At 37.2% G+C, this 60,948-nt stretch overlaps 3 protein-coding genes across 3 annotated transcripts; 1 reads left to right on the top strand and 2 right to left on the bottom strand.

Annotated features, from left to right (window-relative positions):
• The first annotated feature begins 1,599 nt into the window (after positions 1 to 1,599).
• On the top strand, positions 1,600 to 9,411 carry LOC139122387 (uncharacterized). Its single transcript, XM_070687769.1, has 5 exons — positions 1,600 to 1,872; positions 4,656 to 5,398; positions 5,881 to 6,052; positions 8,139 to 8,271; positions 9,100 to 9,411. Exons 1-5 carry the CDS (start codon positions 1,612 to 1,614, stop codon positions 9,246 to 9,248), a joined length of 1,458 nt encoding a protein of 485 aa, XP_070543870.1. The 5' UTR covers positions 1,600 to 1,611; the 3' UTR covers positions 9,249 to 9,411.
• A 13,713-nt stretch (positions 9,412 to 23,124) lies between these two features.
• LOC139123087 (uncharacterized) lies at positions 23,125 to 31,713 on the bottom strand. Its single transcript, XM_070689074.1, has 2 exons — positions 31,459 to 31,713; positions 23,125 to 26,378 (listed from the first exon to the last, which is right to left on the bottom strand). Exons 1-2 carry the CDS (start codon positions 31,652 to 31,654, stop codon positions 25,237 to 25,239), a joined length of 1,338 nt encoding a protein of 445 aa, XP_070545175.1. The 5' UTR covers positions 31,655 to 31,713; the 3' UTR covers positions 23,125 to 25,236.
• Positions 31,714 to 38,771: 7,058 nt separating this feature from the next.
• LOC139123086 (uncharacterized) lies at positions 38,772 to 43,255 on the bottom strand. Its single transcript, XM_070689073.1, has 3 exons — positions 42,807 to 43,255; positions 42,335 to 42,640; positions 38,772 to 41,081 (listed from the first exon to the last, which is right to left on the bottom strand). The coding sequence occupies exons 1-3, from the start codon at positions 42,814 to 42,816 to the stop codon at positions 39,943 to 39,945; spliced, it is 1,455 nt and encodes a 484-aa protein (XP_070545174.1). The 5' UTR covers positions 42,817 to 43,255; the 3' UTR covers positions 38,772 to 39,942.
• Between the last annotated feature and the right edge of the window lie 17,693 nt (positions 43,256 to 60,948).

Below are 60,948 nucleotides of genomic sequence, written 5' to 3'. Positions count from 1 at the left end.
ACGTTATTTGCACGATTTATCGCAACCATTTACCACCTCTGCTAAATCTGCAGACAGGCTGCACCTCAGTGCAACATTTGGCAGGTTTACAATTGTAATGGTCGCGCTCTGACACTCGTCTTTATTATCCACCATGTATTTGCACAGTAGCCAGAAGAGGCGATTTACATACGTGTTTATAGCTGTTTACTATGACAACATAACGAAGACTATATAAGCACGCGACTGATTGGCTCGTCAAGTTTTCACGAGTGTTTGATTGTCAAACCGCCGCGCCAGCGTTCATTTCTAGCCTAGTTTGGCCACCCACTCACGAATCTCCGAAAAATTATCCTCAAGTCCCGCCAATTTCTTAATATACACTGTAAATCTAAGTGTTTAATAACTAAACACTTTTCTGTTACACTTAGTAAACATGTTTAGATGTTTAGATACAAGTAAGAACTTGAAGTGTTTAATATATAAACTACGGCGCGCCAAATTATTTATCCATTCAGTGGAAATAAAAATTCGGTGCTATTACGCGGAAGGAAATTTATGTAAGAAAAGTATAATTAAAAAAACAAAAGACTGAAAAGTCATTTAATACTTAATTTTAACTTGAGAAATTTCTTTAAAGAGTAATTGGAAAACAGATAGTGTTCAACGATTTGAAAAAGTCATACACCCGTTCGATACTTATTGAGTACATACACGTCTAATAGGCCTAATTCGCATAAAAAGTGCAATGAGTGCTTATCTCACAAAAAAGTAAAATTTGTTTGCAATGGTACGTGCACAAAAACACGAAAAAATCACTAAAAACACTACCACCACCCGGAATAAATATAGCAAAAAATTAAAATGTGAACCACATCCGGCTTGACTGTGAAAAAGCGACAGAAAATCATTATAAAAGAATAAGACGAAAAAAATATGCATACATTAATTTACAAGTATTAAAGAAAATTCAAAAAAAAATACTTCGCATGAAAACTAATATGGATAATTAAAAATAGGGCACGGACCACCAACCGTTTTGACATTAAAGAGAGAAAATCTGAGTAAAAAGCCGACAGCGATGGCTCTAGACAAAAGCGGACATCATGTACTCGAATCTAAATGGAGTGTTTTGGCCTCTGAGTGTTTTTACCTTCGCCTCACTCCGTCTAGAGACTAAACCGATGCAAACTCATTTACACGGTGCGCCACTCGACCATCGCCTTGGCAATTTTGTTGCATGTCTGAAAGCTACAATTTCAATGTAAACCGCCTTCTGATTGGGCTTTAGGCTGTGGGGCCGAATAAGAAATTTAGATTCCTTATTCGCACCGCTGCCCTACAAAAGGGACCAAGGCAATGGTGGCACTCATTCTATAAGAGAACGCTGAAGAGGCAACACACACAATCAAGTTCCAGTAAATGCGTTTTTTTCTCTTTTATCGATCGAAAAAGGTCACACAATTTATCATCATAAATATCTTTGCAATCGAGTGATGCACGAGTTGCGTCTAAACGCATCATCAGCTACACCCCTATAGCCTTTTGACACAATACGTCATTTCATGAAGTAGATAGGCAAATATGCTGCCACATCATAATCAGAAAATATATCACTTATAGCTGGGCAGTATGGCTTGCCAACATACCTTTGGTTGCTCACGATTCGCTTACTTCATACTCGGTATTATGGTTTTACTTTTGATCACAGTGCATTATTTTTACCTCATGCATTTCCGTTACGATGCCTTGATAGGCAGGATGAAAGGGCACAGACAACACGCTTATAATTCCGATGAATTTGGAAGAAAATCCCCGCCTCATATTAATCTTACAACCGACTCGGACGACGAACAGCAAATAAGAAAAACAGACGGAATCCACGAAAACGAGGTGAGTCATCCCCATCGTTATGTGTGAGTCAAGGTTTATTTGTTTGCATATTTCCTATATTAGCCTCAGTTTATAGACTCAGACCAGTGCTAATTTATCCAACCTGCAGATTGATGATTGACGTGACTGTCTAGAAATATCTTTGTAACTTAATTTCAGTGATATTCAGAATAAGGAGAACTTCAGTCTCACATTTAATATCTTTATTTGTTTTGTTTTTTAAATTCTGTCCATCATGCAACGGGCGAACTCCCAAGTATAGGATGAGGTACCCATAATATTTCCCAATTGAGCAATGGGAAGTTAAGTGCCTTGCTCGTGAGCACAACACCGTGTTAGAGTCCCGAACTTAACATCATCCGACAGTGAGTCCGTTTCTCTGGACTTACCGGCCCTTGAACTCACCATCCTTTGATAGTGAGACCGGTACCCTAACCCACTGCCCCTTGGTGCCTGCTCATCAAATTCCAGTGGTAATAGTACTAGTTCGAATTTCGCATCCCTCTCTATCATACATCACTTGTTTTCTGTCCTTTGTTATAGTCCTTGCTGCTATTATTTGAAATTGAATACTTTAACTACTTTCAATGTGGCAGGGAGAAATCAGGCAGTTTGACAAAAAATACTATCAGATTAGTAACTTTTGAGAAACAAAGCTTTTGACCAAAAATGGTAAAAAGTTGAAGAAGAAGATTTTTAAAATTTTTTTGACCAAATATGACCTTTAAAAATCCAAAATTGCATATTTCACCACAATTTGAACAAATCTTATTGTTAGGTCATTTCTGGGAACCTGTATACCAAATATCAAAGCTGTCTGACCAGCGGTTATGAAGAAGATTTTTTTATCAAAAACGGCTATTTGAGGTAATTTGCATATTTTCAACAATATCAAAAAAAGAAAAACATTTTGTCATAATATAATCATCATAATATTTGAGTTGACGGACATCCGGAAGGACAGACGGACGGACCTACCTGCCTACCTGCCTACCATCCATCCATCCATTCATCCATCCATCCAGACAGACAGACTGACTGACGCGGTACGGATACCCATCCCAATAGTTTCTATAGACTATAGTTTTTAGTAGCTAAAATAAAATTATTTGAAACTCATCATCTGGTCTACAAAATAAATGTACAGAATTTTGATTGATCAATTTTAATGTCACGTTTTACGCGGTGTGTAATTTTGAAAAAACTAGCCCTTCCTCCCTATAATTTCTATCGAGCCCCTTACTGCATATGCCCCTTGATATAGAAGTCGTAAACACACATTCGCTGGTCACCAGTTCATGATTTAGAAGGCGTCGTAGCAGCCCGATTGTTTTATTATCCGTGTTGATCTATCAATTCTGCTTTTGATCTTATATTTACATGTCAGAAATAATATACTTACTCACCGTGACACTATGCAAACCCATTACGTGAAATACTCATGTTACTCCTTTAAAGTGTTGACTTTTACCGTCATTTCAATATATCATTCGAACATATGTTGCGTCTTTGTGCATTTGTCGCAAATATGGTTTGTATGCATATCGACATATGTAATTGAGATATTGTTGTTAAAATTAACAATTTAACAGGTGTCGGTGACCGCTAGGCTCCGTAACACCATACGTTAGCACAGCAAGCACGCAAATCCCTTAAAGGTATTTGCAGAGCTACAAGAAAAATTGGAATGTTTCCATGTGAAATATATTTTAGGATCTTCGATACTATGATCCTCCTTATCTTAACATATTGTTCAAAAGTGTGAGATTTTGATATGCACATGAGTATAGAAAGAATGCTTGACCGACTGGAGTTGTCAGCTAAATTTGTCAGTTGTCAATTGCCGGCTTTAAATTGAGCAATGACACGGCAAATATGTCTAGTGTCTGATATACACAAGTCGATTCATATCATTGGAGTAAAACTTTAACTAACCGATGATGGAATGTTTGTCTAAATTTTAAGCGCATTCAAGCTGTACTTTCGCCATTTAGAAGTTTCATGACTTGATCATTTTTTTTTCAAATTCTCGTTCGGTCAAGCTGGTACACGTCTGTCAACAGCTATGTGCATCTATCCGTCGCTGAAACTAAAGCTTAAACGTCTCTTTTTATGGAATGAGCTGGTAACAGCTGGTAGAATAGCACTATTATCAACATTTAACTTCAGTAATCGTTCACATTTCGTACAGACATAACTAACCCCGTGATATATTGGTTAAGCTTACAATCTTTTATATGAAAATTAAATGTAGGCAGACTTTACATCACTTATAAGACAGAAAAATATATGACTTGTTTCTCTGTACTTCTTGAAAACAACTAAAACAGATACATTGTACCTAAATTTCGTGTTTATCCGCCTGCGGCGGGGGTTATTGCTTAAATATCGTGCAAATTCGAGAGTCCGTATAGGCCAAGCTGTCCCTGAGTTGCCTTCTACCTCAAGTCAACACGTGAGCAATTGAACGGATAGAAGTGTTGAGTGAGTAACGGAAAGACCAACGGTAGCAAAACCGTTCCCTTTGCATTGAAACAGTAGTCGTTGATATAGAAAAGCCTCAATGGAAAATTCTTAAATGGGATTTATTCCATGCAAAAATACTGTTCTTAGGTAGGTAATATACAAAATTGCCTACCCATCATTTCCCGCATACTAATGTATGTTTGGAATAACTGCCTCGCACGCTTAATGCTTCCGGACATATTTTATATATACATGTCAAAAATGTGTTGACGATGAAATATTACAGCATTGTTCTTGTATTCCTGTTTACCTGACAGGTCACTAAAGTCGTCTCGGGAGCAGAGCTTGAAAACGCGACAACAGAGGAGGGAAAGGGAGCACAGCGATTAGCAAAGGAGCAATACATGTCTACAAAGCAAATGCAGCCGCTAAAACGAATTAAAAGTAAGCGTTATCTACTTCCTTTGTTTGACTACGTAGACGGGCCCAGTGGTCTCTATATACACATTCGCTTTGCAATATTTGCCGCGATCTATCAAAACAGAACGTTGGTTATACCATACCTGCACAAGCATCTAACACAGACAACGGGGCCAGAACAACGAACTCCCGACGAGACATTTGACATGGCAAAGCTGAAGGACATTGTCAGTGTCAGTAGTCTTGACGATTTCAAAAGAGACTGTGGTACTCATTTCACACTTGGAAACATTACAGAGGGACCTTACCCAGAAGACACCGCGGTTGAATTTAAACTTCGCGAATATGGAAGCTTCAAACGACAAAGTGAGCGAATGATTGGAATAACACTGCCCGATGAGAGTGAAATTCCTCTGTTACTTAAAAACGTTTCTGAAAGATTTAATGCCATGCTACCTGTGAAATGTCTTGGCTATCTCACATCTCGGGATCAAGTATTTAATAATAAAGAAATCGAGGAAAAGATAGGAAAGAATTTCCTCCGAGCACCGTATATTCGCAGGATGGCAGATGAAGTGACGGGAAAAATATGCGACGGATCCTTTGCCGTGATGCAATGGAGAAACAAAACTGCAGAGAAGTATGTTTCTAAATTTTTATAATCACACTCTCTACTTACATTGGGATTGTAAAGTACGTATGCAGAATACCATTTAAAGAATGCATAGTAAATTCAGATATATAGCCGTTAACTAAAACTCCCGAAAACATGCTTATATATATATATATATATATATATATATATATATATATATATATATATATATATATATATATATATATATACATATATATATATAATATATAATATATATATATATACGGAGAGAGAGAGAGAGAGAGAGAGAGAGAGAGAGAGAGAGAGAGAGAGAGAGGAGAGAGAGAGAGAGAGAGAGAGAGAGACAGACAGAGAGAGAGAGAGAGAGACAGACAGACAGACAGACAGACAGACAGACAGACAGACTTCGTGCACACTTCAGAGTAAGCGAAATTGAGAAGCTGAAGTTTGAAACGTTTGTGAATTAACATCCTAAATTATGTTACTTTTACATGTGTATATAGTTGTAGGTTTCGAGTGGAAGGGATCGCTCCTGAAGAAGAGTGTACGGAAAGTGTGAAGAAAAATTTAGCCATCCTGTCAGAGCACGTAGATACTATTATAGGTCTGGTTTGGGAAACACTTTATAAACACAACATTTCTTGCCTGTATGTCTGTACACCACCCTACGAACAGGTAACGCCATTAACCTTATATTGGCTTCACTTGTACAGCGTCATCCATGTTGTTTGTTTGAGGGCTAATTATGCTATCATATCATCTCAATTGATACAACATGGCATATACATTTTTAATCTTGGGACAATATATATCTTTAGTAAATAAATATCACTCAAGTAAACCAAATGTCAGTTCTTTTCCAGAAAAAATAATGCTTTCTGTTTTCTTTGTTTCTACGTACCCTGATATTTGAGGAATGTCACTAAGTCCTTTCAATCATAAGAGCGGCATAGCCACAACTGCGAATAAGCCTGGCAAATAAGCAAATATTTTATCGTATACATACAGTGCAATATATGCGTTGTCCTAAGTAGGTCCTGATTTGATTAATATCCCTCATTGACTTAATATAATCTGTGTCAACTATCGAAATTTTGTATCATATGGCCCAGTGCGCAGGGTAATAACATTTATTCCCTGGATTGTTCTGTACACTAAATCAAGGTTTGTTGACAGGGTGGAAGATTTTGAAAAGCAAGTGACTCCCTCTGTGCTGTGCGAAAACAGCATGACCCATTTGTTGTTTTCAATCTCAGATGACCCATCCCCCCAATCACCCGGATTTTGCCCAATCCCAGCCATAACAACTGAACGCTCCTTGACGTTTTACCTTGGTTTTAGTTAAAATGGCTCTCTTTGTCGATGGAATGAAGACATGAACGAAAAACCACGAAACGAGTGAAATCGTTTCGGTCAGTGGTGTGTATCAGTATATTTACGTAAAAAGTAATGCAATCCACACTCCACTCGTATATCAGGAATGGCAGCACCCTTGAAGAAGACAGGCACCGGCGCCGCAGTCGTTCAGGAGTACGCGATTTCCGCAGCATGAACAATCCCGAAATCCACTGTAAATGAGTAATTACTGATACAGAAATAACATTTTGGCAGTAATTTTGACGGAGTAGATGATGGATTTAAAGCAGGGAATGAGTTTGAGATAAGTTACTGATGATGTCCACACAATAATTGGACAATAATTGCCAGTTGAAATTATTTTTAGAATTTTGTTTTATAAAAAGTTTCAAATATGGTATGAGAAAAATGCTTAATACATTGTTACCGTAAATATTCAAAATTATATCATGCCAGTATATTGATGGCGCAAATACTGAAGTGATCTGATTGGTCGAGAAGTGAAAAGAACCATCATCATGCTATATTCGTGATAAAACACGCGCGAGCTCTGAGCAAGAGCAAAATTCCTTTTTTGACGTTCCATGCAAGAATTTCAATATATTGTTATGATATAAAAACAATAAATATCACACCCAGCGATGGTATACCACTTGGTTTTGACCAGTTCACTTCACATAAGCACTCGCTATCGCTCGTGCATATATGTCATGCACTGGTCAAAATCTCGTGCTATACCGTCGCTTGGTGTAGTTTATCGCTTAAGGTAGTATGCGTCTCGAAAGTGAAAGACTTAAACTGTTGCTCAAACTTTCCTTGAGGAATCTTTTAACATTCTCTTTCAAAATCAAGAATAAAAATCGGGATCACCGTGCCAATGTTGGTGCTAGAGAAACAAATAATTCAAGATTTACCGATGATTTAAATTCAAAATGGCCGCCATCCCTTCGTTAAGTCTATGGAGAAAAATACAATTTTCGAATTTCGAAAAAGTAAGCCGGTGAAAATTTTTCTTACACCAAGCGCTTCAAAATGAACGCCCACAAGTGATATATAAGAAAAAAAAATTTGAAAGTTTGCGAGTCCGAATATCTGTCCCCGAGGCGCGTTCTACCTTAAATATAACTTACCCGAGCATGAATTCGTTCACAATGTTTTGGGTTTGATATAATGTTTGGCATAAATGTGTCGAAGAAATAATAATGTAGATCAGATTTCGAAGTAGGTAAATTATGGATGTTTGGGATCACAACACTTATACACTGTCGTAGAAGCAAAAAGAAGGGTGAGACTTGTTTATTTGGCACATACCATCACAATTTTTGTGAAACAAAGAGTACCACGGTGCATAAATTTACTATACAATGCGAACAACAATACTGAACATCCTTAATATGAATTTCAGAAAATGGTCGATACCCTGAAGAAATCAAAGTATGTGCACACGATACATGATGCCTTGCAGTTATCTGATGAGCTTGCAAAGCATAAAGAGGACAACTATATCATCTCCTTAGTTGAGCAAGAGATGGCTGAAAGTATGTATATGAAACTTAATTGTAAGATATCATTTGACTCACAAATTACCACGTATGTATGTATGTATGTATGTATGTATGTATGTATGTATGTATGTATGTATGTATGTATGTATGTATGTATGTATGTATGTATGTATGTATGTATGTATGTATGTATGTATGTATGTATGCATGTATGTATGCATGTATGCATGTATGCATGCATGCATGCATGTATGTATGTATGTATGTATGTACGTACGTATGTATGTGTGTATCTCAAGTTAATGATATCGGGTTTTCCAGAAAATTAATATAAATGTATGTGTGCAGACGTGAATCCACAATACATTCATGCACACCACACACACATATAATTTATATCACCTATATTTACATATATACATATATTTGTCATTACCTGCTGTAACCGATGCTGACGTTTGGTATTGTTTTACTGAGAAAAAATCAAATATATATTTCTGATTTATGTGACAAGATACATGGATTTTACGACAGTAATTAATTTGGTTGTTTTACCGATTTCCATCGAACCTGTGACTTTTTGTAAGCTTTAAGGCAGTAGCATGGTAGCAGAGTACTCGCACACACTCAGGACACCTGGTACCAGTGTTTGGCAGTTTCAAGGTGACCCTAGGCTTCCCACTACTGTAATTTTCTACTTTTTTCTTTGGAACTTGTAAATCTGTTACTTACATCGAATGATACTGATAATTGAACCTTTTTAAATGTCATATTAGAAAATCTCTTTCAGCGGGAAGCTATTCCTTGAACACTCAGCAAAGTACAATGTAAATAACTCTTATATGTTTCTGTCTTTTTCAGAAACACCACTCTTTATTTCATGTGGTGGATCTCAATGGTCTCGATTTGTAGGATATGCAAGGAATGAAAACAAGTTAAAAACAATTCCATTGCGTCAGATACCAGGAATACCGAAGTATCTTCTGTCTATTAGGTACTTAATTAAATGACATCAAAAACAATAAGAAAGGAAGTCAGCAAATATCTTTACTTCGTTACCACATGGAGAAATCGACAACCATTTAAATTGACAAATAAAGCGACATGTCTTTACAAATTTTGATGATTGAAATAATAGGTTGGAAAATTGAATTATATATATTACTTATTTCATCACCTTTGTTTTTGTCTCTTTAAATGGACTGCGTCATAAAACGGTATAAAATTGTTGCAGCTAGAAATCGAACTTCAACGCAAACTCACACATAACTAATATTTATAAATGTCGTAATCCTTCGGCGTTAACAATTTTACTTTGTTATGCAACTGATAAACAGAGCAAGATATAGAAATAACGCTACGTTTTAATGCTAAAGTATACATAATAAAATAAATCTGAATATCAACGACAATATTAACATTACGATTAGATATTAATAATCTTTTTTGTTCAGCGAAGTAAAATACAAGTGACGTGATGATCTTGTCACCACGAGTCGAGTATTTCACGAGCTTACTATAGACTTTGTGAATTTCTAACAAATAAATAATTTGTACTAGTTTCTCCTGTATCCCTCCTATCATGCAAATCTATTTGGAATTTTGCAGCTGTGGCAAGGTTTTCGTAGCGATTGAACGCGTTACATTTGAGTCTGTGCAGTAGTGAGTTAGTTTCTGCCGGATTCACTCCACTCACGCGTTTCAAATTAAAAAGAACACAAATCATCGCGGTCAACCCACTAAAACACTCAAAAATCACAGATTTGAACCAAGTCAAGAGCTGACTAAAGAACAATATAAGGGAATTACGTACATTCCACTTTTAATATCAATTCGCCCTACGGTAGTTGTCGGTAATTTCTTGTCGATTTGTTGAGCGAGGAATGACACTCACGATCATGTGCGGGGCAAGTGCCACCGGCAGACGATCGCTCATTTTCATTCAGAGATTTATACAAGATTTTAGAGTTGACAGAGGTCTGAAAATTTAGACAAAATTACGCTATTTTTCGAGAACAAACATCAACTTAATCTCAACGGCACTGGTTGTGGTTCGTCGGTCCTGACGAAAACTATGATTATGCGATAAGCGTCGAGTTTGTTGTTTCTGAAAACTATTTGCGTAAAAATTATTCCTTTGGAATATAAGCTTACTGGCGTTACACTCTTGTGTTATCATAGTTCGCATTATTAATGTCGTAGTCTATCATTATATCGATTTCACGACTCGACTTTTGGAAGCTTAACGACTCTTAACAATTCAGCATCTTCCTCTTCGAGGAAAGATGGCTGTCATCAGCCGAAAGTCAAGAATTGCAAATTGAGTACTTGGGCGACTGATGAAAAGATCCACTGGGTCTTCGAAATGCACAAAAATCAAACAAAAGAACCTGTGTACAGGTGACCGAAGTCATAAGGCCAAGGTCAAAACACAAGGTCTATATTATTCAACGGCGTCTTGATTTCCTTTTTAAACACAGCATGAACATTGTCTCTACATTGGTGCGTTTCATGCTCCAGTAATTTACAGTTAACAAATTTAGCTGACAACTCCAGTCGGTCAAGCATCCGAACCTCAACTTGACACCGAACACCATTTTCGGTCACAAAAAATTAATTTATATTTCCCTTCTCAATCCTAAAAGAATCGCGATTACCGTAGTGTTTGTGGTGTTTGATACACACTTTTGATACTGTGTTAGATTATATTAAATCATAATCTCAATAAATCATCCAATTGATCTTGATCTTTAATTAAGAAGACGTTACTGACAGAGAACAAGATATAATGTTCAGCATACCAAGATCAGAATCGCTGGAACTGAACATTTTAGATAAATACATGGCTACCTCAAGAAGCTTGGCATGATGTATCATTGTAGACCATCATATCGCCGATGTGCCGTGAAGTGGAATAATCTTTACGACCCTGGTACGGCGTTTGCGGACCGAGGTCGTGCGGCGGAAGGGTCCGAGTGTTCGATGGCCCATTACGCTGTGCGACGCAAGAGCTGTATCAGGGCCGTAAAGGTTTTATCATATATATAAATGGAATGATAAATATGTAGTTTACATAAATCAAGCATTGTTTTAGACATAAAAATGCATGTGATATTTAAAATGCATTCGCAATCTGAGTCAATTTTTCAGATGGCCTCTTCCAGTCACGGATTGACATACATAATAGTCAGGTTTGGAGTCGAAATCTTTATTTGAAAAATCATAGTCAAAATTCATAAAATAAAATAAAATAAACCGTTACACAAAGAACGCACCCCTCACCACCGCAGGGGACTTCCCACTTTTCCCTGTGATGCTATAGTGGTTGGGTATGTGTGATAATAGACATAATGGGTGACGAGGTTTTCGACAACATGGACATGCGATTAGCCAGTTGATATCGTATCAATCGGCTCTGTCTTACTTACCGTGTTGTACAACGGACTCGACGAAATGTCTCATGCAGGCAATTTGCAGAATACGCGATGAATCACCCGTCTGCTAATTGACGCCAAACGTACGAAATTTTGAAGTATTCGTCGCACCCTGCTGAATACCAAAATAACCGCGATTTGTGTAGTTGTTTAGCCCTATTGACAACAAAAATCTTACATCACTCATTCTGTATCGATACTCAGTAAAAATCTCGAAAAATCGGACTCCTGATTTTGTAGAAATTGTGATTTTAGCTGTGTGAGTTTCTGCCGATCATACTTTCTAGACAGGCTATGAAGCGGGAATACACAGGACCGTAGATACACAACGGGGATTACTGATGACGCAGTACAGTTAAATGTTACCAAGGTTGTAAGCTAAAAAATCATACAATCACTGTCCCTTTTATCTCCAGTGAATGATTCACATATTTGCTATATTTACAAGCTGTGACAATGTTTGATAGTTACCATCCACAACACACGCGATAAAATGCGATGTGTAATACCTCGTGCATAGTTGTTATTAGAATAATAAAAAAATATAGGCTTTCTAACATAAGGGCAGCTCATCACCTTCAATACACTCAACTAACACACTAGTGCACTTTATTTCAGGATGTACGCACTGACCTCACATAACAAACGGCTCTCAGTGTAGTTTTCTGCATAAGTTATGCATAATCACATTAACACCAGAATTTCAGTACAGTGAAAAGAAAACACAGAAGGATGTAGAAAATATTTAACCACTTCAGCTGACGATGTATAGGTATGCTCTTGGTAGACACTTTAAATAAACAGTGGAAAAATATCATCATCATCATCATCATCAGCATGATCATGTACTATACAGTTTCAGTTGTTCAGGAAAAGGTAATTCACATAAAAAGCTAGTTAATTGTCTTTGTCTATATCATATTTTAGACTCCATTCATTCAGTTATTCTGCTATTGATCGCTCTAATATGACATTGTTGTAAAGTTTTGCCAGTCAAGTTCCTGAGAAAAATAGTACTCTGACATGCATCACCCTTTACTACTCATGCTTACTACTCATCCACGACTCATGCTTTTGAAATCCACGACAAGCACATGAAGTTGCTATATAGCAATAAACAGCTTCTGATACCCGTACGGTATTCCAGAAATAAGCACAGCTTTAAAATTGTCCGGTATTGCTAAGTAGGGACGAACATTCTGTGTCTTGCACATATCAGTGCTGTTATTTAGAAAGTTTGTGCCTTTTAAAATCTAATATAAATTTACCCCTTGTCAAAGGCATCAAGCAAATTACTGAGCACAAATATAACACTTCAGAGCATTCCTGCATACAGATAACGGCACCACTTAAATATCTTAAATTTAAAATAACAATGAAATAAAGTTTCCTGCATTCAACTTTGGATTAGTTATCAATATGTGAGGCTCTCTGAGAGTTAGCGAATGAGAAAGGGGGCAGGGGACAGTAATCTGCGACGTTTTGTACAGAGAAATCGTGTACACATGTTGTGAAAAGAGGTCATAAAAGTTCAAGTGTCATTATAAGGAGGAAATATTCTTGCCTCTCGTTGTAAGGCTGATAATTTGTCCACATTCAAGGTTGGGAGAGGAGCCAAGTGTCATTTTATCCCTCAGAAACTTAGCTTGCATGGAGTAGTGTCGTTACTCCATTCAGTTCAATGCTATTACTTATCAGCGCCTAACATTTGTCATATTGGTCTTTCGAGAAACGAGTTGAACTTTCCTCCAGTGGGCCAATGTTAGACACTCACGTTGCCCTGAATCTGTCTGCTGTGAGAATAAAACATCTGTCGTTACTTTTAGATCGTGTATATTTCTTCAGCTCCTTCAGTCCTTCCCCTGAGCTGAACTTTAATTGTTTGGGTCTGGTCAGTTGGTTACACTGCTTTGCAATGTATACAAGTCATTTATAGACTTTTACTTTTTTCCTCATTGTAGAGGATATTCTCTCACGTACTTTAAAAGCGTCCATACCAGTCATGCCTTTGGGCAGACCAGGACAACCCATAACCTTCCACTCTTTCATAAGTATGTGTGTTTCGGAAAGGAACCATCATATTCATTTGACAATTACAAAATGACTGTACATTGATCTTTCATATATTTCATTTTTAATGACCAAGAAATAAAGAACGCGACAGCTATGAAAGTTTCTAAACCACGTGGTAGGGAGGAGTGAACTCTGCTTCACATGTGTACAGTAGAAAAACACTATCCTCCAAAGTTAGCCATTCTTAATATAGCAAAGCATTAAGTGACACTACAGAACAGTTTTTACAATGCTAAGGCGAACCAAGGCAGTAGGCGATGACAGCAAGGAATATATAATGTGTATATATCAAAAGAGCAAAACAATATAAACACGAAGTATATCAAAGCAAAACTCTGTACAGATACAATATCAAGTTTGTGCAAGGTAGTGAAAAGTTTTGATGCATGATTAGCTGAAGGGCTCAACTTGTAGTATGGCCTTTCTTGTAGTAAGTGCTGTAGTGTCAATTACAAAGTGTGTAAGGATGAGCTTTGATACAAAATTTCGCCATCAATGCAGCCATGAAATTTTGTTTACTTTGATTTGCATCCAAATATTTAATGGAAATGTTGGTATATGTATTTAAATACAGAAGCTTTTATCTTCATCCAATATGGACAAATCGTGTATAGATGAATGAGAAACTTTTTCAGGAAAAAAGTTAACAATTTGAATCATGCATACTGGCCTATATTTTGTTAAAATCAATGAGTCATAATGATACATTTTCTGTTGAGTTCTTGTGACACAATTGTTTTTGAAGAAACTAATAAATGTTATAAAATTACATGAATGATAGAATTCACTGAAACGTATGCCATGGTGTTTGTAATCATCTTTAGCTCACGTGCTCAAACAAGTGAGACGATGTCGTAGCGATGTCTGTCTGTCTGTTGGCGTGATTTCTCAAAATCTGATCTGATCTGAATCAAACCTGATACATAGATTCTATTCAAGAATGGCAAGAATTTAATAGTCTTTGGCGAATGTGGCTTGCATATTTCATGATTTCATGTTCATTTGCATTTTGGAAAAAAAAACCCAGAATGTATTGAGATGGTTGCACAGACTGTTGATCACACAAGGATTTATCCGACACGAAAGCTACAAAGGGATAACATAAAAGTTAATTGCTAATTTGCATATTTAAATAACTTTTCTAATTAGGGATATATATCTTGACGGACTCGACCAAAGTTGACGAAACTTGCTATGTACATTGAAAATACTATGATACAACATCATTGAAAGTCACTAAGCATTTTTACTTCAGCCAATGCCCAATTTTCATATATAATGAACTTTCCTAATGAGGGATATCTACTTTGATTTGCTTGGTCAAGGTTGGCGAAACATACTATGAACATTGATGATACTAGGTGAAAACAAATATGAAAATCATTTAATATTTTCCCTTTAGCTAATCACTAATTTGCATATTGAATGAACTTTCCCAATTAGGGAAATATATATAGACTGGCATTATCAAAGTTGACGAAACTTGCTATGTACATTGTGGGTACTATGATATAATAGAACCAAAAGTTGGTTTAGATTTTTTAGGAAATCTAATTACTAAGTTGCATATTTAACGAACTTTTCTAATTAGGAATATATAATGATTCACTTGATCAAAGTCGATGAAACTTGCTATGTACATTGAAGAAACTATAATGATGAATTACTAATGAGAGTTGAGCATTTTACATCAGTTAGTTACTAATTTGCATATTAAACTAACTTTCCAAGTTAGGGATATAAGACTGGAAGGACTCCTAAAAGGTTTATGAAACTTGCTATGTATATTGATGATACAATTATGCTGTATTGGTGAGAGATATTTTACATTTTCATGCCAGCTAATTTGTAATTTGCATATCTAATGAGCTTTCACAGTTTTGCATATATAGTTTGAAGGAACTGATCAAAGGCAACTACAACTTTCATATAAAGTGGTGATACAATGACAGCCGTCAAAGAAATTAAATTTTTTTGTTTCATCTAATTACATATTTGCATATCTAATGACCTTTGGAATTAATCTGTGGTGAACATCAATCACGATGTTGATCATAACGCTTTGCAAACATGTGGCAAAAGTTCAAATTTAAAGACAACTGAGATATACTCAAACACGATAGCATTTTCATTTCATAACTGGTACTTGTAGTACTCTGAATGTTTATGCTTGACCTTTGAACTCGACTTTTTGGGCTGTTGATAGAAAATTTTGCCGCCTTGTCCATTAAAAGATGCATACATACGCTTCGCCTCGCCTGAAAATCACGATAGTACAGCGACTGCCACCGTGACTGCCGCCTAACCCTGACATTGGCTGATGTATCAAACTTGACATGTGGACTCTTTTTGTCTATCGGTTATGTTACAAGCATCTAGTAATCCCGCTAAATCGAATGTACTGTTGTGGAGACAAACGCTGTCATCAATCCAGTATTTACCGTATTGTTCAACTGGAAAGGAAAACGCCACGAAGATACTAATTCCTGTCAGAGCAATTATGGCCAATTCGCTGTTCGAACAAGGTTTCTTTTCATCGGCAAATTCCAAAATCCAGCGCCTACCCCACCCTAGTTCGTAGTCGAGATAGTTAAAAAAATCATCCCAGACATAAGTGATATTGATCGAACCGACTGAAACCACAGGTATAATCAAAAACATGAGAATAGAATCCCAAATAGTAAGATTTATCAAAAGTGCAGGTATACGGAGGCTCTCTGTGTAAGTATGGAATACATGGAAGTTCCAATACAAATGACATAAACATTTAAATATTGTAACAGACATTTTAATAGTCAGCAAGTGTGTTACTAAATTATTCAGTCTCGTGAAGTCAAGAAAACTCTCCATTATTCTTCGGCGGAAGACGTCTTGACCATTGTCGCTATCTTGAATCTCGCCTTCTCTACGTATCACGTCATCTGGTACTTGGTCTTCGTGCTGGCGTGTAGGCAGCATTGTAGACGTTAGAAAAATACACAGTGATTTGAAGTCCAACTGGACAGCCAGTCTTAAAAGGTAGATAATATACCAAAAATGAACAAACACAACTACACCAATCATGTCCAAGATACATCCGAACACCTCCCAACCGCTGATCTCTGGACAATCGGCTTTATAGACCAAGACTTCAAAACTTGTGTACAGACCGATATACTTCAAAACACAGAGGTCGTAAATCACACCACGGATTAGCACACTTCGCTTCAGAGGCACGAACTTATCATTTGTTCGGTTCAAAAGACCATGAATGAAGTCATTGGTTAGAGCACAGATAGCACTGGTGTCTAATGAAGAGTTCGTCACTTTTGTCGTACTGAAAACGGCATAAGCTCGACAGACAATGATCAATAACGTCGGTGTTAAGAATACGAGGTTACAGAAGAGGTCCAGAATTTCAGCTTGGTTCCCCCATCGGAGAAACACTCTCTGTAGTGGCTGGAGAACGATTACGATGGTTAAAATAAAACTGAAAATACGACTTACTAGTTTGGAGTTTCGGTTACCTGTAAAATAAAACAAAAGAAAATAAAAGAAAAGAAAAAAACAAGATAAAATAAAGCATCTCCGTGTTTAAGACAAAAAATTATGTAATTGATATTGTATGGACATCATTTAAGGTTGTAAATATGTCGAAAATTAGGGTATTTACTCTGCTTGGGATAATTTAAAAATTAAAAATGGGAAGCCATCATGTTACCGTGCGGGTTTGTGCGGCAAATTACTACTATCTAACATTGACCGACACTTGTAATTTGAATTGATTGCCGGTCTTTATGTTCTAAATGATGGTAACACCTCGGGGAATATTTTCAGCTTCTAAAAGCCCCTAGAGGCTCTGAAAGGCACTCAGTTTATATGGACTCACTTGAAATATTCTAGAGTAATCTTATCATTCTTTTGTGAAAAATACAATGGAGATTGACTTGCAACATAGAGACTCAAAAGTGTCTAAATCGAGCTTAGAAAGCTGTCAGTTATTACTACGGTTGGGCCGAAGTAAATCAGGAATGGTAAAAACCATGTATAATACAACTCTCCTGAATACCCCTCTCTGGAATGTCACCTTCCCCCTTTTCAGTTTGCACTCCATACATATCCCTGTTTATAATTTCAATGCTTGAAATATAAGTATGACCTTTCTAGAACGGTGGACTTTTGTTGGCCTAGGAAGTATAAAATTGGTCAGCTATCTTGCAGTGGGACCCTTCCCATTTCTTGGCCTAAACTGGTCTACGGGCACGAGGTTATTTTATAGAGGGGAGGGGGAGGGCAGAAAACCGGGGGAGGGGTAGGATATGAAGTCACATATGTACAAATAAGGATAAGGATAGTATAAGGATATTTATTTCCCAATAGAACAGAAAAGAAAAATAGAAAAATACCGACACATTAAGGATTAGTAAATTGGGTAGGGACTAGAAAATACTATACTAATCGAGTCCAGCCCCCTACCATTCACAATCGCTGAATCTATCATTTTGCAATAGGGCGCAATGTTGAACATTGTGACCTATCCTCGATATTTGAAATAAATTCTATGTCAATGGAAGTACATAAATTACAAAACTTTGCAGTAGAAAAATATAAATGAGAGAGAGGAAACCTGTCAGATAAACAAGAGATGACGTTTCAGGTCTCTTTTAACTTTTGACTTAGATCTCAAAGATCTTGTAATTTCTGGGATTTGGTTCCAAAGTGTAACACCAGCGTATTTCATTGAACACTGTCCTATATTAGTGGTGTGTTTAGGAATGAGAAGATTTCCCTTATCTTTCGACCGAGTAGAATACAGATGTTGAATACTTGAAAAGTAACAAGGAATTTCTGAAGAGAAATTTCCACTTATGTTATCATAAACAAAAAGTACACATATGTACATGTATGCACCCCACCCTGCTTAAGTCAAGTGCATTCATTTATTTTTGTACACATACACTGCCTAACACCCTATTCTATTAAGTACATTTAATTCAAACATATAAAGAACACAGTAAACATATTTACGCATTTAATTACAGGATGTCATTGATGTCCTGGGGACAGCCATTATAATGCTCGTAGGGTTGTTGTGAAAAGTTTTAAAATAAATTGTATTCATTATAAAATTGGCAAACACATAATATGACCCTCCCCAGGCTAATTTGCAAAATATGACCCTCCTTAATGACAGACGTTTAAAAAGACCCTCCCCCATCCTCAGGCCCTACGCCTGGTAATAACTGAAAGCTCCCTTAAAAGGAAGGCGCCCACCAGTACCAGTACCAGTTCATTGTGAATGCGTACGCCAGCGAGGAACGAGTAATTGATCGGCTGCAAAGGATCGCATACAAAGTTAACGTCGATCGAGCGCATTAGGAGAATATCAAATCTCATTTTGAAAGAGTCCACTTAACTTTTCTCGGATATGTTTCTACCTCTATAATGTTTAATCACAACTACATATATATGTAATGCTTTTAGAGAGAAAAAAAAATGTCACGCTTACAGAGCAGCCTCGTTTTCGGTGCCATGTCTTCACATATGAGACACTGATGTGACTCTTCACGACTGTTGTTGTTCACTGAACTTGTACCTGGGGTTTCACTTGTGATCGTCGTTGGCGGATCATGTATGTTTTCACCGCCCGCCTTACGGGAACATCTCAAACAACGTCGAGGATTTTCAAAGTGAAAAATCGCAAGGATAGAAAGACTTATTCTGACCAGAGTGCGTGGAAGGCCGCCTGTCGATGCTACTGCAGTGCTTTTTCTTTGCGCATCCATCAAACCGTGTCCCTCCGTCGTACCTTGATGATAAAAATTTATTAATTCCCTCATTAAAAATTTGATGATACGCAAAGAGACTATTCATTCAATAAAAGTGTCTACAGAGACACACTTTCATATGCATCATTACCATAACTTCTGGTGAGTTGATTCAGATTGTCAAATAACACAACAGTGTGTCGACGACGAATATCTAAATGGGTATACTTTAATACGACCTACCTGTCGACTCTTCGCTCATCCTGCTTTGTTATAAATGGCGACCACTTACAAAGCCAGATTTTTGCAACTATTGTTCTGTCGGCGCCACAGGTAAGTCCAACCCGTAAGATTGCAGGAAAAGACAGAATACAGTCTATTTTCCCCTGTGGACTAATAAATAAGAACTGAATGTTTCAGATAGGTCTACATGGAAATCTCTTCATTTTCTCCGCCCACCCGTGACACAATATATTGCACCCTTAAAAATCACCAGGCAAATCACTGCTAAGCTCGTGCACGATGTAAGTTACAACTCAAGACGATAGGCACTACCTGACCACTGAGAGACTTAAGTGGTGATTTGACTCTGATTCTTGGTGAAGACATATGAATAGATCCAAGTAGATAATTAACCTTTTTTACCATGCTAAAATTTGAATCATAGAACATGGAGTGAGTGTCGCTGAAGATTTATGTTGGCAATTATCTGATAAACAACACCAGCGTTCTAACCCAAAACAAATAAACGATAATTCCGAAACCACATCGTTAAATAGAATTTCTACGGTGTTTTTCGATTTTAATACGTCAGTATCTTTTCAACTTTCTTTCCAACTTCCAACTTCCAACAATCTGTTGTTGATATTTTACTTCGTATCAAGGTTCCACTCTACAAAAGCTAACTTTTCAATTATATTAAACACACGGAGTACGGAGTACCCGGCATGGACGGGGAGCTTCCAATAGCATTGCACGTGATCTACCGGTTATTGATAGTGACCCAACTTTCAAGTTCAATCACTGGACCCATTACTGTAGCGTTAAAGATTTTTGTCCTTACACATTATTTCTAAAATGTCTTAAGATGGAATGTCTTTATGCGTGTACGCTATGAGCCTGAGGCAGCCGCGTCTTAATGTAGCCACAGTGTGTGGAGGGACTGTTATTTGGCATACGTTAGCATACCACGTCCCAGTCAAGGCTCAGTACCTGCTCAGTACAACGCCCTCACAGTCACGATGCATATTATAACTTCTACTGTGTGCATAAGTTTCCATCACAAAAAATACTTCTTTCCACTTGTAGAGCAATTGCACTTTGATTTGAAAAGATTCAGACAGTTACGGCTTCCTCATCTTTGACCTTCATACTGTTTGTTATGTTTGTAAAGTACAGTTCTTTACAAAGTAATCTATATGCATGGAAGGTCCAATGTTATTGGCCAAAAATTGATATTAGTTCTGAATAGCGGTCTCTGAAATTGTCGACAATAAGAATGGATATTATACAAAATGTTTAGTGTTCAAATTCACTAATTTTGCATTTTTAGATATACTGAGGCAAGCCGGTAAGTCTACTATTCTGCTATACATAGGATTTATAGCAGTCGACAGACAACGTACAACAATATTCTTGTGGAATCTACACATACCCAGGGGAAGGTATGCCGGAGTCCGAATACCAGCAATCATCATGGAAGACTGTTTATGCCTTGAACCAATTGTAAGCAAATGATCGATTTTATTCCACGTTCCTGTTTTATTGAAACTCTTCTTGTAAAGAACGGCCTGCATTTGATAACGATATAATGAACAAATGGATAACAAGGTGATACTGTACGTGTAAAACTTGTGACACCTCGATTTTCAAGATTAAAAAACACCAATCGAAAGTTTTTTGTGATATTTTCTTGTCACTTTGGTTGAACTTACAGAGAAAAGTGTGTCAACAAAAATACTTCGTTAATTAATCGACGGCTAAATGAACATTGATTTTGAAAAATACGTCTGACTAAGTTCAAAGAACAGTAAAAACGAACTTGGTGAACATGTTAACAAGCAAAGAAGTTTGGTTACCGAATAACCAATGATCTGTGGTTTTATTCGTTGGGTATATGAGAGGATTAAAACAGCTGAATATCAACCTGAAAGGTAACAGCACGTCTTTCAAACATTTCGTTTACCAATGGCAGTTTAAAATTGCCTTAATATTTTGCCGTCACTTTCGGTCACGCTAGGCAACAAACGGAGAGAATTTCTCTATGCCTGTTGTCAGGTTAAATAAGGTTAAAGTGTACGCTCCTTGTAATGCTTACATTTACATCATTGTCCTAATTACTCTTAGGTTTGTCTGTTCCATCACGGCGATGTATGTCTTCATTAGTAATTCTTTATCCCGGAAGGTATAAAAGTGTGTACTGTTTTGGAAATGGCTCACAGTGTAGTTTTCTGCATAAGTTATGCATAATCACATCAACACTTTTCCTGGATTTCAGTACAGTGAAAAGAAAACAACGAAGGATGTAGAAAATATTTAAGCACTTCAGTTGACGATGTATGGGTATACTTTTAGTAGGCACTTCAAATTAACAGTGGAAAAATATCATCATCATTATCATCATCATCATCATCATCATCATCATCATCATCATCTATAGGCCTGCAGTTTCAATTGTTCATCGGAAGGTAAGTCACATAAAAAGCTGGTTAATATCCGTTAAATATCGTATTTTAGACAACATTTATTCATATTCAGTTATTCTGTGATTGATCGTTCCAATATGACAACGTTGCAAATTTTTTGCCAGTCAAGTTACTGAGATTAATAATACTTTGACATGGTCACACAAGATTCCTTGATGCTTTTGAAATCCACCGCAAGCTTATGAAGGTGCCATACAACAATAGGCAGCTCGTGATACCCAAATGGCATTTCAAAAATAAGCACATTGTAAAATTGTCCGGGACTAACATTTCCTGCCTTGCATATATTAGTGTTGTTAATTAGACAGTCTGTATCTTTTAAAATCTTTATTTACTTTTTGTCAACTGCTGATATGCAGCTGGCTCGGAAGGTTATATCTCATGCTGCAAGTATTTGCTTTAATGAGGCAAGGGCGTATTTTATCTATCAGAATATTTGCTTCCGTGGAGCAGTATGGCTACTCTCATCTGTTCAATATTATTACTATTACTAAGCGCCCAACATATATCATATTGGTCTTTCGAGAAAGGAGCTGAACTTGTCTTCCTGTGGGCTAATGTTAGACACTCACGTTGCCCTTATCCAGTCTGCTGTTAGCATAAAGCACCTGTCATTATTTTTCGATTGTCTATATTTCTGAAGCTCCTTCAGTCCTTCCCTGTCCTGAAATTTAATTGCTTAAGTCTGACCAGTTACACAGCTTTGTAATGTCTACAAGTCATTTATAGACCTGTAATTGTTCCCCCATTCTGGAAGATATTCTCTCATGAACTTTAACAGTGTTCATACAAGTCATGCTTTGAGACAGAGCAGCACAACCCATAATCTTCCACTCTTTCACATACACGTTCGGGAAAAGAACCGCCATCTTCATTCGGCAATTACTAGACGACTGGACATTGAAATTTTTCATTTCTTTCATTTTTAATGATCACGAAATATAGAATGAGACAAATATGAAAGTTTCTCGCCACGCGGTAAGGGAGACGAACCTCTACTTTACATGAGCACAGTAGAAAAACGCCATTCTTCAAAGGTAACAATTTCTTAATATAGCAAAAAATGACTTGCTTATCAACCTAAGGATATTACAAAAACAGTTTCCACGACGCTTAGGCGAGTCAAGGCAGCTGGCGACGACAATAACGAATAGGAACAGTTTATATATCAAAAGTGCAACATAATATCAACACAAAATCTACCCAAGCATAAACGGTGTACGGATACTATTTCAAGCTTGTGTAACACAGTGGAACTTTTCGATAAAGTTTCGATTTTTTTAGTGCTTCCCTTTTTGTTGTTAGTGTTGTAGTAGAACTAACAAAGTGTGTAAGGATTTATTTATATGTTACCACCATCCATTGGACAAATTGTGTATAGATGGATGAGAAAACCCTTCAGAAAAAGGTTAACAATTAAAATCATGCATCATGACCTATGTTTTGTTAAACTTAATCAATCATAATGTTACATTTTCTATTAGTTTTCCCCGACACATGTGTTTAAACATGATTATGTTGAAGAAACTAATAAATTCTATAAAAGTACAAGACTAATATTCGCTGACACATACGTCATAACATTTCTAATCATTACACTTGTAGTATTTTGAGTTTTTATGCTTGACCCTTGAGCTTGACTTTTTGGGCTGTTGAAAGGAGGTTATGAAAACTTTGGCCTGTGTCATGCGCTATGTCCTCAGCCCACCCCAGGTAATTTTCACCTACATTTTTATAAGATGCATACACATGAGGGAGCCTTAAGTAATTATAAGGCGGATGGGTGGGCCTGAGGAATTTAAGGTATACCTGTTCTGAAAAAATGTGACTGTCCCCTAATCCTTGTGTCTAAAGTGTGACTCTCCCCTGTCCAACATTCTAAAACATGACCCTCCCCAAGCCACTGCAGTATTCTCCCAGGAATTTCTGAAACAGTATAAGCTAATTTACATATCATCAGGTTTAATTGCCAGTAAGTTAGCGACTGGACAGAAATTACAGTAGGGGAGAGCTGTATTTGTTGGAGGGTCAGCATTATTTGCGCAAGTGTGGCCAATATGGTGCTTTACCAAAAAATATCAAATCATAAAACATGGGAGTCTATCGGGCAAACTGTTAATAATTTTCCTACAAAAAGAAGCTATATCTGTACATTAATATTATGTTTGATAATGTATGTAAATGTGCTTTGCTTGAAGTGGGAAGTAAAAACTGCATGTGTGTACAAAAACTTGGATTTTTGGATTTTATCGAAAATGTTGATTTCTCTTTACATGGAAGTCTATGAGAAAGTTTTAAACAATTTTTTCCGATATAAAACTAGCAACATCTGTGCATTTATAGACGTTTGATAATTGAAATTAATGTACTTGGTTAGAAATATGGTGGTTGCAAGAGCATATGTGTACAAGGAATTGGATTTTGGATTTTCACCAAAAATGTTGATCAACTATACATGGCAGTCTGTGAGAGAACTATTAACAACTTTTTTACGGTATAAAACTAAAATATGTGTGCATTTGTAGACGTTATATGATTTATATACACTTTGCCAACTGTACTATTAGGGACACTTTTACCCTTATGTTTTTTTCAATTGTCCTTCATCAGTTTTAACTGTTCAGTGTGTTTAATGTAAATACCAGTGCATGTTCTTTGCTTGTGAAGCTTGTGATAATATGTATGTATTTAAAAGAATCATTGTATTTCATCGATGATTTCTATTCAGGAAATATCACATGGACAATCGAATGTTAGGCTGTAAAATCAGCTTCTGTTAAAAGTGGCCCTCCCCAAAGTTAGGTTAATAGAAAGTGTCCCTGCCCCAAGACAGTTTTCTAAAAAGTGACCCTCCCTCTAATGCCCCCAGCCCACCCCTGTAATTACGAAGGCTCTCTTATACTATAAACCTCACCCTGCAAATCGTGAAAGCACCAGCGACCGCCACCATGATTGCCGCCCAACCCTGACATTTGGTTGATGCTATCAAAATCTACATAAGGACCCTTTGTGACTGTCAGTTATGTTACGAACATCAAGTCATCCCGCTACATAAAATGTACTGTTGTAGAGACAAATACTGTCGTCTCTCCAATATTTACCGTATTGTTCAACTGGAAAAGAAAACGCCACGAAGATACTAATTCCTGTCAGAGCAATTATTGCCACTTCTGCGCTGTTCGATCCAGATTTCTTCTTTTCGACAAAGTCCACAATCCACCGCTTGTCACACACTAGTTCGTAGTCGAGATAGTTCAAAAAATCATCCCAGACATAACTGATATCGATTGAACCGATCGAAACCACAGGTATAATCAAAAACATGAGAATAGAATCCCAGACTGTGAGATTTATCAACAGTGCTGGTATACGGAAGCTCTCTGTGTAAGTATGGAATACATGGAAGTTCCAATACAAATGACAAGAAAATTTAAAGATTGTAACAGACATTGTGACTGATAGCAAGTGTGTTATTAAATTATTCAGTCTCGTGAAGTCAAAAAATCTCTCCATTATTCTTCGGCGGATCACGTTTGGATCTTGGTCGCCATCTTGAATCTCGTGTTCTTGACGTTTCACGTCTTCAGGTACTTGGTCATCTTGTTGGCGTGTAGTCAGCATTGTAGACGTTAGAGAAATGCACAGTGAGTTGAAGTCCAACTGGACAGCCAGTCTTAAAAGATACATGACGTACCAAAAGTGAGCAAACACCATCACACCCATCGTGTCCATGATAAACCCGAACAATCCCCAGCCGTTGATCTCTGGGCAGTCTGATTTATAAACCAAGACTTGAAAACTTGTGTACAAACCGATGTACTTCAAAGCACAGAGGTTGTACATCACACCACGGATTAGCACACTTCGCTTCAGAGGCACGAACTTATCATTTGTTCGGTTCAAAAGACCATGAATGAAGTCATTGGTTAGAGCACAGATAGCACTGGTGTTTATTGCAGAGTTCGTCACTTTTGTCGTACAGAAAACGGCATAACTCCGACAGACAACGATCAACAATGGCGGCATGAAAAATGCGAGGTTACAGAAGAGGTACAGAATTTCACTTGCGTTCCCCCATCGAAGAAACACCCTCTGTAGTGGCTGAAGAACGAATAGCAAAGTAAAAATACCACTTACAATAAAACAGATTACTTTGCGTAGATTCTTTGGGTTTCGGCTATCTGTAAAATAAAATAAAATTAAACATCTCAGTTTTCAATTAAAACAAAAATTTATATAATTGTTATTTTGTGGATATCTTTTAAGGTTGTGAAGATAACGAAAATTAAAGGCATGAACTTTTACAAATACTTTGCTCGAAATAATTTACGTCATTATAACATTAGAAATTGGAAGCCATGACGTAACATTTCGGGCAAACTACTACTGACTGAAATTAACAGATACTTGTAATTCAGAATGACTGCGTGTCTTTAAGTCCTCCATGATGACGCGAGTGTGATTGATAAACCGCCTCCTGAAGATTAAATTGTAACGCGGGGGGCTCAACTGTGTTCAAATAGATCTTAGGGAGCTGTCAGTCATAACGAAGGAGTGGGCCAAGGGAAATGAGAAGTGGTCCATCACGTGTCATGTATCACGTGACCCTCTGCAATTCCCATCTCTGAAGTGTGACCGTCCTCTTTGCCAATTTGTAAACTATGATCGTCTCCTCGTTCCAAATTTGAAAATTTGAAATGCAAATGTGACCTCACTAGAACTGCAGGCTTTGTTATAGGCTTAAGAAAGTATGAAAATGGCCAGCTATCTGAGAGTGGAGCCTTTCCACGTCTTGGCTTATACTTGTCTAAGGGTGCGAGGTCATCGGCATTGGGCGGAAGAGAAAACTGAGATGTGAGTAGGATTTTGTATACACATACACTTGTAAACACCCTACCCTGCTGTAGTCAAGTGCATTCATACTAAATGTTAAACATATATTAATCAACAGATATAGCCTGTCTTGTTCGGAGAAACTGTGAATAGTTTCCTCCATAAATGACAACGTATAGTGTATCGATAGTTTGGGTGAAATTTATCGTGGATGAACACGACAATTCTCCGTACTATTTCAAATTTCTCCGAGCTGTTTACAATTTCTCTGCTAGGAGACATTCTCCGCACTGTTTCACATTCCTCTCTATACTGTTTCAAATTTTGCTTCACTGTTGAAAATTTCTCTGCTAGTATGTAATAAAGGGAGAGCAAACCTACACATCGTTCATATCTGAGTTGTTTGCGTTTTGCATATGATATATTGGGTATATTGTAAGTGTATATTATGTTTGGGCTGTTTTATGTTAAGTGTCGATTAGCCATGGCGAGAAGAATACGTAATCTGCGTGTCTTGCTGTTACAGGAACCCGCACTTGAGCAGAGAGACTACTGTGACACTGCGATACTTTGACGCTACGTTTAGGAAACAGAGTTTTCCTCATCAATCGCTAGAATTCATTTTTGATTTGTGAGACGTGTCAATTGATTGATTGTATGTGTTAATATGTTGTTCCACTGAAGTTTGTTGTTCAAGCAGCGAAACTAGAATGCCCACGTTTCGGTCTTGTTGTGTTTTTGTATGCACGTGAGTAGGAGTTCGAGTATTGCAGTTATTGTGAAGTCTTGCATTTATTTGCAAGCTACGAAACTGACTCTTTTAAACATTCCTATTAGAAACAAAAAAAAAACAGCATGACACGTGCACAAATCATAGCGCTGAAAAAAACTGTAAAAATAAGGAGATTACTGTCAAACCCTTTGATAAAGGAAAGGGAAGGCTGTTCTAAACACTGATGATTATGACATAAGGAAATGTCAGCGTCGAGTCAGCGATCAGCGATACTACATAAAATTAACAACAAATAACGCAAAACATACCATTACAGAATTAAGCTTACACAGTCTCATAACAGGCATGTACGATGAAAAAAAAAACATTGATTATCACACCTACGAATATTTGAATCCAGTTAACAGCAAAATACGAACACCACTTTGGTACCTCCTGCTAAAAAAATACACAAAACGCGACCACCGGGAACTAAGTTCGTAGGACGCCCAATTATAAGTGGATCCTCCAGTCCAACCTTTCACATATCAGAATTCATCGACTATTCTCCAAACAAATTGTGAAGAACAACCAACAAACATTAAAGATACAACAGACTTCAGACGGAAGATTGAGATAATCAAAGTTCTGGCCAATGCGACATTTGACGATGAAGCAATCGAATCAGCCGGCAGAACATTGGATCAGGAAAGACCATCAAACGATTACATAATCAAACAACCAATTCATGACAGCTATGCTAGAAATAATCTTAAAACACAACACGTTTGAATTCAACAATGCATTTTACCGTCAAATAAGTGGGTGTAGTATAGGATCTCCAGCTTCACCAGAAATCGCCAACATTACATTTCACGAGACGGAAATGAGAATAATATAGAAACACAACAATTAAATATCGCTCTGGCTGAGATTCAGAGACGATGTATTTCTGATTTTCATTGAAATTCAATAAGAACTTACTGAATTTTATATCAAACATCAACAAAATGCATCCTACTTTCAAATTTTCGTTTGAAAGCTCTTCCTTAAGAAATCAAATATTAAGACCCAATTATCTCTAATGGTCATAGGTACGACAAAGAGAACATTCTCGGCACCAAAACACACACAACACCAACAGATTTTACAGAGAAAGTCATTCCACCCTACAGCGGCATTCAAGGGCCTTGTCAATGGCGAAACATTAAAATACATTACAGCATGCAAGAACGAAGCCGATTTTACACAGAACGCATTATCGGTGAAAAAGAACATAAAACACGATTAACAAAATAAAAAAACACCATCCACAATACTCTAGTAGTCCATGGGCTCGAGGGGTCCGCTGTTTACCCCAATAAACCTACTACATTGGTATTTTTTGTCTTTTAGGATCTGCTGAACAAGAAAAAAGATGTTAAAATTGGATATTTTGGGATGCACTACCTCTCTTGGTTTTTGATTTACATATACCGCGAAAAATGGGTAGGGATACGATATCAGCTCCTAAATTAAGTAAAGTAGCGGCTTACACTTTTGGAAACTTCAGACAGTACTCTCTATGAGAAACACCAACTTTAGCAAAATAAATTTGTGTACATGTAGAACGGCTTTAAATGCAATTTTTGAAAATTTTTAACTTTTTACCCAAAATACCATGTAACAATTGAAGAAGCAAAGTTTTGACACCTTTTTGTGTTTAAATTATTTATTCCTATATATTAAAAAAGAGAATAAGTGTTAACATTAGATATGTAAAGATACACAGCTTCTCTGGAGTCAATATTGAGTTACGTGATCTTATGGGGCACTCAAAAGCTAGGGGTTGGAGTACACCATTCTTTCCTTGATGAAATAAACTGGCTTGAAATATTATATACCTTATTGTTTTAGAAAGCTTAGATAATGGCCTTTCTATAATGTATGAGTTTTCTGTAAAACAAATATGACTACATAGAATTGGATGACTTTAAATCGATTTTTTCTGGTAATTTAGTATTTTTAACCGAAAGAAAATACGATATCTGTGGTTTCCTTCAAATGTTGCAAACGAAAAAGATTAATGGGTTTTATTTACTGATTGCAATGTGCTGAAGACGTATATAAATGTGTAAATTGGGTATTTACCATGCAGTATCGTCTCTCGTCACGAAACTTGCAAGTTTTGCAATTCTGGTGTATTTTATTGGTTTGCGATGAACTAATACACAGCTAAAACGTGTCCACGTAGTCATAGTGTCATTTTCTCCTTGAAGTAATAGAGACTGTTGATGACACACACTCACTCTCTCTCTCTCTCTCTCTCTCTCTCTCTCTCTCTCTCTCTCTCTCTCTCTCTCTCTCTCTCTCTCTCTCTCTCTATGTATATATATATATATATATACATATATATATATACATATACATATATCATATATATATATATATATATATATATATCTTTATATATATATTTTGATATATTGATATGACGTACTTAGAATATTTTCAATGACTTGTCTTGGTGATATATCTATCATCACTATGAATGCATTTTTATTTCATCATTTGTGTCTTTTATGTATATGTGTTTGCTTTAGTTATGGATATAACTATCTTTTTTAATTGTATAGTTTCTTTCTCTTTTTCTGGATTCGATTGCACAGGGTTCTCATTTGAGAATGGTTTCCTAGCAGAGACATTGTAAACAGTATTAAAAATAAAATTGTCTCCTAGCAGCGAAATTGTAAACAGTGCGGAGAATTGTTTTCTAGCAGCGAAATTTTAAACAGTGCAGAGAATTGTTTTCTAGCAGAGAGCTCGGACGGAGAAATTTGAAACAGTAGAGGGAAATTCGAAACAGTACGGAGAATTGTCGTTTTCGTCCACGGTAGAAATTCCAATATCACATACATTCGTTGTACATATATGCACTTCTAAACACCCTATTCTGGTGAAGTGCATTTATATCAAATGTTAAACAAATTGAAATTTACAGATATAGTTTGTCTTGTATTGGGGAAAATGCTATCAGTTGCTTCATAGACGTCAATGTGAAATAAAACAATATTTTGAGTGAAATTGCAAGGTAACATTTTTGTTCAAATATGTACTACTGAACACGCTATACTATTAAGTACATCCAAATCAATTATAAACGTATAGAGAACAAAGTGAGCATATTTATGCATTTAAGGATGGGATATCATTTATGTACTGTGGGGCAGCTATTATAATGCTTATCGATAGTCGTGAAAAGTGATTTTAAAATTTTTTATTCATTTATATTTGCGAAAATATAATGTGACCCTCTTCCGGGTTAATTTGCAAACTTTGATGCTTTCCAATGACAGATTTGCCAAATAAAATTCATGTATATATATATATATATATATATATATATATATATATATATATATATATATATATTTAGCGCTTTCCAAGGACAGATTATTTATATATATATTATATATATATATATATATATATATATATATATATATATATATATATATATATATATATATATATATATATATATATATATATATATATATATATATATATATATATATATATAGTTGGCGCTTTCCAAGGACAGATTTGCCAAATAAAATTCCTCTGGCCTCCTCTCCTTTCCTCATAGTATCTGAAAGCTCCCTCCTTTTATGATATCGCTATATATATATATAATATATATAATTATCTTAGAGAAAGATAAGTGTAACGCTTACAGAAAAGCCTTGTTTTCGGTCCAATGTCTTCACATACATGGCAGTGATGTGACTCAGAGCGGCTGTTGTTGTTCACAGAACCGTATCTTGTACGTGTATTTTCACTTCTGACAGTCGTTGGCGACCCGTGTATATCTTCACCGCTCGCCTTATTTGAACATCTCAAACAAAGTCGAGGATTTTCGATGTGAAACATCGCAAGAAGAGATAGACTTATCCTGACCAGCGCGCATGGAAGGCCATCAGCCGATGCAGTTTTTTCTGTTTGCGTGAACACCAAACAGTAATTCCGACATTAAAATCTGATGAAATGCAAAGGCACTATACATTCAATAAAAAGTGTCGACAGACATACTTGATGAGTTGATCGACAAAGCGTCCGCCAGTGTGTCGTCAACCGATATCTCAACGGGTGAATTTTGACGTCACCTACCTGTCGATTCTTCACTCATTCTGGTTTGTTAAACTGCGAGGACTGCTGGCAAATTAACCTATTTGCTAAAATTGTTCTGCCGGCACCAGATGCAAGTCTAACACGTAAGATTGCAGGAAAGGAAAGTGGGCTATTTTCGGCTGCGGACCGGTCATTAAAAAAACCCGAATGTTTCAGTTCGCCCTGCATCGAAACCTCTCCATTTTCTCCGCCCACCCATAATATTATACATTGTACCCATAAAAGTCACAGGAAAATTCACCACAAAGTTTATGCACGGGATCAGTTGCCATTCCAGACGATATGCGCTACCTGATCTTTTTTAAAGACTACAGGGATGAATCGTTGATGCATTCTTAACGAAGAGAAATGAATTGATCCTCAAATATAAATAGTTTGTTTTTTATTTTCAGAATGCGAAAAACGAAAACACAGGAACATGGATTTTTCCTTCGCATCAAGGTTCAGCACAGCTAAAGCTTTATTTTCAATCATATCAAACACAAGGAGTACGTACCGGTAATTGATAGCGACCCAACTTTGTATCGTTTACAAAGTTAAAAAGATTCGGTTCAAAAAAAGATTCGGTTCCTGGAATGGTAGCGAAGGATAAGCAGGAAGGGAACTCTGGGTCAAATGTCAACTTGGCCTCTCTCACTCTATGCCGCCCATAAATTTAATTTAAAGTTTCGTTTCGACAATGTGGGCGATTATTTAGGAGTGAATATTTTGTTTCCCCCAGTAACTGTTCATCCTAATCGCAAGTTTTTGTTGATAACTGTTCATTACTCATAATTTCTGTGCTGACCTCTGGTGCCATACCGCAATAAAACGTTGACTAGTTCACGCAATTTAGAGCCGCGACTCGTATCAAGAACTTTCAACAACAGGAATGTTAGGGAACATTCGTTTTTTACGGGGAGGGGGTGGGTCGATAGAACTTAAGCTACAGATGAATAGCAAAAAGCGACCCCTTCAAAATATTTTTTTACAAAATGACCCCAGTTAATGAATAGTAAAATGTTAGCCCGTTATTATGACATACAACTCGTACAAATGCTTTGTAACGAGGTTTTAAGGTTCCAGTTAGGTTCCTATTGGCGTTCTTATTGATATTTGTTAATCCTTTTTGTTCATATGTATGTAATTATATTGTCCAAAAAGCTTTGCAAACACTCGATATAACACCATATTTTTAGAAATTGGCGCTATCTTCCCCAGTTTTCCAAGAGATATAAAATGTATGTCACGTACATTGCCTTAACATGTATTTCTGTTGATCAACTAGGAAATTTCATTTTCCTGCGTTTTCTACAACAGTAAAAAGCCATGTTTGTATTCTGTTTTACGTACTTTCCGGTCATTGCTGTTTTTTGTCTTAATTCCAAAAACATTTATTTTAAAATTTGACCTTAAAGTTGTATGGTAAAAGTTAAACCCCCTTATTGCCACCGACCCCTTCCCCTAAAAAACGAATGCTCCCTTAGGAGATCGATAGTGAGATCTCACGAGAGGGTAGTTATCAATAAAAAAAACAATTAAATTTGCAAAATACATGCTGCTCGTTGAAAACAAATATTGATAATAATCATTGAATTTGCCCCAGAAAAGGTGTTATGCTTACCCATTTATTTCGGGTTTCGCTGATTTAGTTTTTCATGAGTAATCACAGTCAACATTGGATGATTAGAGGAAAAGAATAAAATTGTATTGCAACACGGATACTCCTACCATTAAGTCAAGTAAATATACCGTTAAAACGTCATTTTACATTATTTTTCTTTTTGATAAATTTTTAATATTTAATGACTCAGCAAAAGGTAAATGAGCGAAACCCAAAATACATGAGCGTGTGTAGGATGGAAATTTGTAAAAAAAATAGACATGCCGAATAAAATCAAACTGAAAAATGTAAAAAAACGTGTTAAATGTGTTAAATGTAGCCTCGAGACCGCACATTGTACCTACAGTACATAGCGCTCTATCAGAGTGCAGTCAATAGAATTGATGTCTCCATGTCTACGATTCAGATCAAAAGACAGTTTCAAGAACGAGATCCACTTGAAGAAAAAATGCGTCAGATTTAACTTGGAACTTTATTACTTCTGCCAGTCGGGCCAAACCTAATGTTTAGACAGACTCTCATGCCGATACTGGACAATATTTCAATCTAGTAATTGCCTAAAAGGATATATGCCATTTAGGGAAGGTTTCGTTATCTTACTGTTGGAAGCAAAGAGCGGTAACGACTTTGTTGAATGACGAGCCAATGAAAGTTAGATAGATACGCTTTAAGGTAGCTACATACCTTTTAGACACTTTCAGTTTTTTATTTTTTTCTCAATTGAACACGTCCCAAACCCCAATAAAGTATAAATTTTCTGAAAGCCCTGATATAGAGCTATCCACCCAAGCACAGTACACGGTCATTATTTGCATAAAAAGCGTTGCTTCAATGGCTGAATTTTATCAAAAGCTATTCTCGGACGGCAGTCTTTCCTGTTTTTTATTGTTCATATCTGGCTCTCATATGTGATTAATTTCAATAGCTGAAGCGCAGTTTGAAATTTAACGAAACCAATCTTTTGAAAAATCATTCTTAGTCACTCTTTCCTGTTCTCGTGAAATTTGTGAATACTATAATAAACTTGGTTCACTTCGCTGTTTCACTATGTCAGTAGGAGATACAATTTAACGTTGCGAGACGGAATGTTTGTCAAGCGATAAGCCTGTTCACATCACACACCCTCTGTGGTTGTAAGGACTTTGATCAGTGCTATAAGATGACTAAATGATAAATTCAGTAAGACTTTTCACTTTCAAGGGAAACAAAGGATAGCACCATGTATAGTTAATGTAAACGAGAACCAATTCGAGAGCCTTAGATCGATGAAGACCGCGATTTATTGCTAATAACCCTCGAAAATAAAAACTTCGCTCCTTAGAATTGATACCAGCCTTTGAACAGACATATAGCATGCTATGAAATCACGTACACATAGTTTCTGATATGTATTGAGGTGAAATATATGTATGCCTCTACTTTAATTGCCCCAGACTATTGTGTTCAATACCACAATATTATATCCCAGATGAGACTCAGAACATCGCCCTCACAGTCTCTGTGAGATTGTGTCTTAACTTTCTCATGCATAAGTTTTAATTGCGAAACCATGTATTGCCTCGTGTTGAATAATAATAACTGAACTTTGATTTGAAATGATCGAGATGATTAAATCTCCGTTATCTGTAACTTTCGATATATTTCCATAGTTTTAATTCTGTTTGCAAACTTCGACTTTTTTGGTTTACTCTCAAGGTCTTGTTAAAATATCCAATGTTCAACTTTGCAACACAGTATGTATGCATGGAAGGTCCAACTTTATTGTTGAAAACTGAATGTTAGTTCGAACTAGCCTTCATTTCTTCAAAATAACAGTTACTGTGCATATTTTGCGAAATGAGTAGTCTACACAGGGCAATAACTTGTATTTCAACAGCCTGGCGGGAAGGAGGGGCTCTGGACTTGTATTCTAGAACAAAAAAGACGTCATAACTATTATCCCTTTAAACTGGAAATCCTGAACGCAATACTTAGCTTTGCGTTGGTGTTGATGGTTACACCCGTATCCTATATTGCCTTCATCAGCCAAACAGAGCGTAAGCATATTGTGCGAATATATAATGCATAACTCGAAATATATTGTTGACACCTCGAACAGCTCAAAACCAAATACGGAGATGAAAGTATTGAAACGGGGTATCAATTTTAGAGCATGCCTTTCTTTTCCCTGTAGCTAAACGATATTAAATTTACAGTTACAATTTTGATGTACTACCGCAAGCCATATAAGCCTACTAATCTACTTGACATAAAACTCACCTGAACAGTGAATATAGCAATATTAATATGGAATGCACAACTGAAACCCCGGAGCAGTGCATAACGGAGTCTAAATATCGGCAATTAGTACGTAAGATATTTATGCTCGTGGCCATTAACGTTTTTCCATCGATTGTATGCTGCCTTTGTTTTTACATTTACACCCTTCTCGCGAAGTACAGCGTTGCTTTGATGACAACGCAGTGTGTAAATGGATCTCGGTGCTGATAACTATTTGTCTCTCAACACCCCGATTTTCATCATGATTTTAAAAGTCGTCAATCAAGCGTTGTCTTCTTTCCAAGCGGAAGTGTTGTTCTGTTTGCTATTGATGAACTGTGATGAACTTAAAGTTCGCATCGCTTTAGTTTAACCTAACATCGCAAAACCTTTCAAGAATAGGGACTTCCTTTTCAATATTTGAAACAATAACAGACAAAACTGAAGGCAAAACGTTGATTTGTTTTGTTCAGTACGTTTGACAATTTCAGAGATAAGTCACGATTAAATTGGTGAACATGCTAAAAATCAAAGCAATTGCATTATCAATTTGTCAGTGATTTGCAAATAGATTCACTGGTCTAAGGGGAAGTTTACCAAGGCTGATTGTTACGTACATGCTATCTTTTGGGGTAGCCTATTCCGGAAAAGCCATTTTCTCCATTTATAACTCGTGCAATTATTCACAAAAACGGTTAAAATAGTGGCGGAAGTTGCAGTTTAGGGCTTCATCATGGAAAAAAAGCGCTGAGCTTGGCGCTTTCATCTTCCAATGGGTGTTGCATTGTCATTCACGTTCACACCAGGCTGTGCGTATCTGCATTAACTATTGTTTATGTTTTGCATAAACTTTGCCAAATTGCCTGTTAATGATTGTCAGTAACTACCTTTACATCTTGCCGTCGCTTGCGGTCACGCTAAACCCCAAACGGAGAAAAATTTTCTCCCCTGCGTGGTCACGCCGAAGAGGTTGAAGGTGACTTCCATTCTAAAGCTTTCTAATTAGGCTCTATTATACCTGTTCAACCATGGTCACGTATGTCTATATTATTGTTTACCGACGGGTACAGCAGTATACTGACGGAGAAAAGCAGGAAGAAACCGCTTTTTCAAATAGTGTCGCCTCTTCAAGATAACGGAAAAAAGAAACACGGCTTTGACATGATAGGTATGTTTCTATTGACTTATAAAATTGTCTTAAGTTATCACCCTGATGAGATCGTGTTGCAAACTGTCAAAGTTCGAGCCCAGTTTCCTGAAAAATGGTACCGTAGATTTCTCTTTCTTTTAGTCATTCAAGCTTCCTCGATGGTGTTGACATTCTCTATGAAAATACAAGACGTACTTTACCACTACACGCAGCTCATGATGCCTGTAAGTATTTCGGAAGTAAATGTATCTATCTAATTCCAACTTAGATATTTAAATTCTCCAGAAGCGACATAAATTTTCTGTCTTGTAAACATTAGTGCTATTAATTTAGATAAAGTCTGTAGGCTTCCTTATCTTCGTTCACTATTCTTTGATAATAGAATCAAGTAGATTACTGACCACAAATGATGCTTACAAATATACCTGCATATGGATAACTGTACTACTGTAATGTCTGTGGCACGGAAGAACGGGTAGCTCATTCTTCTTACTATGAACGTTTCTTCGTTGTCGAAAATATGACGCAAACCGAAGGCGAGGCAAGATATCATCGGGAGTCAAGAAAGTGAAGTTTTACATAGGCCACTCTGATAACACTAAAGTATCAAGACGCGCCTCACTAAACACATATACAATCGTAACAATGAATATAGGAACAGCACAGAGCTGTCTAGGTTTGTTTTGTCTTTAAGAGACAAGGATCACAGGGGCACATGAATGGCCATTAAAAAATGAGAAAGAATAAAGAATACTGCTATTAAACCTTGCTTTCTGTACGAGCCTTTGTTCTCTTCTTTCCTACGTTTCCTCGTTTTGTGCATTGAGTCCTGACGGTTCAGTGTTGTAGCATAATGTATGCAGTATATAGTGCGCCCTCTCTTTGTGAACTTTTCATACAGAATTTCTGACTTACGCTCTTAGTTGGTTTCGAAATGTCACCACAAAAACAAATATTATTTATAAAATTTTAACACCACCTTGAAATAGAATGGTACGTCCCAACAATATAAATGAGAATGTAGAGCTGTCTGAAGATTGCAGAATGCATGAAACTTAAGTAACAGATATTATTAGTTTGTACTTGAAGTAATTTGTGTTATATTCTCTGTCTTTCTGTCTCTGTCTGTCTGTCTGTCTGTCTGTCTGTCTGTCTGTCTGTCTGTCTGTCTGTCTGTCTGTCTGTCTGTCTGTCTGTCTGTCTGTCTGTCTGTCTCTCTCTCTCTCTCTCTCTCTCTCTCTCTCTCTCTCTCTCTCTCTCTCTCTCTCTCTCTCTCTCTCTCTCTCTCTCTCTCTCTCTCTCTCTCTCTTGCAGTTAACCCACAGGAAAGCAATTCCCATTTACATAATGGGAAGTAGTGGCATGTCGTAAAGATATTATTGATTGCAAGCATTAACCTGAACAAGGAAATGTATCGCCTCATCGGGAAAGAGTTTTTTATAGTCGACACGATTGGAACTAATTAGAGATAATTGGATCTTCATATTTTTCAAATTTCTCAAAAATTTTAGTTGCCATATAGCTGAATATTGCAATATTACAAATTACTCATAAAAACAAGTGTGTAACTTAAAAAAGAAAAGCAGAAGAGCTTACATTGCAAGTAAAAACGACATTACTTCACCATCAAATTATCCCAAATTAGTTCAAATCGTGTTATTCACTATCACTTTCATTGTTACCTTATTCGAGAGGATATTCTGTCATTAATAAAATTTCAGTGCACCATCCAGTTTAAAAAAGCGTACTTAACCATTCTTACTTTGAGACAGACCAACACAACCAACGGCCTTGCCCTCCTTCATCTCTATGTCTTAGCAAAAAACTATTATCTTCATTGGGCAATATTCAAGAGTGCACGGACATTGCAGTGTTGCATTTATTTCTTCGACTTTTAAAGACCACGCAAAAATGAAAATGACATGAGCTTTTCCTAGTCATACGGAAGAGAAAATGAACTCATGTACTGTATGTGTACAGTAGCAAAAACCTGCCCTCAAAACGTGTACATTTCTTAATGTTGACAAGAATGTCTTGCAGATCAACTCAGGGAAACTAGAAAACACCTGGTATAATGTGTTAAGCTTAATAAGGCAGTTCACGGCTAAAACAAGGCAAAGGATTCGTTCATCGAAAGTACAACATGACATTTACGCTAAATCTGTGAAAGTACAGCGTTTGTGTGGGTACCATTGAAAATTTGTGTGACGTAGTTTAACCTATTCATGTATGCTAAACTAAAGGACTAAACTGTAACATATCTCTTTTGGTCGTGAGTGCGGTAGTGCAACTTACAAGGTATAGACGGATGCTGTATCTGTCACCCCTGTCAATTAAGAATAAATAAACGATTCACTGGTGAATAAGAAAACCCTTCAGAATGTTCTAGTCTTCCACCAAGACCTACAATTCATACCTTTGCAAAACTTAATTAACATAAACAAGTCACAAGCTTACATTGGTGTTCATAATCGATACGTGTATTTGTAATAGCGACATATTTATGACTTTAAGCAACGTTGTGAAAATTATGAGACTGGTAGAATGTATATAGGACGCGCGTCAAGACACCTCTAATCCTTTTTGAGAGTATCATGGAATTTTGTACTGGACCTTTTAGGAAGGCCATTCACTTTTTGACTATAGTTTGAGGAAGGCTGTCACTTTTTGACCTTTGTCTCTTAGATTGTCCATGGTCTATCATTGGCTATTAAAATCTACTACTTTGTGAGTTGCATAAGGTTTACAGCAGCTTAAGACACACGGAAGATTGATCTTACGACCGTCGCTACGACCCTGACACTTCACAGAGATTATGAATTAAAGATTTTTTTTTCTTCTTCATTATGTTGATAATCCTCTGTTCAGTCAACAGAAACTATACGGTACAAATCAGCGTCAGACGAGAAATTCCATCGTTGATGTACGAGGGATAAAGGTTTCACATTTGAAGATAATCTTTGAGACATTTTGGAGGTAAAATGTCAAATTTAGGGTGTTAATGTCACACATGGTTACTCAAATACTCAACGTGTTGTTGTAGAGACAAATACTATCCTCTGTCCAATATTTACCATACTGTTCAACTGGAAAGGAAAACGCTACAAAAATACTGATCGCCGTCAGAGCGATCATGGCTATTTCTACACTATTCGATCCAGATTTCTTCTTTTCAACAAATTCAACAATCCAGCGCTTACCACACCCTAGTTCGTAGTCAAGATAGTTTAAAAAATCATCCCAGACATAACTGATATTTATGGAACCGACTGAAACCAAAGGTATAATCAAAAACATGAGAATAGAATCCCAAACTGTGAGATTTATCAAAAGTGCGGGTATACGGAAGGTCTCTGTGTAAGTATTGAAGACATGGAAGTTCCAATACAAATGACAAGAACATTTAAAGATTGTAGCGGACATTGTGATCGTCAGCAAGTGTGTTATTAAATTATTCAGTCTGGTGAAGTCAAGAAAACTCTCCATTATTCTTCGGCGGAACACGTCAGAATCTTGGCTGCTACCATCTTGGATCTCATGCTCTCTACGTTTCACGTCTCCAGGTACTCGATCGTAGTTCTGGCGTCCAGTCGGCATTTCAGACGTTAGAGTAACACATATTGACTTGAATTCTAACTGGACAGCCAGTCTCAAAAGATAAATGACGTACCAGAACTCAGTAAACACCAATACACCCATCATGTCAACGATGCATCCGAACACTCCCCAGCCGCTGATCTCTGGGCAGTCTGCACGAAAGATGGAGACCTGAAAACTCGTGTACAAACCGATGTACTTCAAAACACAGAAGTTGTAAATCATACCACGGATTAGTACACTTCGCTTCAGAGGCACGAACTTATCATTTGTTCGGTTCAAAAGACCATGAATGAAGTCATTGGTTAGAGCACAGACACCACTGGTGTTTATTGCAGCGTTCGTCACTTTTGTCGTACTGAAAACGGCATAAGCTCGACATACAACGATCAACAATGGCGGCATGAAAAATGCAAGAAAATAGAAGAGGTACAGAATTTCACTCTGATTGGCCCATCGAAAATACACCTTCTGCAAAGGCTGGAGAACGAAGACGACCGTTAAAATACCACTGATCGTATAGCAGATAACTTTGCGTAGATTCTTTGAGTCCCGGTTATCTGTAAAACAAAACAGATATTGGTTTTGATAATGCAACTTTATATTATGCTCACCGTAAAGGTATCCCTTGAAGGTAGAACGCGAGATATTCGGACCCTCAAACTTTGACAATTCTTTTCTGATCTCCCACATGTGGGGGTTCATTTTAAAGCTCTCAGTGTGAGAAATCTTTTCACCGTCTTAGTTTTTCGAAAATCGAAAATTTTATTTTTGCTCAATAGAGTTAACACAGTGATGGCGGCCATTTTGAATTTCAAATATCGGTAAATCTTTAGTAATTTGTGACTCTAGTGCCAAAATTTTCACGGTGATCCCCGATTTTGATTCTTGATTTTGAAAGAGATTGGTTGAAATATTCCTCGAGGAAAGTTTTTAGCATAAGTTTAAGTCTTTCACGTTCGAGGCGCACACTATTTTAAGAATGTGCAGACGTTGAAAACCGGGTATGAAATTGTACCGTTACTTTGCTCGAGGCAACATAGATTTATCCCATGTAATTTTCGAAGTTAGATATCGGAAGTATGCGCATCCCTGCGAGTCTAAATTATCGTTACCTAACAGTCATTATTCAAACAGAATGTCAGACTTCACTTTAGTAAGAATGCATCCCGAAGCATATTTTCAGACCCGGAAAATCTTGAATCCATAAGTTCCTGATGTTCTAAGGTTCGTGTGTATCTATTTGAAATTTTCCATGGAAATCTCGACGCTTTTTTGTGAAAATCGGAAATCTGTTTTTGAACGTTAAAAGTTTTGAGCTTCAAGGTATGAGAAACAGAGATTTTGAAATCTTTAATAGTCGACGGCATATCTTCCGTGCTGACAGAATGTTGTACGCGGTCTAATTTGTTATGTTTGAATGGTCTGGTCACATGACATTTGATACAAACACTTGAAACCTTCCAATTCTTAAAACGAAAGTGAGGCAAAGCATGATTGATTGACCGATATCTGAAGATTGTCGGGGACTCAAAAGAGAAATTGAATCAATCTTTAGAAGGAGCCGCCCTCCAGACCACTCCAACGTGGTTGCGCAAACAAAAACCGAAGCGAGTAATTAATCGTCACAGTGGATTGCATAAAAAGGTAAGGTCAATGTATTTTCGGTCGCTTCAGGTAACACCGAGTGTTTGGCATTATGATTTTTTGACAGATATCACTTATTCATTCAGCAGATGTTATACCTCGATCATGTTTAAATCACCTGAACGTGTTGTATAATTTGTTGGAAAAATCAAAATATCAAACTTACAAAGCAGCCTCGTTTTCGGTCGCATATCGTCACATATGATGCAGTCCAGTGGCTCATCGCGGCTGTTGTTGTTCACTGAGCCGTAACTTGTACAGGGGGTTTCGCTTCTGACCGCCGTTGGTGGCTCGTTCCTGTCTTCACCGCCCGCCTCACGGGAGCATCTCAAACAAAGTCGAGGATTTTCAAAGTGAAACATCGCAAGAAGAGACAGACTTATTCTGACAAGAGTGCATGGAAGGCCGCCTGTTGGTTCCATTGCCGTGTCTTCTGTTTGCGAAATCACCAAATGGTCTCCCTCGGTTTCACCTTGATGAAAAAAATTATTAAAAATCAGATGAAAATACAACGCACACGTAAGTGCTGACAGGCACCCTTTTTCACCAGCAATAATTATTACACGATTGGTGAGTTGACATACGCCTTTGTGTGTCCTCGACAGACATGTCAATTGGTATATTCGGATTATACGTACCTTTGCTCATCTTGTCCGTGAAATTGGAAGGTCAGCTGTTTGAAGACTGTTCTGCCAGATACCAGCCCAACCTGTACGACTGCGGGCGAATAAAGTGAGGTTATCTCACTCTGTGATTGAACTGATATGATACTGATATGACAATTGTGGTCATGGAGTCCTTTCAACGAACCCTCTTTGTGGCTGCACCCATTCACAGTACAGTGCGTTGTACCCTATGACTTCATAAAAATCCCTGGCAGGTATTCAATTACATTCCCACACTGTGTTAGCTGTTACTCGAGAATTTCGGCGCTACCCTATTCCTGGGAAAGTTATCGATGACCGACAGAAATTGTTGCCGATTTCTAGCTGGAGAGCGACGAACAGATCCACAGATATTGAGAAAGTGTCTTTGTTACAGCTAAAACGCTGAACATGGCAACGTAGAGCACGGAGTGAGTGTCGCTAAAGGTCAAAGTATTCTGCCTACAAGTTTGTTTTCGGCCTCATGCACAACCTCTGCGTTTGAATCCGGAACAAAATAAAAATTAATTCCGAAACCACTAAGTTATATTTGGAAGTTTTATGGTGCTTTATAATTCAATGTTTAACAAAATTCTACCTTTCATTTCCTATGAAAACGCTTGTAAATATTTTCAAAACATATCAAATTTAAATTCGTCTCTACAAACTCTACAAAAGAAAAGCTGAAGTTCAAACTCATCTAACACAGTTTAAATATTGTAAGTCTTACATAAGATACTTCTAGTCGCCATCGAGTACCCAGTGTGCATGGAAAGAATCTAATATAGCACCATGTATACACCATGTATACACCATGTATACACCTACCGGCTATTGATAGTGACCTGCTTTGTATCGCTTACGAACGGCAAAGCAGCACAATCCCTAATATCATAAAAGGGGAAGCGGAAGGTGAATTTGCGAGGTCAAAGGTCAACGTCGCCTCTTTGTGGTCTTTATTCTGGTACCTTTGAAATATGACCTTGTTCTGGTACCGTTTGAAATATGACCTTGTTTTATGGTTTTGGACGAAGTTCCCGTCAAAGTGAATTCTCCTGCGATGTCATCCTTCGCAAGGGTAGCCTGGCTTGAACTTTGTATCCGTCGGGCTAAATAACTGTTATGACATGAGTTTTGTGAACAATCTCAAATCGTTTTTATTGAACTGTTAGAATTTCCTGGTACTTATGTAATTGGCCCTTCATGTTTAAGATACTTTTATGGTGATTAACAATACAAGAGGTACATATCTCCATGTCCATGCTGCTAACTTCCTGGTTATTTATTAGGAGTATTTGTGAAGTCACGTAGAAAATCCTTACCAACAAGAATATGCTACGAATGTTGTTCTACACAAATCAGGTGATATTGGTATGGTATGGTATGGATATTTATTATAGTGACATTTGCACTCGCAGCTCTCCGCTGCAACTGAGACAAAATACAAAATGCAAAACTGTAAAAATACAATACGTGCAACCAGCCCACACGGGCTTACAGGTCACTTCAAAGCAGTAAAGTACAATAAATTAGCACTGGTGATACAAAAAAGTTTTCCTGACAGTATAAGCTGCTTCAACAAAGCGAGCTAACGGTCTACAACAATTTGTAAATAAGAATTTTAACTTTTCAGGGTCTGATAAGTCACTGAAGTTTGCTAATTTTTCTATAATTTTGTCATATAATATTCTACGATGATGGTCATATGCCTTACAGTAAAACAGAAAATGCGTTTCCGTCTCTGGGGTACGCAAATCACAAAATTCACAAATTCTATCTTCTACGTCTAGGTCTTGAAATCTACCCGTTTCAATACGCAAGGGGAGGGTACCTGATCTCAACTGAGCAATGAGAGACCTCTGGCTCCGACATAGATTTACCTTTAGGTACTCTTCAGGGCCATAGGTCTCTTTAAAAGTTACGTACGTACGTAGCTTGGGTTTGCTCTGTACAGAGCTAGCCCATTCCCATTTAGTGTGATTATATAATAGGTCCTTTACCATGGACAGATTACATGATACGACAGAATCAAATATGTCAGCCCTCCCTAATTCATTGAAAACATCATAAACCTCTGAGGACCAGTTATTATTATTAATGTTAAGATCCCAAATGAACACTTTCTTCGTGAGCCTGTTATCAGGCATCACAAGTAACCTGTTCCACATTCTTATCATATTCAACTTCCGTCTCTCCGTGAAGAGGCCCATCCGGTATCTCCAGTAATGGCGTGAATGGGAGCAAAGCGATTAACCCCAAGGTAGAAACGAATCGCTCTACTTTGGACTGAATCGCAGCACCTGAATTTCTTAAAGCCCCATACTCCACTACAATAATCCATAATGGGAACAACTGCTACATTAAATAAATGCGAGTATGTACCAAACCCCATGTCTTTAAGGAGGGAAAATTTAGACATTATGGCACCCAGGGCTCTTCCAGCAGAGTCAGCAAGTGTAGACGCAGTAAAGTCAAAATTCAAGTGCTCATGAAAAATAACCCTATCTGTATATGTAAGAACTTTGTTTCCGAGGCAAAATTGAAAAGTACTACGTTGTATATGAGTTGGTCTAAAATGAACGACCTGTGATTTAGAAGCATGAGCTACCATACGCCATTTTAAACACCAATTATGAACAACTGACAACATTGATTGTAAATTATCTTCATTTTCGGCTAAAATGACTATATCGTCTGCGTATAGAAGAATAGACACCTTGAAATCATTAATTGGGATCCCTAAACGTAAGTCATTGATACTCACTGCTAAATCATTGATGTATACAGAAAATAACGTAGGTGATAAAACATCACCTTGTCGTACGCCATTGAGTATTTCAAACCACTCTGTATATTTACCATTAACATTGACGCTGCAAAAAGGTGCTCTGTAAATACACTTGATCGCTCTAAACATTTTCCCCACAACCCCGAAATACCTTAATTTAGAGAACAACAACTGATGATTGACGCAATCAAAAGCTTTTTTCAAATCAATAAAGCAAGTATATGTTTGAAGTCCTAAGTTTTTGCGATTGCGAAGAATGGATGACAAGGTAAACACATGATCCTGACAACTTCTGTTTCTGCGAAAACCGCAACCAATCTTTTCTTGCTTCTATTTGATTTTATTAGATGTGCCTGTACTAAAATTGATACAAGAATCTGCCTTACTAAAATGAAATAAATAAAACAAAAACACCCAGATAAAATTGGTCGGTCCCTCACTCAACCCTCTATCCAGGCCGCCTAGGGATATTCCTGATATTTTTATATGGGGATGTGCCGCCCAAGTCGAAAACATCCAGCCATATGCATATTCCAAATACTACCCAATCTTATGGATTTGATTAATTTGCTTGAAAAATTTGGGGAATTTTCACCTTTATTCTGTTGCATGTGAAGGTTGCCTTAAAGCATGGGGCATTTGCTTTGTTATCGACCCATGCTAAGGGTTTTTTTGATGAAAAATCGACCAATGTCTAAGGAGTTTTCGTGAAAAGTGACCCATTCGGGCGGCACATACCCGTACCTCTTTCTGTAGGAGTACTCCCCCTGGGGCTAAAACTGCAGAGGTTATGAAGAAAAGTAACTGATTTTCACATTAAATGAGTCCTTTTCGATCGCGCTTTTTCACAATATGAATGTACATGCAGTTGTGTTATTATTTCGCAATAAATTTCATCTCTAAATGAAATTTGCATACCTATGAATTGTAGCATACGATGCTTGATTGGCATAGCTTACTAAATACGGCTTGCAAGTACATCAATGAATGGTTTCCTACAGTCAAGCACGTGTTATCGTTGAACCTTCGAAATAAGCACCAAGGTAACAACAAAGGTGCCGTCAAGCCAGCGACGTGACTGACATCACATTAGCAGATGAGTCAAAAGTTGAAAACTGGAGATTAATTTAATTTCAAAAATAAAATCCAAAACGAAAAATACGAAAGCGAAAATCATAGTAAAATCAAAACGACGATGAATTTTCATTTTGACCTCGAAACGAAAAATCAAAATGAATATCAAAAAATATCAAAAATAATTTGTTTCGAAAGCCGTTATCAAAATGGAAATCAGAATAATATCAAAATGATAGTGAAAATAAAAATAGAATGGTAAACCGAAATCACAATAAAAAATGAAATCGAAAATTATATAAGAAAGTCAAAATACAACAGAAGTCAAAATAAAAACAAAACGATTTTAGTAAAAAATGAAATTCAAAACCATATCTCAATGAAAATAAAAAAGACGAGTGTCATTTTCAAAATAGAAATCATTATCAAAATTTAAAATGAAAATGAAATAAAAAATAAAAATTAGCACAGAAAGCAAAGCGAAAATAAAAAGTCAAAATATCGCCATTAAAATGAAACTTAGCTATAAAAGGACAAAGATAGTTAAAATGGAAATGAAATTTAATATTAAAATGAATATGAAAGCTAGAAAAACTCCATTTTTTGAAAGTGAGTAATTGTTGATAAAAATGGTTCGATGAGCTTCCTCGGTTGCCGTATTTACATACATTTTGCAATAAGTACGGTTGATTTTACAAGACATATGAATTAGCGGTGTCTTCAAAAAGCACATTATGAAGGCCAGGTTTCACAATATCCATCAGCAACCCTGGGAGTCTGCAGTGTCTATTATTAATCCTTTTTTGTGATTTCTTGCCAACAAACGATGCATGGGATATGACTGGTGATGAAAGCTTTACACCTCGGCATTGATATCAGGGTAACATCTCTCCCATGCCATATTGGGTCACACGCCCTCTGCGTCAGGCTGTCCGCAGTACATGTGTGCCTGACTTGGAAAAACCAAGCTGCCGTGGTCAATATAGCCCTATTAAATATTGCCTCGTCTCTATGACGAGACTCACTCCACCACTCTCGCTCGAAACTTCTGTTGTGCGAATTTTATCGTAGGGAACACACTTCCTACAACAGAAGGAATAAATTGTTGTTCAATGTGAAAAGCTCCAAATCAAAACGGAAACATAAAATAAGTATGAATTACTCCGCTTTGGCATTGTTGGTGGGCGATTCATGCGGTTTTGTAAGTTTCTACCAGAATGACCCCGTAGGCAGTCATCTTGTCATAAATTATTGATACTATGAAGATCATAAATTAATGAATAAATAAAATAAAAGGGTGTTAAATTAAGGTCATTGTATATGTTTACCCCGCTAGTGAAATTCAGTCAGTTGGCATTTGGAGATACAGCACAACACAGCAAGCTGTAAGCTTATACTCGGCATGCTAGTATAACAGCAAATGTACAATGTACAGAAAAGTGACACCCGGGAGAAATGAATGCTCGAGTTTTGATATTTACAATACGTACAGAAGACTACTTTTACCGTGAGTCAGTTTTACGCCATTCATCGAGTTTTGTTTGTATTTTAAAATGCTGCTGTCAAAGTATAGCATGGCTGAAAGAAGGATGTAAGATATTATACCGATTTCCATGATTAAAACACCATCAATAGGACGTTGTCATACCAAAGACAGCGATGTTGTTTACTATCAATATGCGCAACTTACCTGATATTTTGTTATCGCTACAGTTCAATCTTACTAGTAGACACGGTTCTAAAATAGTAAAGGCGTTCACTTTAATGTATGAAATATTGATTGACTGGAGGGAGACTACAAAATTGTTTTAACAATGCCTTCAGTATATCTAAAAACGAAGAAATAAATATGTAATTTTTGAAAACTAAAACGTTAGAAGCAGTGGAATAAACACAAGTTTCAAAAGTAGCTTATATTTATCGCGGACTTGTGAAGGGATTACATTGCCTACATTGAAAAACAGCAGTACCGCTTTTAATGTCAGCGAATCGATATACTACGTATAGTTCTTTTGTAATGCCACAGACAGATAACATATTTCTCTTTGCCTATGATAATGCCTCTTGAAACAATATGGAAGTTTATCTTCGTCTCAATGAACACGTCCACGTAATTTTCAGAATATATTCACTGAGCATATATGCCAGCACGTATATGCGTGTCTTCTTTTCAATTTATTACCGTAAGGTGCAAGAGAACACCGAACAGGGTAAGTGATCGTCAGCAGTCAGAGAGTATCTGCTTCTTGTTTACTCAGTGTGTGTACATGAGAGAGAGAGAGAGAGAGAGAGAGAGAGAGAGAGAGAGAGAGAGAGAGAGAGAGCAGGACACAGAGACAGCGAAGTACAGACAGACATAGAATGAGAGACAGAGACAGAAGAGAAATAGAGAGATGCACAGACAAAACAGACGTAGACAAAGTTAAAAACAAAAACAGAAAATTGATATCATTAGGTCAAATAGTTTAAATGTGGCGGGGGAGGGGAGTTGTTGAGGAAACTTTTTTTTGTGTTTTCTCCACTTGTGCAGCCATGGAACATAAGATACATACAGGCATCAATGTGGCTTAATCTGAAATGTGATCGTGCTGCTTACAACACAAATATAATGAATAGTTTGCTTTTAAATTGTTGGAAGTACCGACAATTGATCAGGTTACAAAACACGGACAAAATTCGTGCTGGCTAGGCGTGCAAAAACTAATTTGAGCAACAATGCAAATGCGCCATCTTTCTTTTCTAAATTTTGAGCCACCAGATCCTCACAAGATACAGTTATTTCTTTAACATGGAAGGTGAAATAGATATTTAATGGTGTGGCGCATCTAGTCACAAAATGTATATGTGGTACATCTACACAAATGCCTTAAAATTGACACTGATTTTTAACCCTTCCTAACGTTTACTTCCCCCAAAACAACTCAAAACATCTTACACATTCATCATCCCTCTAGTCAGAACAAGGATACATCTGTTAAGTTGTTTTCATGCATAAATGTCAACCATTTCGTCTCCCATTGAATCCTGCAAGCTTTTTATTTCGCCTGCAAGCCTTTTATTTCGACTTCAATAGACGTGGTTTCAAAAGAAATATTTCGAAATACACAATGTATTGCACGCCGAATCCTCATTCTAATCACGCGAGCGTTCCCACTGGCTGTGATGTCGCCATTGGCAACAAGATGAAGGACGCTGTGTATTTTTCTGTAGTTATTCTCAACGACACTACCTTTAAGAAACAGTCAAATCTTCCAACAGGGACTTTGTGAACCATTTACCACTGGGATATGATCAAATTCTGTGATTCTGGTTGTCCGAACAATGCAAATCCCCATTGCAATGACATGCCATGTATAGCCCTAGCATTCGGCCCATCAGTATTTTTGTACTTTTTTGAAAAATATTACTTCTCATATTTACTTGTTTGACAGTGGAAATATTGACTCTAGAGTATTTGATTCAATCCAATTTCTGCTGGGTAAGTTTGCTCAGCAGGGGATTATAAAATCCGAACGCTGAGCCCAGCCAGTAACTTTCAAACCCGCCATTTGAATATAAAATCGATAGCTGCTTCCCAACAAAAATGACATATATGACTGCTTTTGAAAATATGTTACTGCAGGAGCCAATTCTCCTGTACTCCCGACTTTCATGTATTGTTGTTTTTTATTGAGAAGACATGTCCCTCAAACATTTATAGTAACCTGGAAAATTAAAAAAATGGAAAATATAACGTACGCCAGATGCACATACCGAGTCAGCAAGGTTCATTTTCTTTAGTGTGTAAAATAAATAAAAGAAAGGACGGGGGAGGGGACATCCGTCTTGAGGTGTCTTCGGGGGAATTATTCTCGTTAGGAAATACTCGAGGTACACGGAAACTTGAGCTGGACTATTTGGCGAAGACGTACTCAAACCGAGACCAAGATATACGGTTAGCGTGGAATTTAATTATAAGTTAAACGGTGAGACACCTGGAAGTCTCTAACTATGCTACGAACAGGGAGCCTAAACTAGACTAGACTTAAGCTACAGGAGCGATCCTCGATCTTCACGCCAGCCTGGTGCCTCTCGGAAATCCCTTTTTGCTTAAATTCTCTCCTATTTATCCAGTTTTGTGAATGTTTAAGCAAGGAGATGGGAAGCAATTTAAATTCCGATCATTGGCTTCTGGTAGTTGGAATGCGTTATATTTAAATCCCCTCATTCCCTCATGCTGGTATGCATCGTAGCCGTTAGGTGCCAATATGATTTTAAGTAAGGGAAATTTGTGAATTTAAAGAATTTCCCCGCGTCATATATCGAAATAGGAGAAATAATGAGAGTGGAATCATAGCGGCACGAGAGAAATGATAGAGATATGGCAAGTGTTTGGGAAACGGAGACATATTTCGCTGAAATAAGTATGACAATGTTACTTCGAGCTTGTTGCTTAACAATACATATATTACAGCGAGTGGGTTGTCGGAGAAATAATTGTGCAAATCCCTAGCATGCTCCTAGTAACATGTTGAATATCAAGCACGCCGGTTGAAAGACATTAATATTTGATTACCCAAGCGAAAACAGACGTTCAAATAAAATTCTGCTTTTCGATACAAACACTTTGTTATCAGGCATGAAAAGGGCCCGTAGCAATGATAGAACACCGGATAATCATCTAACTGCATCCCCTAACCGTAGGCTAGTTTTAATTAAGTCGTCAGTCTGAATTCAAAAGCATGTAACTCCGAATCAATCGACATTATCCGCGATTTGGAAACAGTGCACGCAGAATATGATTTCAAAGTTCATCATACAACTCTCCCAGGAGACTTGAAGGGATGATACAATTCATGTCTGAAAAGACTTGCCAAACCGTTTCCATGAAGAGTAGATACTCTGAATGACAAAATATTGTATGCTTACCAATGCAGTAAAAGTTCTATTTCTGCAATCATTATCTTCCTTTTTGCTACACTACTACAATTATTATGTTATTTTTTTTGCTTTTCCAGCCAAGCTTTTACACTTCCCTGGCTAATGTTTACACTTGGCCATCTCTGTCGTTAAAATAACTTTAGTTCTGCCGGGTCGCATGGCAAAAAGGATTATCTAACCTTATATCCATGAATTTACAACACAATATATATTTTACTACTAGGTGGACTATATTCAGTATTTTGTTGAGTTCATTCACCGTGCCAAAGCATGTCGTGCATAATCAAAATTACATGAGTTTCACAATCTTCATTTTTTGTAAACGTTTATGGAACATTTAGATGCCACGTGCGAAAAGTGATACGCTTAATCGCTTCTGAACACCTGAAATCAGTTCATGGTCATATACTTTGAAGCCCAGCTGTATCTCTCCATTGATATGAATGAGTATTGTGCAGTGCTTGTATCTCAACCATCATTAAATAGCCTTGCACATGTTCGAAAGTTCAAAGGATACTGAGGTATAATGTGCCTCGGGGACAGATATTACAAATCTAAAGCCTTTAGGACACCTTGTTGGTCTCTCACTTGCGTGGTTCATTTTGAAACTCGTAGAGTTGCATAAGTTTTTCACAACGTTTATTTTAGTAAAAATCGAAAGTAAAATTTTCCCGCACAAAGTTAACTCAGGAATAGCGGCCATTTTGAATTTCGAAATCGGTAAACATAAGGTAATTTGTTCCTTTAGTACGAACTTTGCACAATCACCCCTGAATTTTGTTCAGTGGTAAGAGAATGGTTGAAAGTTTCATTCAGGAAAGTTTTAGCAAAAGTTTTCAGTCTTTCACTTTCGAGGAACATACTATACCTTTATGACGAAAACACCGATGGCATCCAAATTAGGTATACCGACAGTAGAAAATTTATCGGTTGCAAACTTCATTGAAATTTTCAACGTGTAAAAAAACATTTCTTAAAAATATGTCTCGATATATACTATTATATACTATTTATTCAGTGATACAACAAGTTCAAAACACGAAATGTATAATAGATGTTACATTTTTCTTATTTCATTCTCAGTACAATCATCGTACACTAAGTACAATTAAAATACTCTCAACTAGACAACTATAAAGATAGATATCTACCGTAAAATCATGAAATTTTAAACCACCATTTTACAACATTCAGGTGAGTATGTTTCCATATTTTGACAATATCATATTTACACACAGTATACATTAAGTTTTCAGTGAACTACATTTAGAGTTGCACGCTCCTTATAAGATTGAATAGAAAGCAGAAAATTTCGATGTATTTACATTCATTTGAAAACGTTACCCTCCAAAGGTGCTTAAGAGCGACATGCAATGACGATATTTGATTGAACTAAACGGCGAGAAGAAAATATCAGCGTTTTGAATAGTGAGATGACCATGTTTACGCGTCATTTCGGTAACTACAAAGTACGTGTCATGAATGGTACGTACCTTAGTTGATGTGTAACAAGACACCATCTTGTCACATGTCTTAACCTTGGCACTTTTATTATGCATCTCACTTTAACAGTGAAGTTGTCGGTTTTTCTGTCTGCTGCGCTTGGATTAACATATTATAGCACACTTTTATATTTTGAATAGAAATGTGCGATATTTATAGGTTCATTTCGATAGAACGAGGACATCGGAACATGACCTTGTCGTCGACTACTCCAATTAATCTTGATCCACACAAAAGAAAAGCCCATCTCCTTTCAAAAGGAAAAGTTCACATCACCGAAGATTATTCCTAATGGCTTATTCACTTACACACAGAGTAATTCACTCTTGCCCTGTGAGTAAATCGCTATGTAAAGAATCGTTGCGAATGCTATCCTAACCAGTGGTTTTTGTTGACTCCTTCGTATAATGCGAAGCCCCACAGGCTTGCTTCCTAGCGCTATTCTTCGGTCTGCAGCACAAACCTGCATATAACTGAACAGTGCGCAAGCGCAGAAGAAAAGCAACGAAGATAAACACACCCTGTAGAGTGTTCGATGCAATAAATATGTAATCGAGAATATCAGACTGCACGAATCCATCAACAAATGCAATGATCCAAGTCAAACCCATCGCACTTGACATTTTTACAGCCAGTACACACTGACGAGAAGTGTAGGTTTGTTGGCGAGCCACTTTCATTTGCTTTTCTCTTCTGACAAGAACTGAGAAAGCAAAGCAGAACGAGGCGAAGTTGAACAGAATTATGCTGCCCACTGGTGTAATAAAGGTGACGACTAGCGGGATAAATCTACCAATCCAACACACAGAACCATTACCATAACCTATTTGGAAACCAGATGGTGCAAACTGATCCGCCAACACACAACCTATAACAACGATCCCAGGTGTTAACCAGGCATACATGCAATAATATCTAAACGAATTACCGGCGTTTGCGGCTCTCGAAGTGTACTTCTGTCGAAGCATGTTGCTGATGTCAAAAGCCATGACACTCATCCAACAAAATGCTACAAGCCAGGTATAATGAGAAACAATAGCTGTCACCAAACACAGTAATTTGAACTGAATCTGATCCATAACTGTGATGAAGATTAGCTGGGATAACGCCAGGGCAATAGACAGATTCAACAAGATTTTCCCAGGTAAAGACCTCATCTCAGGGAATATACAAATTGTTACTATGGTGATCAAAAGACACAATATCGACAAAATACAACCAATTAATGTCACCGTGTTTTTTAATCCGTTCTTCGATGTGATATCATATAGCTCTGACCACCTTTGGTTATTAAGACAAACTATGGCAAACTCTCCATCGCCTGTCAAAACGTAATTCTCGCTTGACACCTCATACGTTTCTCTCAATGTTCGGTGGTAGAGGACTCCTCCTTCAATTACGAATAGATTTCGAGCCAGTTTGACAACCACCCCCTTTATACAATTTACGTATCTGCCACTTCCACTGCCCTCGTTTTCAGAGCAAGCAAACAGCAAATTTACCTCATCAACCTTCATATCTGCTGTTTGTCCTTTCTGGTAGACACATTGTTTGGAAAGGAGATAATGTGGGGGAACAAAACTTTCAGAATAAAGCGCTCTTAACAAACTTTGGTCATTTTGAAATGCAGCTATATAGCTTTCATTGATTTGTGTCTGTCTGACGTCACCTTCAGAGCAGAAGTCATTTGAGTATCTCGAAACGTCTATCGAAGTTGAAATCGTACGTTGAAGATATGCAACTGTGTCATTTAGGTACGCACAAAGGGGAAGAGTGAAAATATTTACGTCGATGGAGTTAGTTAATGATTTGGACCATGCGCCTGCGTAAATCCGTTGGTCGTCAATCCCTATATACATTTTTGATGAAGTAAATTTGGTTCTTGAAACATCGAAAACATAATCAAATAAATATTGCAATGTGTTATTCAAGATTTCCATACTAAATTCAGTCTGCAAATCAAAGGTCATGTTGACTGTGAGAATCCATTCGGATAAATGCTTCTCTGTCGCATTTTTGTCATCCGTAGTTATACAGCTCGCATCATCCTTCAGACAGAGATGCGATGTGGTTGGTGCTCTGTCGATTTCTGAGCGGTTGACACATCTCTCTGATATGACATCAAATATTTCGTTTTCACGGCATGTCCAGTCTTCTTTGAATGTCTGCTTGTTAGAGAGCAAATCGATAACAAGCCGCTGCTCTCCCTTGTCATTGAAATCGAACAGGATTGTCAAATCAGGTGATGCGCTAATCGGACTGAAATTATTCAAGCCACAAGAAATGTCAGATAAGCTGATGTTGTTGCAAACAGCGCAGAAAGCATTCCTGTAGTGTATGCTAGTGAACCAATCTAACTTTACCACTATTGATGTATGATTTCTGCACATCTCAATCAACGTTTGGTTGGTTGTAGTTGATGGGCAGGAATCAACAATGTCCAAGCACTTCGGAACACGATATCGACTGTCGTCTGGTATCATAACAATACTCTGGCACCTATCTGTTAATAATAAGCCGGATAAAAAAGCACCAAGACCGTTTTGCATGTCGAATACCCATTGTGAATCAAAGATACAAGTCCATACTAAGGTTGTAAACGTAACGTCTGTAGACAAGACACTGTGACATCTGGCGCAGTAGATGTTTTCATAGACAGTTCCATCTTGACCGATGACTGGTGTAAGCCTGAGTATAGACTCATTCCTGCCTAAATATAAAAGACACAGAAAAATATTTATGTTGTGATATTGACACTCACAAGTAGTATACAGTTTTTCAGCAGCGCAAAAAGAGCAATCCAAGCAGTAAACAATTGAGCAGTACCTTGACAAAGGAGAAAGAGTTGCCGATTTGTTTATCGTAGGGTCCGATATCAAAATAATGGTTTATGTTGGTAACTCTGAAAGTGTTTTCTCGTATTTTGACATTTCTGTAATCTCCTTTTTCCCATTTTTTTACAAAGCATGATACTTATATATTGAATTTCTAGTGAATGTAATTCAAAACCTTTAGAAAGTGTCTTACCCTCCTTCATTTCACAGTATTCCTTGATGTCTATGTCTTCCCAGTCTGGTGGGCATCGATTCATCGTCCATACTCTACCAGTTCTAAGAGTTTGCATGCAATATTCTATCTGTGAGCTAGCATGTATTGACGGCTTGTTTTCGGGTCCATAGCAGAGATCTATGAAGTCATGACAACACTCTCGCCGTGCAATGCAACCATCATAACAGGCGCACAGTAAATGCTCGTGTTCAGAAACACCGTTTGTGTCATTGCAAACGGGGCGTCCCAACCTTAAGCAGGAGTCTAGGCGAGTGTTTGTGTGAATACTTGAGCAATGCAAAGATTCCTGATCAATGTATGACACTGGCGCATGCGGATCGTGTGTGGTTGCCATTTTGGAAGTGGCACTAAAAGAGGTTGTAGATGGCAGAGTATATGGCTCTGGTGAGCTGTCGATATGCTGGTCCGACGTACTCGTAAAACCTCTAAAGCTGTCGACTGGCAGTTCGGAAATACCAGATTGACTATTATCCGACGTCGGCTCAACTGTAAAGCCTTGAAAACCTTTGTGTGTCGTTGAAGCGTCTTTTGTAGCGGAGAATGGACTCGTTATGGCAAACGCATAGTGCGAAAAAGCTTCAAAGAGCACGAGAGCTACGGTCCAGCGTAGGCCTGACGTCAAATCCATTTTCTTCTGTTAAATACAAAATAGAGCCATTTTAACTGTGTTAAATGTCGATAAAGCGAATTCATCAATTGAAGAATATTTTGCAAGAGAGGCCAATTCAAGAAGAAATAAATCGACACGCTGTTGCGAATGCCAAAATATAATGACATTCACATAATGACTTGCATTTGCATAGGGCATAAATGATAACTTGACGCAACAACACACTTACGCGGCAGAACGGATGGTAATTTCTGTTATTTTGTAAACAAAAGGACACGTGACAGCATTACGTTACTTAGGCATGGGCATAGTAAATTTCAGGTATCGCTTAGGCTTAATTTTATTCAAGGTTGGATGTACTGTGCACGGATATTCGCAGTTTGTATGATATGTGATTTTGAATGTACATGTAGTATAGGATGCTATGGGAGTTCAGCATAACCACATTCCCTTTATAGATAGAACCAAGGATTGTGTGAACATGAACTGAGTTTATAGACTGGACAGAAATTACATGGGGATGATAGCCAGTGTTTTTCAAAATGACGCTGTGCGAAATGTAATGACCCTTCAAGGGCGTTTTAGGGAAAACAAGTGACCCTCCCTAATTTAAGTGACCCTCACTAATTTTGATGCGAAAAAAAACTGTGACCCTCACCCTGGGTGTCTCTGTCCATATCAATGACAATTTCATTATTTGACTTCCTGCAAAGACCTGAAAGAGACTTAAATGTGCCAAGATTCGATCTATTTCCTGCATTTTCGAATGAATCAACATTATTAGGACGAAATGCCAGCAGAGCCCAACGGCGCCATTTTATTCCTTAGCTTTGACTGGAGTGATAAAACGAAATGAAACTACAACAATTAGACCTTTGTCTTGCTTTTTACAAAAAAAGCACTTCTCTTACATTGAACATTTTTATTAATGATAAAATTGGCAAATGTAAAATACAGCCCTTTTCCTAGGCTAAGGTTTCCGACTTAGCTATGGGAAGGTCATACTAAATATTTACCAATTAAACATAACCCTCCCAAGGAGCAGTTTTTTATTTAAAAAAATGAACACCCACTGCGAACCCCTTAAAATGACTGAAAGCCCTCTGAACAAAAAATAGTGTAAGACCAAACGGGGTGACAAGTTCTTGTAATGTTTATCAGAGCTATATTCTGCATCGTATATTGGCAATTAGTTGTTTTAGGGAACGAGCACAATTAACGGCAGTGGGGGCGGAAGAGAAAATATGTGGTGCATATATTTTTTTACAGGTCCCCCTAACACTAGCAAAAATTTTAGTGGCCCCCCCCCCCCATCACCGGCAACAAAATTGTTGTGGCCCCCTCCCCAAAAAAGAAAGATTACATAGGTACAAAATTGTAAACATATATATAATCCTTATAACTTTTAATATATGCTTTAGTGAGAACAACATTCTTGCATTCTTGAAATAATAAACAAATATATAAATAATAAACAAACAAAATAACATATGTTCAAACTTTACTACTTAGCTAGCTAGCTTATAGAACAGGAATGCCTGTCAGTACCATGTGAAATTAGCATTCACATGGCTAGTTGGCATGGCTAAATGCATGTGCATAGGGAATAGGCAGTTAGGCAGTCCACATTCATTTCAGAAGCACGTGGGTAACATGTGTATAGGCCGAAATATTTAAATGAGCTAGCCAATCACATACATGTGAACGAATGGTTATTTTGAACCATTCACATGTATGTGAACGAATGGTTATTTTGAATGCACATATAAATGACAGGGTCATCCTGGCAGAAAAAGAGCACCATGAAAAGTACTGATTTGACACCGGATTTTACTTTTTTTGATGTTGCTGTTATGAATTTTGTAAACATTTTTACATTTGCATGTTTTCAAGGTGTAAGCAAATATCAAATAAGTGAAATCAAATTCCAGTGAAATCAAGTACTTTTTACACAGGCTCTTTTAGTGTATTATATGATACAATTGGTTGGAGATGTAATTTAACCATATTTGGCCTAAAACTAAGACAGGCCAAACAGAGTTAAAAGCAACTCAGACTCACCTGAACACAGCAAACACAAGCAGACTCACCTTTCCAAACGTTCAAAATACAAAGCACAAAATATATCTGTAAGTCTGATGACCAATTTAATAAATTTTTGGCTTTAACTAATTTCATAGACAAAGTGAAAAGTGATTTAGTCAAAGATTACTTTTTAAAAGAGTTCATTTAGCTCTGGCCAAGTCTCGTCTTTCATATCCTATTTTGTTTTGAAATTTGACATTGAAGACTTCTTTATGTAGGTCATGATGATTATTGCCGAATTTCTCTTGGGCCTTGGCTGACATGCACACTGAAATGTAACAGAAAGAAGAGAATGAACTTAGCAACATTTATTATGACAACAAATTTACAATATAGTTTCAGAACATGTGTGTGATTTGTTACATACACATAGAGGAATTTTTCAAATGCATCTTTGCGAGTGCAAAATTAACACATTGAAAGTTTAACATATCTAGAAATGTATTGGGCTTATGTATGTTGTATTGACTTGACTAGTTGCCACAGCCACTAGTCCGATTAATTTATGTACATCTTTACAAAGTGAGGGCGTCACAATTCATAATTTGAATCAATACAAGAAAGTATGTTAATACATGAGGCAAACAAGTTATTGAACTCATTAAAAATTACAGCTGCTGTCTCTTGAAAATTAAGACGTATCACATTTCTAAATATTTTTTGTCTTTCAAGACAAGGCTTCTTACCTGGCAATATCATATTAAAAATGGATATTAAAACAACCATGTATAAAAGAAGTACAAAAAATGCAAGTAAGACCAGGTGGTACAAACAATCATAAGTTTACATAGCCATGTTCATCCTACGATCTAGTTTTGTTTTGTTTTTAAAATATTTTCCTTTCGCCTAATTTTTTTGCATACCCCAGAAAATTGAAAGCGAGCGAGAAATTTGTCTGAAAATGCTTATTGAGCCAATTTTGCAATGTGAATAAAAACAGGCACAACTCATTATCTGATTGACTTCGAGTATGAGTGAGGCTCACATCTGCACGATTGCCAGCAGTGCACAGTGAAGTCAATGCACTGGCCAACATTTTGTCCATAGTCTGAAGTCACACATACATACCGGTAGCAAAGTGTTGATCTTTCCTTGAGGTAACAGGTATTCGGAATCAAAATTTCTACCTCATGCGCTTTATAAGAGTACTTTTCATGGTAACATTTAATTTTGAGGGGTGTACCGTCGTTTTGAAGTTTTTGAACTGACATTTCGCTGATAAATGTTAGACAAGGGAAAAATATACGAATCGGCAGCCATGAATTAAGAGAACGCTAATGGCAGTGTGTTTGCACCGAGTGAGACCATGGACGTAACTATATTTGGTCCATGAGTGAGACCATCAGTTCAAGACGAAGCCCAAACTATTAAAGCTTTGGCGTTGTTCAAGCCAAGCTTTGTTTTGCGTTGATGGCCACACTGTACACCTCCCTCCGCCCTGTCCAGGTATACTTACAGATACGTACTTTCTTTTCACTCCTCAAGCTAAGGTTAAAAATGTCGGGCCATATATAAAACCAAGCTTCCAAAGAAAACATCAATGTGCAGAGAAAAGCCTCTCTATAAGGCATACTAATTTTCTAATTACCTTTTATAAATATGCATTTCAAATACTTACCGGATGAATGAAAAATTATCGTCCACGGCGACTTGCTATCTCGGTCACTGCATCCAATACTGTCGCGGGGAAATACACTTTACCTTCATGCCCACCGAAACATACATAGACCTAACTCACTTGCTGTTTTGACTAAAAAGTGTCGTCACTGGGGGAAGAAATGACTGAGAAATCAGCCATAATTCGTAAGATTCAGCTGAAGATCTGAACAGCCGTTACTTCAAAAAACTCTGCGCAATCTCATTTGAGAGATGCAATGTGATATCCGATAACGATCGCGTGGGAACACAAAGCATTGGTCAATTTCGAAAGGTCAAGGGTCGTGATCGTCGCAAAATTTTAACATTTCAAGTACGCCTAAATTGTTCTTTTAGATTTTTCTAATAAGCAAAAAATGACTTTATATGAAGAGATCAGTTAAAATACGGAAGTCCAACACAGTAAGTGAACCCCGTTGCAATACTGATCA

The sequence above is a fragment of the Ptychodera flava genome, chromosome 22 (genome assembly GCF_041260155.1).
Source record: "Ptychodera flava strain L36383 chromosome 22, AS_Pfla_20210202, whole genome shotgun sequence".
Lineage (NCBI taxonomy): Eukaryota > Metazoa > Hemichordata > Enteropneusta > Ptychoderidae > Ptychodera > Ptychodera flava.
This window is presented reverse-complemented; position numbering and strand designations above follow the sequence as displayed.

What these genes read in the sequence shown, in the direction of transcription:
- LOC139122387 (XM_070687769.1), top strand. Translation starts at nt 1,612, where the DNA reads ATGGCTTGCCAACATACCTTTGGTTGCTCACGATTCGCTTACTTCATA. An exon ending in AGAAACAAAACTGCAGAGAA is followed by an intron (nt 5,399 to 5,880) that starts GTATGTTTCTAA and finishes ATGTGTATATAG; the next exon opens with TTGTAGGTTTCGAGTGGAAG. An exon ending in TGAGCAAGAGATGGCTGAAA is followed by an intron (nt 8,272 to 9,099) that starts GTATGTATATGA and finishes TGTCTTTTTCAG; the next exon opens with AAACACCACTCTTTATTTCA.
- LOC139123086 (XM_070689073.1), bottom strand. An exon ending in ACCGAAAACGAGGCTGCTTT is followed by an intron (nt 41,082 to 42,334) that starts GTAAGTTTGATA and finishes TTTGTTTTACAG; the next exon opens with ATAACCGGGACTCAAAGAAT.
- LOC139123087 (XM_070689074.1), bottom strand. Translation starts at nt 31,654, where the DNA reads ATGTTTCACATCGAAAATCCTCGACTTTGTTTGAGATGTTCAAATAAG. An exon ending in ACCGAAAACAAGGCTTTTCT is followed by an intron (nt 26,379 to 31,458) that starts GTAAGCGTTACA and finishes TTTATTTTACAG; the next exon opens with ATAGCCGAAACCCAAAGAAT.